This window comes from Mus musculus, chromosome 8 (assembly GCF_000001635.26).
Source record: "Mus musculus strain C57BL/6J chromosome 8, GRCm38.p6 C57BL/6J".
Lineage (NCBI taxonomy): Eukaryota > Metazoa > Chordata > Mammalia > Rodentia > Muridae > Mus > Mus musculus.
The window spans coordinates 69605123-69676805 of NC_000074.6; the positions used below are offsets into that span (position 1 = coordinate 69605123).

At 43.3% G+C, this 71683-nt stretch overlaps 2 protein-coding genes across 9 annotated transcripts; one reads left to right on the forward strand and one right to left on the reverse strand.

Annotated features, from left to right (window-relative positions):
- Window positions 1-5531: 5531 nt before the first annotated feature.
- On the reverse strand, window positions 5532-20435 carry Zfp868 (zinc finger protein 868). Of its 7 annotated transcripts, none has more exons than XM_011242291.3 (6): window positions 20313-20435; window positions 18010-18129; window positions 14192-14549; window positions 8626-8752; window positions 8272-8332; window positions 5532-7333 (listed from the first exon to the last, which is right to left on the reverse strand). In XM_011242291.3, the coding sequence occupies exons 3-6, from the start codon at window positions 14228-14230 to the stop codon at window positions 6292-6294; spliced, it is 1269 nt and encodes a 422-aa protein (XP_011240593.1). In that variant the 5' UTR covers window positions 14231-14549; window positions 18010-18129; window positions 20313-20435; the 3' UTR covers window positions 5532-6291. The 7 variants fall into 7 exon arrangements, with proteins under 7 accessions (XP_011240593.1, XP_011240594.1, XP_011240595.1 ...); XM_011242292.2 differs by lacking the exon at window positions 20313-20435 and adding an exon at window positions 19955-20301; XM_011242293.2 differs by lacking the exon at window positions 18010-18129 and having other exon boundaries at window positions 20335-20431.
- Window positions 20436-49340: 28905 nt separating this feature from the next.
- Window positions 49341-62010, forward strand: Zfp964 (zinc finger protein 964). Of its 2 annotated transcripts, XM_011242316.2 has the most exons (5): window positions 49341-49474; window positions 50189-50227; window positions 54141-54267; window positions 54452-54512; window positions 57821-62010. In XM_011242316.2, the coding sequence occupies exons 2-5, from the start codon at window positions 50201-50203 to the stop codon at window positions 59046-59048; spliced, it is 1443 nt and encodes a 480-aa protein (XP_011240618.1). In that variant the 5' UTR covers window positions 49341-49474; window positions 50189-50200; the 3' UTR covers window positions 59049-62010. The 2 variants fall into 2 exon arrangements, with proteins under 2 accessions (XP_011240618.1, NP_001170998.1); NM_001177527.1 differs by lacking the exon at window positions 50189-50227 and having other exon boundaries at window positions 49434-49474; window positions 57821-59331.
- The last annotated feature ends 9673 nt before the right edge of the window (window positions 62011-71683 follow it).

Sequence of the window (71683 nt, forward strand, 5' to 3'; positions counted from 1 at the left end):
AGGTGTACCATATACAAGTTTGGGTCCTCTACTAAAAGGAATACATGTTTTTACTTGGTAAGTCATCTCTCTAGCCTATTTGGTACGGTTACTAACACCATATTGAGTAAGGGTACAGGGTGACTTAAAGGAACACAGATGAGTTAAAGCAGCCTATCACCAAAAAGTCCAGTCACCTTCAACCCTGGAGCTCTTTGTTCAATATGCAGGTAGCAGCAGGTCCCAGAAATCTCTCAACAGTCTCTGCTCCAAAAAGTTTTTTAGTTTATTTATAAAGTTGTGTAAGGAGCTACAGAGAATCTTGCAGTTTCATCTTTTGGGGACATGTGACATTTACCTCCTGAGTCTACTGAGCATCCCTACCTCCTGGAGGGAACGTTTCAATTAGGAGGGAAGTACTACACATGTCCTAATACTTGCACAGAAAGAATGGAAGCAAATGAGCTATTTCTCAAAACCTTGAACATCATCAACAAATATAATTAACAAAGTGCATTTGATAATTAAAACACTTCCATCAGGGATCACACTGCCATACATAGTATTTAAAACTACTTCTTTTCCTATCCATACTGTATTCCTCCAAAACTCAAGTCTAGGTTCATTTCTAAAGGAATGACCCACGCATTAACTTCTGAAGGGGATGGCATATTTATCACCCTGCCTTGCCAGGTGTCTAAGACAGGGTTTCTATTCCTGCACAAACATCATGACCAAGAAGCAAGTTGGGAAGGAAAGGGTTTATCCAGCTTACACTTCCATATTGATGTTCATCACCAAGGAAGTCAGACTGGAACTCAAGCAGGAGCTTGGATGCAGAGGCCATGAAGGGTCGTTCCTTACTGGCTGGCTTGCCTCCCCTGGCTTGCTCAGTCTGCTCTCTTATAGAACCCAAGACTACCAGCCCAGAGATGGCACCACCCACAAGGGGCCTTTCCCCCTTGATCACTAATTGAGAAAATGCCTTACAGCTGGATCTCATGGAGGCATTTCCTCAACTGAAGCTCCTTTCTCTGTGATAACTCCAGCTGTGTCAAGTTGACACAAAACCAGCCGGTACACCAGGCTTTTGCACTTTCTTATTGGCCTTAATTAGAGGATGTGACAACACCAAGAGACACCCTCAAGAACCTCCTGAACCAGTCACACTCTCTTGGATTATGGAGCAGGATGAAATTTCTCCCTGGTCATCTACATCACCCGTGGTGATGCTATAATTCCTTCCTAAGTCTGGTGATTCAAGAACCCCATGGTTCCAGGGGAAACCACAAACTTTATATTAATGAAATGTTTGCTGAACTTCTTGACAGAAGCACCCTCTGTTCTGGAAACTAGTCTTCTATTCCAGCATAAATCATACAGTCTTGGGAGTTATGGGCAACATCTTTGCTAGTAAAACCCTAGTGATGGTGTGTAGGGGGTTGCTCTGGTGTTGCTACGTATTCAAATGCTAAATAATGGCCCCTAAGATCTGGTTGCCCGCCCCCCACAAGGAGATCCTCATATATACCAAGTGATACTATGTAACCATGCTCCCCAAGTTAATTGGTCAATAAAAAGCTAGAGGCTATGATTGGGCAGTAGATAGAGGTAGGTGGGTTTTCAGTTACCTGGCTGGGGGTCACAGGTAGAGATGAGACAAAAGAAGACAGGAGAGGAGAAAGCTGCCATGAGAGGAGATGGACGTTGAGCACGTGGCCAGGAGAAAACAGCAAGTTTTAAGGGACATATGGCTAGGATATTTTACGAAGGTGAGTGGTGCCATACCCCTTCTGCCTTTGAATCCCAGACCATTTACTCCTATCTGTAGGAGAAAGCATACCATTCACTGAACATATAAATATAAAGCCATCTAAATATAAAGCCATCTAAACACCCAAATCCAGACCTTCAGGCTATTGCCTCAAAGTTGGAACTCTGCATCTGTAATAGGCCTCTAATGACATCTGCTACAAATGGTAGAAAACATTGAAATAAAACTACATTCCACAGGCACAAGCACAGTGCTGAATTTCTTTAACTGTAAAGAGTTCATTGGTCATGAGTGATGCTTTGTGGGAAGTCACGATGATGTATAAGGCACTCTGTAGCTCCTTGGATGGTAGTTTAGGTGAAAGCATTCATTTCGTGCAGGAAAGGCAAATCCATATCCAAAGTATCCATTTCAGTGAAAATAGTTATGCACCTTCCATGTCAAAAGTGGCCCAATGTAGGTCACTTGCCACAAGACATGGTCACCATGGTAAATGGAACCATATTGCTTCTACCATTGGTATACTGTCAGAACATGATCAAAAGAATGATGCATGGTGAACAATACCTTGAGGAACTATGAGAGAAGCTCCAGAAAAATAGACAGAGAGGGCCTTTTACCTCAGGTTCATTTTGTTCTGGATTGTTCTTAAGACTTGATTTCATGCCTCTTATGACAAACACATTCAATTTATAAGACATGTTTATTCTAGCTGTCTCTTGTGAGACTATGCAACTGCCTGGCAAACACAGAAGTGGATGCTCACAGTCAGCTATTGGATAGAACACAGGGCCCCCAATGGAGGAGCTAGAGAAAGTACCCAAGGAGCTAAGGGATCTGCAACCCTATAGGTGGAACAACAATATGAACTAACCAGTACCCCCAGAGCTCGTGTCTCTAGCTGCATATGTAGCAGAAGATGGCCTAGTCGGCCATCAGTGGGAAGAGAGGCCCCTTGGTCTTGCAAACTTTATATGCCCCAGTACAGGGGAACAACAGGGCCAAGAAGTGGGAGTGGGTGGGTAGGGAAGCAGTGGGGAGGGTATAGGGGACTTTCGGGATAGCATTTGAATGTAAATGAAGCAATAGCATGTAAATGAAGAAAATGCCTAATAAAAAATTGGAAGAAAAAAAAAAAGATCTTAGCCATAGAACCCAGTCTGGTCACTGTATCCTGAATATGGCCTCCTACCTTGCTTTCATGCTTTCCCAGATATAATCTATAGTACATGCCAGACAATTGTGTTTAAACTGGTCTGACCTGAGAAAGTTCTGGAAAAGGGCTACTCTGTCAATATTTAGTATGTGCTTACTGACATTTATTTATGTGATTTTTCTGATCATATTTGGTTTTGATTTTTAACTCAAACAGCCTTCCCTGGATCATTCACTGTTTTGTTTCATTCATGTATAAAAGCACACTGAGGCTGAAGTAAGGCTGTCTACAGTGTTAGACTGAAGTCCACCCCATTCTTTCAGGTCCCCAGATTCCAGGCCTCGCAGACACAGATCTGCATGACAGTATACTTAACACTTTAGAGCACTGTCACCAGGTCAGCCACAGTGAATGGTAGACCATGCACACACATAACCCCTAGTGCTATGACCACTGCAAGGCTGTGCTTGTACTTACTGGGATGTCCATTATCCTCAGAACAAGCGATCCTACTCCTTGATCACTGAAACTCTTCTCTGCTAAAAGAACCATTTGTGAGTGTTTAATCCAATGAACTCTTGTCCAAGTATCTTCCTATCAATCTTCCAATCATACTGCTTTCAAAGTTCATGACCATCCAGCCAAACCAATAGTTACAGATGAGTCAGGGCATAATTTCACATCTGGCTACTTTTCTAAGCACAATGTACAACCATGTGCACTGCCTGGACTTCTGTCCACTGTGAAGAGTTCCCTTCAGGACATTCCTTCAGAGTTGTGCAAGAAAGACACCATAATGTTGCAGCTGCCTGCTTCTGAGTGGTGCTTGCATAGTGTGCAGAAGCATCTATAAATCAGGACCTAGTCTTCTCTCAAGAACACCCCCTGCCCTGAGACCATCAGTGCCTGCTTGGGAAGAAAAAACAATGTAGCAAGAGAAAGAATCAGAGACACATTGGCTACTCACAAGATTGGCTCCGACCACAAATCAAGGTATATAGGATAGTTTGTTTGCTCTGGAACTTTAATACTTGCATAGGTGAGACAAAAAGTTACTGGGCTTCCTATTTCATTTCTAGGAACACTCTGACAATGTGCCTGCACCCCAGTTTGACATGAGTGAGACAATTATGAACACTGCTTTGCCAATCTTGTCTGTCAGATAAGCACACCTACTTTGCCTTTTGCTATTTAGTGTTTACACTTCTCTAGTGTCCCATTAAACCCACTGAATTTATGTTTTCAAACTGAGCTTCTCCATCTGAGCTCCTGATGTATGCTGACACCCCTGACATTTGTTTCTTGCACCTCTAGAAAAAGGCACATACACTCAACCTAAAAACAAATAGGCTTTACATGGTAAACCACTCTAATCTCATGAATCAGAATTTCCTCATCAATATCAATTTTCGATATATCAGGCATTACTGCTTCATTCACAGAAGGCCGTCCTTGGACACAGAATTCAGCCCCAAAATCAAATAAACTGTACTTTAAATCTGTGTGTTTGCCTACACATATGTATATGTACCACAAATAGGAAGGTCCCTGTGGAGGCCAGAGGAGGTCATTAGAGCCCTTGTAACTGGAGGCAGTTGCAAGCTGCTACCAGGTTACTAGAAACTGAACCCAGGTTATCCAAAAGAACACCGAGTGCTTTTAACCACTGAGCCATCTCTCCAGTCCACTAAACTGTACCTTCTCAATATATAATCTATAATACTATGCCCAGAATTTCTGCTCAATGTACCCATGCCAATTCAGTCGGATCCAGTTTTACGTTTCTCCCACCATTACAACATACTACTAATATTCATATCCATACACATTCAAACCCATCTTTTGGGGGGGGGGGCTGGAGAGATGGCTCAGCAGTTAAGAGCACTGACTGCTCTTCCAGAGATCCTGAGTTCAATTCCCAGCAATCACATGGTGACTCACAACCATCTGTAATGGGATCCGATGCCCTCTTCTGGTGTGTCTGAAGATAGCTACAGTGTACTCATATACATAAAATAAATAAAATCTTTTTTAAAAACCCTCTTCAGGACCACATGGATCACAATGTGTACCTTACCTCTGAGGTCTTGGTAAGGCTTGAGTCTGAATCAACATTGTCTTATTTGGTATTTTCTTTAGAAAATGTCTTTGCAATCCCTTTAAGTATACATGGAATTAACTCTTTTTAGTAAGAGTAGAAATGTGTACCTTACCTCTGAGGTCTTGGTAAGGCTCGAGTCTGCATCAACATTGTCTTATTTGGTATTCTCTTTAGGAAATGTCTTTGTAATCCCTTTAAGTATACATGGAATTAACTCTTTCTGGTAAGAGTAGAAATGCCAATACTGGTAGCAAGACATAGGAGTAGGAAGGACATATTTGTTACTTTGGATTGAGTACTATGGCCCAGGAATAAGCAAATACAGCATTAATTGGACTCCAGGGACCAAGATAAAAAGTACACTGATGACTCTGGTGGCACATACCTTTAATGTCAGTGGAAGCAAGAAAATCTTTGCTGAGTTCAAAGCCAACCTGTGCTACACAGTGAGCCCCAGCGTTACTTTGTAAGACCTTACTTAAAAAAAAAAAAAAAAAAAAAAAAGTATGGGAGGCACTAAAGAGGATTGAATGGGATAGGATTTAATCAAAACACAATAACACAATGTATACATATATAAAATTCTCAAACAATAAAGGAGAAATATAATTAAAAGCTTCAAATTAACTACAAACACCTTTCTGTTACCCAGAAGTGTGGTGGGAGGGAAGCAGGACATGATATGAAGGTTATTTCAAAGAAATGAGTACTAAGTAATAAGTGGTAATACTAACAGTATATGTAGATTTATTGAACTTGAGAGTAACAGCATAGAATACATTCCACAGAATAGAAGTAGATTCAAGCATGTGTCTCAAGAACACTGTTTTGAGTCCATGGGTTTTCACTTAAAATGGCAAGAGTTCATTCAAAGGGGAGACCTATCTTCTAGTGATTGTAGGGAATGGTTTCCTAGGTTGGCTAGAAGAGGTTCTATAACCTCAAGATGATCCATCAGAGTCCATGTGCTAGCCTTCTTGGTTATAGGGCTCTGGAGTTAAATTGCTGTGGCTCACAGCCTCTCTTTTCTGGCCTTTCTCCTTCATTACTTCTCCCTCAGCTACATGATCTCCACCAATTTGTATGGAAGTTGAAGGGCAGAAGATACCATCTTTGGTAACTACTTCTGGGGGGTGGGGTTCTACAGTCCGTGACCCCTGAAGGCTATACTATGTTAGGTTCATAACTATTTTGAGTTCTTACATGTGTCCTCTGTGAATAAGGATAAGAGTTTTATCACATTGTTCACATACATAAGGTTTGGTACTGGTGTAAATCCGTTCATGCATTTGAAGGAAACAGAGATAAAGGAATCAGATATTGTTGACATTTATAGGGGTTTTCCACAGCATGAACTGACTGATGTCTCTTAAAGGAACTCTGCCGGCTGAAGGATCTGCCACACTGTCCGCACTGGTACGGCTTCTCCCCAGTATGTCTTCTTTCATGTAACCGAAGGTAGGAGTGATGTCTAAAGGCTTTACCACATTCTTTACATTCATAGGGTTTCTCTCCAGTGTGGCTTCGCTCATGAAACTGAAGATAACTCTGACGTGTAAAGGCTTTTCCACAGTGTTTACATTCATAGGGTTTTTCTCCCGTATGAGTTCTTTCATGTAATCGAATGGAAGAATGATATCTAAAAGTCTTACCACATAGTTTACATTCATAGGGTTTTTCACCTGTGTGAGTTCTTTCATGCATTTGAAGTAAAGAGGGATAAATGAAGGACTTACCACACTCTTTACAATTATAGAATGTCTCTCCATGCATTATCTTATGTCTATGATAGGAACTCTGAGATTTAAAAACGATATTACATTGTTTACATTCATAGTGTTTTTCTCCAGTATGAACTTTCTCATGTAATCGCAAGTGAGTAAGTCTGCTAAAAGCTGTACCACAGTGCTTACATTCATAAGGTTTCTCTCCAGTATGAATTCTTTCATGTGATTGAAGGGCGTTGAGACATCTGAAGGCCTTAGTACACTGTTGACATTTATACGGTCTTTCTTCAATATGAATTTTCTGATGTCTTTGAAGAGAATTGTAAGAACTCAGAGTTTTACCACACTGGTTACATTCATAACTTTTTCGTACAGGTTGGCTTCCTACACACTCTTTGTACTCATAGTTGTGATGGCCATTGTAAGTTAGGTGGTATAGTCCATAGGATTTTAAACATACCTCACACTCAGAAGGCCCATTCACAGTGTGAGTTTCCATGTAGCCTTCAACACTTGTGAGAAAATTAGAATCAGGTGGCTTCTCTTCATATTCCTCGTGTTCATACTGTGTGTATTCAGAGTGAGTGACGATGTTCCTATTAAAAGATGAATGACACATGAAAATGTCTCCACACTGCTGCTCATATTGAGACTGGTATATGGATAAGGCTGTTCCACCACCTTCTTCAGTATCATACAGCGTCTACAAATATAACTACTATGAAAAATAACAAGCATATTAGTGACAGCTGTTTTCCTACTGTTTGCTTGTTATACCATCTTGGACAACCTGCTACCCAAAACAAGCAAAATGTGTGCCTTCACATGAAAAGTCTGAAACTAAATGAACTGATGATTTTAGAATATGGCTCCCATAAGCCTATGATGGAAATAGCAACATTTGTCAATGCAGGGTCCCAGAACTGGTTCCAGGTGAAAGACTAAACAAAATATATTTTGGGTGCAATTTTTCTACTGATAAATTAATTTAAATTTGGGCTTGTTTGTTTTGTTAGTTCTTAATTTTCATGGCATAGGGGCTGAAAAAGGGCTCAGTTACTACAGAACTGGCTGCTCTTCCAGAGAACCCTGATTTAGCTCACAGCACCAACATGGAGGGTAGTAACCAGCAGTAAATCAATTCCAGAGGATCTGATATGCTCTTCAGGCTTCAAAGGGCACAGTATGTGTGTGATACAAAGACATACAGCACACAGCAAACAACACACAACAAAACACCTATATACATAAAAATAAAATAAATAAATCTTGCCAGGCAATGGTGGCCCATGCTTTTTTTTTTGGGGGGGGGGGGAGGGCACATGCCTTTAATCCCAGCACTTAGGAGGCGGAGGCAGGTGGATTTCTGTGAGTTCAAGACCAGCCTAGTCTACAGAGTAAGTTCTAGGACAGCCAAGGGTACACAGAGAAACACTATCTCAAAAACAAACAAATCAATCTTAAAAACAAAATTTTTACAGCACATTAAAATGTCTTCAAGAAATATTTGCTTGCACTTGTGCATGCAAATTACCTTAGATTTATTTCAGGCTCTTCAAAATGGTCTTCAATTTTCTGGTCTTCCCATTCACATCCTAAACCATGGTCACAGAAAATGTATGGTGAATATTAGAATGTATATTATAACTATGCCTAATTTCTTCACCACACTCTTCCCTTTCCACATCCAAATCCCAACCACCACCGACAACCAGAAATACTTGTTCTCTAATTTATGGAGTGAAGACAAGATATTTTTGTCTTGTTTGAGACAGGGTCTCTCTATGTAGTCCTGAACTCACTATGTAGAGAGGCTGGCCTAAAACTCATTTAGATGCTCTGTCCTCTGCCTCTTGGCTGCTAGGATTAAAGGCATGGCTAGTCTTACCTGTATCAGTGAAGTTCCTGAAGGTCTCCAGCATCACATCTCCGTAGAGAGTCTTCTGGGAAGGAGCCAGCAAATCCCACTCATCCTGGGTGAAGTGCACCACCAGATCCTCAAAGCTCACCAAACCCTAAAACATTCCAGATTAGGATATGAAAGATCGGGTGAGAAAGACACATCTGTCCACAGCTGGCAGTATGGCCACGCAATTCTGTGGTCTCCACATACTCATTCCATGACACACAAGTGCAGTAAGAGCACTGAGTGATGTTCAGAGATGGCCGGACAGCCCACTCCTCTCGTGACTGCGTCCAGGGAAGAGATGCACTGCTTCCCACCTCATTCCCCTTCTCCAGTGATCTCCACTTCTTGTCCCAGGAACACCCTACCATGTGATACACACAGCAGCATTAACACTGCGGCTCAGTAGGCTGCCTGCCCTTGGAAACTCATACTCAAGAGTTTAAGCCTCTTCCTCCATATTTCTAACATTCAAAGAACTTTCTGAATAAAGGGTTTAAAAAAAAAAACTACATGGAGTTCAGTGAATATAAGTAACAGAATCTCTGAAACAAGTACTTCAGAAATGTTCTTAAACATACGGTAAACTATACTCTATAACAAACAACCTTCAAACCCTGGAGAAGAGAGAACTGATTTCCTAAGGTACTCTATAATCATATATAAACACTCTTTAAGACAACTATTTAGTGTGTGCTTGGTGCATATGGGCACAAAGGCTCCATGAGTGTGGGAGTCTGTTTGCTCCTTCTACTATGTGTGTCCCAGGGATAAAACTCAGGTTATCAGACTTAGTGGCAGTTGCACTGACCTGCTGAGCCACATCACTGGCCCAAATGCTCATTCACTTTGGGTTTTTTTGAGACAAAGTTCAGTATGTAGCCTTGCTTGCTGGCCTGTAGTTTGCTAGGTAGACCAGGCTGGCCTCAAACACACAGACATCAACCTGCTTCAGCATCCCAAGTGCTAGAATTAAAGGCATGTACCCAGTAATGCTCACTTTTTAACAACTAAAAAATGAGAAAATAATGCAAAGAGACACAAATGTGACAAGTGGAATGTGGGAAAAATTAATCATCATCTCAGAAAAATACCAGTTATGACACAGCCTAAACAGCGCCCCCAGCTGGAGACCAAGTGCTCCTGCATGGGAACCTAGAGGAGCACTGTCACAGTCAAATGACTACAACTGTAAAATAAATAAGCGACTCCATGGTCACAAATGTAGTAACTTATATGAAATTAACAAATCCTTTGAAATGATAAATCTAGTCCAAAACAATCATAAAGGAACAAATGGAGATGGAATAGCTTAAATGGACAGATTATTTGAAGACTATCAAGAAGAGAGATTAAATAGTATAAATATGCACGCACACACGTAGGAAAGAAATTAAATCAATACTTAACAGTTGCAAAAGGGGCAAGGGCTCCCTGACATGAGACTCTCCTGGGTAACTTTTCCTTCTCTTTAGAATGCTGACCAGAGCTCAATTATGCTCTAAACTCTGGGTTTATCTGCCAAGAGACTGACCACTATGCCAATTTAACTCAAAAGGGACTGTTTTGGTTTTTTGTTTGTTTGTTTTTGGTATTTTGGTTTTCTTCTTCTTCTCTTATCCATCTCCCCTTCCCAACAGCTGCCAGAACTTACAACTTCTCAGTCCTGAGGACTTCTTTTAAATTCATAAAACTGTCCTTAAGCTCTGAGAGAGCTCTTAAATCCTTCCAAAATATTATTTTTTGTGTGCCTATATGCCTGCATGTGCATGTGTGTCTGAGTGTATGTATGTGCACCATATGCATGCAGTACACACATAGATGACAATGAACACCTTGGAACTAGAGTTACAGCAGTTGTGAGCTGCCATGTAAGTTCTGTGAACTGAATCTAGGTCCTCTGCTCTTAACCGCAGAGCCATCTCTCTAACCAACCTTAAATTCTTAGTAATGCGATCACAAGTGGGGAGGGAGGGAGGGACCTGGGAGGGAAAGTGGATACGGGGGAGAGTGGGGAGGAAAGGGAAATCTGATCTGGTATTGGGTGAGGGAAAAGGACTGAAGCCCTGAGGGCCAGCAGAAAGAGTGGAAACAGGCAACCTCAGGAAATAGGGGGTTGGAGGGACCCTCCAGAATGCACCAGACCTGGGAGGTGAGAGACTCTCAGGACTCAAAGGGAGGGATCTTAAATGAAATGCTCTACATTGGGGAGAGGAAACTTATAGAGCCCACCTCCAGCAGAAAGACAGGACATCAAGTGAGGGATGGGGTTGCTATCCCACAGTCACATCTCTGAACCATAATTATTCCTGTCTGAAAGAATTACAGGGATGGAAATGGAGAGGAGCCTGTGAAAAAGAAGGTCCAGTGACAGGCCCAAAGTGGGATCCAGCTGAAGGAAGGCCCGAAGGCCTGACACTATTACTGAGGCTACGGAGTGCTCACAAAAAGGGACATTTCATGAGTGCCCTCTGAAAGACCCAACAAGGAGCTGAAAGAGTCAGAAGCAGTTATTTGCACCCAACCAATGGACAGAAGCAGCTGCCCCCTGTTGTTTGATTAGGGAAAGGCTGGGAGAAGCTGAGGAGAAGGATGATCCTGTAGGAGGACCAGCAGTCTCGATTAATCTGGACCTGCAAGATCTCTCAAACACTGGAGCACCAGCCAGGCAGCATACTCCAGCTGATATGAGGCCCCCAACACACATACAGTAGAGGACTGCCAGGTCTGTGCCCATTCAAAGATGATGAACCCTACCCTCAAGAGGATGGAGGTCCCAGGGAGTTTAGAGGTCAGGTGGGGTAGGGGATACGGGCATCCACGTGAAGATGGGAGGTGAGGAGGGGGTATGGGATGTGGAACAGTCAGAGGATGGACAGGAGGGGAATAAAATCTGGAGTGTAAGAAAATAAATTAATGGCCAGGCGGTGGTGGTGCACGCCTTTAATCCCAGCACTTGGGAGGCAGAGACAAGCGGATTTAGAGTTCGAGGACAGCCTGGGCTATACAGAGAAACCCTGTCTCAAAAAAAAATTAATTTAAAAAAAAGTCTTAGTAATGAGACTAAGAACCCCAAGAGTGGACTCAAATTTCCCATGTACAAATGGGGCAGAGCTCTCCAAAATTTCTAGTGACGCCACTTGTTGGTATGAAGCATGCTGTTGTAGGTGATTATTTCAGGTCTTCAATTATGAAGAAAACAGAAGACACAGAAGACAGTAACGAATGTGTCAACTCTAAAATAAAGAATGATCAGGGCTGGAGAGATGCCTCAGAAGTTAAGAGCACTGGCTGCTCTTCCAGAGGACAGGGTTCAATTCCCAGCACCTAAATGGCAGCTCACAACCATCTACACCTTCAGTTCCAGAGGATCTAACCCTTACACAGACTACATGCAGGCAAAACACCTGTACATAAAATAAAATGTACATAAAATAGAAATAAATGAACACAGAAAGGGTCAGATACTTGGAAGACAGGATCAAGTGGTTTGAGCACTATGAAGAGAGGTAGATCTGGAGACTCAAAGGTAGTTACTGCTCCTGCTCCTTGGGAAATGGTGAGTTACACTGTCCATCAATAGAGCCAGTAACAAATGCAAATGCCGGTGGGCCTACGGCTTCTTCCTTTGAGTAAATGGACCACTGGTGAGTTGCTGCAACTCCCAGAGCTGCATCCTAGTCCAGGAGGAAGAGCAGTACCTGCAGAGTGGAAACCCACAGTTGACTCATCTCTGGATGACATTATGTTGGATTACGGTTTCTCTGTGCTGTGTTTAGCTTTGGCTGAGGATGTATTTCCTTTGGACTCTTTGGGCTGGACAAACATTCAGCCATCCTGACTTTCCAAATAAGATGGCATTGCTAGCATAGTACATTTGAACACAATTAAGATGAGAAGTATGTGGTAGAAAGACAGAAGAGAAAGAGAAGCAGGAACAGTTTATACACTATGAAGGAAGCAGAACTGGAAACGTGAGGGTGGTGAGGAACAGCCTGAGGAGAGATACTAGCCTGCACTTCCACCTGAGGCCATGGTGAAGTCCCAGCCCTTGCTGTCACAGAGGGCCATGTCTGGGTCCATGGCGCTGTAGCAGCAGGAGTCTGCTGCTCCACGGCCCATGTTACCACCAAAGGTCACACAGACACCCTTTCTTGATTGCTGCCTAGGGCCAGATAGCTGTCTGAGGGCTGAGCAAAGCTGTCCCTGCCCCTTGCCCCTTGCCCCTTGCCCCTCACCTGTGCTGCATGGGAGAGTTGACCTGGAAAGCAGGAGAGCTGCCCCCACCACCAGCTGTAGCACTGAAGAAAGTGGACACCCCTCCAAACACCCCCACACCATGCCTGAGCAACAGAGTAGACCCTGGTGGTAGGGTAGGGGTAGGAAGCCCCTAGGGCATGAGTTCAGGAGAGCTGGTTCTGACCTCGCTGACTCAGCACTCAGGAAATGGGGCCCCACACACCTGGGCAGCACTGTAGAGCTGGCCCTGGTGGAATGGGAGTTGGTGAGCCAACCCCAACAGTGTGAACACAGGAGAGCTGGTCCCATTCCTCACAGTCATACAGAGCCATGGGCACAGGAGAGCTAGCCCAACCTTTTGCCTGGGCAGCATGGGAGAGCTGGCTCTGCACCTCTCCTGGATTGACTCTGGTAGGGAATGAGGGATGGGGGAAGGGCATGAGGATAGGCCAGTCCTGAAAACAGGAGGCTAACCTCACCCCTCACCTGGGAAGTGCAGGGGAGCTGGCCCTGATGGTGCCAGTGCAGGAGAGCTATTGAGCAGATCAACTCAGCTACCACCCAGGCCCAGCTTCAGGACTTTGAGTTAACCCACTCCCATCTATGAACTGCTGGAGCCTGGGAAGGGGCCAGTCCTGCAGAACCAAAGCTGCAGGATCTCCATGAAATAGGGCAACAACAAAATATCTGAGAGGAGTCCCAGTGAGGTTCCTGTATTTACAGTGTAGCAGTAGCCAGAGGCCTCAAACCAGACCAATGACTCATTACAATGAATATTTGCAAGGCAAGCTGTTTGGACAAAAGTGTACACATGCTGCAACTTCCATGATGATATTGTTTTGTTGTGTTTTTCTTTTTTTTTTTAGGGGGTGGGTGAGTTGCAAGGACAGAGGATAGATATGGAGGGATGGGGAGATGAGTGAGATTGGGATATATAATGTGAAATTCCCAAAAATCAATAAAAAAGTTTTTAAAAATTTAAAAACACACAAGTTAAATAAGAGAATGATGACTTTAAACTAATGTTTAAGATGCACATAAGAAAACTGGAGAATGCCGGGCTTGGTGGCACACACTCAGGAGGCAGAGGCAGGTGAATTTCTGAGTTCGAGGCCAGCCTGGTCTACAAAGTGAGTTCCAAAACAGCCAGGGCTATACGGAGAAACCCTGTCTCAAAAAACAACAACAACAAAAAAAGAAAACTGGAGAACAATCGTAGCTACCTGAGTCAGGGTTCTCTGGAGGATAGAAATATAAGAACAAATAACAAAGGAACTTAATACATTACCTGATCTAATTTACAGCTTACCTGATCAGGCCTGGAGAGTCCAACAATGGCTGTCTCCATGATGAAGAGGCTCCATCCACGAAGGCTGGAAGACTCAGGAGCTTCAACCTGGCACTGAGGGCTCAGAAGACACCGGGAGAGCTTCTTCAGTGGTCTTCAGTCCACACCGGAAGGCCCAAGAAGCTGACTCCAGTGTCAGGGAAGGATGACGCGGTGGCGGTGGCAGCGGTGGCAAGACAGATGCACTCACCAGCAAGAAGTCAGGCAAGCAGGGAAGGAACACTGCTCCTTCTTTGGACTTCTCAAAGTGCCACCTACTCTACGACGGTGACAGGGTCTTCTCACCTCAGTTAGTCCTCCCTGAAAGTTCCTGGCAGACCTGCAGAGACAGGCCTCTTAGTTGGTTCCAGAGCCATACAAGTCTGCAGTAAAGATCAGCCATCACACAAGCAACCAGCAATGTTCAGGACACGTGTGCCCACTGAGAACTACACGCACACATGCACCCTCACAACTTTCAGGTCTACCTGTCTCCATCCACAGGCTCACCTCCGACTAAATGTGTCTCAAGTGCCATCATCAGCAACTGCACTTTCTCTAACTATTGGGTTTCCCATCTAACCTTGGCCTTCCTCCCTACCATACCACGGGCACAATCCTTGCACACACTCAGCTAAAGCCCTCGGGCTCAGAAGGCCTTTCCTACAGAAGCCACAACGGTAAACGGTTTTTGAGGTTTTGAAGTGATCAGCTCTGTTTTTATTATTCTTAGCTTTTCTAGCAATACTTTACCTGCATCATCGGGAATATGTATCTTTCTAAGAGCTTCTCTGAAGGCCAGCAAGTAGGCTCTATCTTTATCATTCTACTGTCCATGTTCTCACTGAACTCTTGTCATATAGCTCAGGGTTTTATTTATAAAGATTAAACAATGTATCAATGAAAAGAAAACCAAGTAATAAAGTCATAAAAATCAAGAAATAAAATGTCAAAGGGAAAACTTGAAAAATGAAAACAAAACAAACAAACCAAAAAAAGGATGGAAGGTGCAAACGGTCAAGGATTTACACCAAGCTGCGTGCAGTGATGCCCGACTTTAACCCTAGCACTCAGGAAACAGGCAAGAGAATCTCTTGAGATCAAGCCTATCCAGGTATACAGAGTGAGTTTAATAGAGACCCAGTGTTAAAAATACAAAAACAAATTTACACCAATCTGGTACAATGTGTCTCAGAAAAGCAAATACTTCTGAATTTAAAGTATGAAGCCACCATTCTACCATAAAAACAAATTAGGTATGCATACGCATGTATATACATACATATATACATACATACACACACACACACACACACGCATTACACATATGTATACCACATTTTTGCTATCTATTCATCACTGATAGATATCTAGGCAGTTCTCATTTTCTAGGTATTTTGAATAAAGCAATGATGAACATGGTTCAACAAGTCTCTCTATAGGATATACTACTATATATCCTACTGTAGTAGGATATAGAGTCCCATGAGTATATACCTAGGAATGTAATAATTGGGTGTAGTGGCTGGAATAAGAATGGCCTCCAGAGCCGGGCATGGTGGCGTACGCCTTTAATCCCAGCACTTGGGAGGCAGAGGCAGGCAGATTTCTGAGTTCGAGGCCAGCCTGGTCTACAGAGTGAGTTCCAGGACAGCCAGGGCTACACAGAGAAACCCTGTCTTGAAAAACCAAAAAAAAAAAAAAAAGAATGGCCTCCAGAGGATCCTGTACTTGAATGCTTGGTCAACCCAAGCCAGGCCCAGTGTCCCAGTGTCTCTCTCTTCCTACAGATCTGACTGTAGAACTCTTAGCTACTTCTCCAGCACCATGTCTTCTGCATGCCACCATGCTCCTCGCCATGATGATAATGAACTAAACCTCTAAAACTTTAAGCTTATCCCAATTTAAAGTTGCCATGGTCATGTTATCGCTTCACAGCAATAGAATAATGACTAAGACTCTGGATCATATGTAGTTTTAAAAAAACCTGTTAGATGAATAACCATTCTCTGATTGGATTTGAGGCCTGCTTCACAAGAGGAAATCCACATCTGACACTGTAAACCTAGGGAAAAACTCATGGCCTCTAGGATTAACCTGCTAACAGAGTTTAGCTGTACTGTCCTGCAGCCAGGTTACTTTCTAAATACCTATGTTCATACCCATAAACAAATCCCACTCTTAGTCTTAGTCAGAGAAGCCTCTTTTTTCAATAAATGTCAGTGAACACAGGATGCAGGGTGTTCAGAGCGCTGAGAATAAGTGATAGTTAAGTGCTCAACCCAAATAGGACATTTTTTAAATTATTTTTAATTTTGCTTTTGATATTTTACTTATTTTTAGTTTATAGCATGATGTTATGCCTTTATGTATTTCTAAGCAACATGTTCATGCAGTACAAGGCCAGAAGAGGAACTAAAGTTACAAATGGTTGTGAGCCACCATGTAAGTGCTAGGAATTGAACTCTAGTCTTTTGAAAGAACAGCCAGTGCTCTTCTTTTCTCCATGCCTGAATAGGACACTTGTACTATTACTTCTTAGGGATCACAGCACAGGAAGGGGTGAAAGTGTAAGAGCACGAGAGGCAAGGGAGAAGGGCTGTAAAATCCTGACTTCTAGGTATAGCAGTGCCAGAGCTTTCTGACCTCATAGTGGTTTGGTCACATCCAATGGTACTCAGAACAGCACCAACAACAGTCAATTATAGGTCGGGGAGGGGCCTACAGTGCTCTACTACTCTTCCTTGAATTAGTGACCACTAACAGATCCCGGAGGAAGAAGTCATTGTCTTCAGTGTGGTTCCAACACAGAATTTAAGCAAGGAGATCAGAAAGGGAATTGCAGGGATAAGGCAGGACGGGGGTGTGCTGGAGTCAGAGAGGATGGACCACAGCATGCACTTTATATACGTAGGAAATTGTTAAAGGGGAAATTTGTTTAAGTTATAAAAAAAAAATCTTAAAGAAAAACAGTATCATGAGTCATACTTGCTACTCCAGAACTTTGGAGGCAGCAAAAGAATCAGGAATTTGAGGCCATCCATACCTACACAAGGACCCACCTCAACATAATACAGAAATTAACTAAACCAAATCAAAACTTACATACTGCAACCAAGTAGAAATTAAGACAGGTATGCAAAACCAACTAAACTTCAAAATTCAAACTGGATGAAGCTCAATGGCAGAGCACACAAGAACCAGATTTCAATTCTCAACATGCACCTCCCCAAGAAAAGTTAGAAACGATGGAATCCACCATCAACAGTAAATAACAACAGTCACATGAGTGGGCTGGAGAGAGGGCGCCAATGTTAAAGCACTGCCTGCCTGCTCTTCCAGAGGACCCAGGTTCAATTCCCAGCACCCCGGTGGCTCACAGCCATCTGCAACACCAGTTCCAGGGGATCTAACACCCTCCTCTGTCCTCCCCAGGCACCAGCACACAGACTTACTTCTGTGGGCAATACACCCACAGAAATAAAATATAAAATTAATTTTAAATCATTATCATGCTATATTTAAGGGAGAATAAAACTGTATGTCAACAAAAGGGGAAGTAAGCTTCTTCGGAAGAAATAAAAAACTGGTTTTGCCCAAAGAAAATCTCAAAACTCAAAAAATTCAAGGAATTAATGTGATACCATAGCAAACATATAGGATACATAATTCTATCCTACTCCTGTACATTGGCAATAAGCAATAGGATATAAAAGGAAAAACACTACGCTGCTTGTACACCAGTAGAGATAAATGACACAAAGAAAATACACAAATAAAACAAAGAACTACAGACATACTGGGTGTGGTGTTGCACAGACTCAAAAGGCAGAGACAGGCAGACTGCTGTGATTTCCAGACCACACTGGTCTACAAAGTTCCAGAGTTCCAGGTCAGACAGGTCACAAGTGAGATTTTGTCTAAAAAAGACAAAATAAGGGGTTGGGAGGGGAAGTCCGCAGACATTAACTATAACTTTCTTTTTTTTTTTAAATTATGTATTTTACATGTATGGGTGTTTTGCTTCCACCACATGCATGCCTGGTACCCACGAAGGCCAGAAGAGGGCTTCATATCTCCTTGGAATGAAATTACAGAACGGTTTAAGCCACCATGTGGTCACTGGAAATCAATCTACAAGAGCAGCAGTGCTCTTAACCACTAAGCCAGCTCTCCAGCCTCACACTTCAAATCACCAATGAAAGCAATGAACCTAATAAAGCAAGTGCTACTGCAGGATCCTGGACGTGAAGTGTTGAAGGGCACAGTCGGCTGTGTCCTGTCCCAAGTTACTCCATACTGTGAGAAAACAGTGGTTTTCCAGACAATGCCTTGCCCTGAGTGACTCCATTTGACTCCATTTTGAGGAAAGAGAATGACTCCAGCCCCTTGGTACATGCACAAACAATACTATCTGTTCAGCCAGATATCACAGGCTTGTTCCTGAGAACAGAAAGAGGGCTACTCTGTAAGTTTATCAGGGTGAGTTGAGACTAGATGGGCATGTATTACAATGCTATCAGGGAAACCAGGGAAGGGCATAAATCCCTCTCCTGGCCTCTTAAATTGATAGACACCTACTAGCACTAGGATGTCTGACCCCAAACCATCCTATCGTCTGATAACTAGTATATAGATGAAGAAAGGACAAGTAGAGACTTTTGTCCCTGAGGTTTCAATAGGCCCCATGACTCACCTACTCACCTGCCTGGCCTTCCACCTAGTCCCTATCCAGACCTGGACCTGAGCCCACAGTTGCCTGCTCTCAGGGCCTTCTATCTAGAACTAAGCAGCATGGCTGACAAGCCTGAGTCCTCTCTGTGACTTCATCAAAGGCTCGCTCCCTGTGGCACAATTGTTTTGAGTTCCTTTTCATATCAGGACAAACTCTACCTACATTTCTCTCAGCCTACTTCTAAGTATTCATTTTATAAACTAAATATATGCAGAGATATACTGTGTGCTTTGACATGAGAATTAATATTAACAATTAAAACTAAAAGAAGGGCTGGAGAGATGGCTCAGTGGTTAAGAGCATTGACTGCTCCTCCAGAGGTCCTATGTTCAATTCCCAGCAACCACATGGTGGCTCACAACCATCTGTAATGGGATCAGATGCTCTCTTCCATTGCGTCTGAAGAGAGCGAAAGTGTACTCACATACATAAAATAAATAAATCTTAAAAAAAAAAGACTAGAATAAAACCCACATTAACCTTGTCCTAATTACAAATGTAAGTGAAATCACTTGGCAAATTGCTGCCATCAAAACCTTTTAAGTTTATTGTTATTCAAAAATATTTGATACTTTGGGGAGATACAAATGTGTCTATCTTATTTCTAGCATAGTATGCTCATGTTCTCAGTTTAAACTAGTAGTTCAACATACTTCCAATAAAAATGCTAAAATAAACAAGAAATAAAGGTTGTGTGGAAATGAAGAAAAGGACCAGAATGGTGAACACAATACAGAAGAATCGACTACAATGCTTCCTGACTAACAGTTCTCGGCGAACCTCGGTACGCAAAACAATGCACTATTTGAGGGAAGAAAAATTAACAAGCCCACAAATGCATAAGCAGAAATAAAAACAAAAATATAATCAAAGGATGTCTGACCGAAGAACAAAATAAATTCAAGGAGACAAGTCATCTTTCCCAGAGCTGGTTTTAAACATCTTTGCAAAGAAACTCACTGGACTTTACAAATGTCGTAAAATTAACCTAAAGAGGTTGCCACACTTACATGTGGAAAGCAAAGTTCAGAACTTCTCGAAGACAGCACAAAGAACCTAGACAGCCTTAGTCTAGCAAGCAGCCTTCAGCGCACCACCAAAAGCAGGACGTCCCCGCCAGCCCGGATCGTGACGTCATCCGCGTACTGGCTTCCGCCCATCCCCCGCCCCCCGCAGGGCGGGACCTCCCGCTCAGCGCTGACGCCAAGAGGATCAGGGCGGAAGTACCTACGGACCGCAGGCGGAGGCCCAGGTCGCAGCCCCGACGTCCCCGCGTTCACTGCCCCAACCCCAGGGAGGACCCACCACCCCGGCTCCCGCAGCCCAGCCGGCCGCTCCTCCCATCAGGGGACAGCGGCCCTCGCTCACCATTGCCAGGCTCCGAGCTCACCCGCGCTCCCCCACACAGCTCCAAGCACTGGCTCCCACAACGGCTTTCCTCAGTTTCGGTGAAGAACCTTTAGCTAACATGGCGGCCGAAAAGAACCCGCCCCCCCGCCTCCTAGAAGCTTCTGATTGGACAACCTGTCTGTAGCTCCTGATTGGTTAGAACTGCTCTAGGTGATCTGAGTGACAGGAGTAGCTCCTCTTGCAGTTCCTTAGGCTGTGAGTCTAGAGCCCATTGTTTAGTGTTGCGGTGGCCAGCAGGTGTCAACATAGGTTCATGGCTCTTGTGTACCTCTAGGTGTGCCCTACTGAATGATTCCAGGACCCTGACCAGTGAAAATAGTTAACGATGTCAGGCCAGTTTTGTGACTCTGACTTACCTAGGGACAAGTCCGCTGAAAGAACCAAACTAGTGTTTGGTGATGACAGTTCAGGGGGCACTGTACCATAGCTTCTTCAGAATATTTTTGTTGAGACTCTTCCTTTATTGTGTACAAGAGCCTCAAACTCGTAGTCCGCCTCAGTCAATGTGCCTAAAGCCATTTTTTTTCTTTTCTTTTTTATTGGATATTTATTTACATTTCATATGTTATCCCCTTTCCCGGTTTCCCTCCCTCCAAGAAACACCTTATTACATTCTTCCTCACCCTGTTTCTATGAGGGTGTTACTCCACCCAACCACACACCCACTCCCACCTCCCAGCCATCAATTCCCCTATACTGGGGCATCTATCGAGCCTTCATAGGACCAAGGACCTCTCCTTCCATTGATGCATGACAAGGCCATCCTCTACTTCAGTCCTTTCTCTAACTCCTCTATTGGGGAATCCCATGCTCAGTCCAATGATTGGCTGCCAACATCCATCTCTGTATTTGTAAGAATCTGGCAGGGCCTCTCAGGAGATAGCCATATCAGGCTCCTTTCAGCATGCACTTCTTGGCATCCACAGTAGTGTCTGGGTTTGGTAACTGTATTTGGGATGAATCCCCAGGTGGGACAGACTCTGAGTGCCCTTTCCTGTAGTCTCTGCTCTACACTTTATCTCCATATTTGCTCCTGTGAATATTTTGTTCTCCTTCTAAGAAGGACCGAAGCAACCATACTTTGTTCTTCCTTCTTACTGAGCTTCATGCAGTCTGTGACTTGTATCCTGGTTATTTGGAGCTTTGGAGCTAGTATTCACTTATCAGTGAGTGTATAAAATGTGTTTTCTTTTGCACCTGGGTTACCTCACTAAGGATGATATTTTCTAGTTCTATCCATTTGCCTAAGAATTTCATGAATTCGTTTTTAATAGCTGAGTACTACTCCATTGTGTAAATGTACCACATTTCCTGAATCCATTCCAGATTTGAAGGATCAAATCTTCAAATCAGGGATCAGGGTTGTTTCCAACTCCTACCTCTTATAAAAAAGACTGCTATGAACATAGTGGAGCATGTGTCCTTCTTACATGTTGGAGTATCTTCTAGTTATATGCCCAGGAGTGGTAGAGCTGGGTCCTCAGGTAATACTATGTCCAATTTTCGAGGAACTGCCAAACTGATTTACAGAGTGGTTGTACCAGCTTGCAATACCACCAACAATGGAGGAGTGTTCCTCTTTCTCCACATCCTCTCCAGCATCTGCTGTCACCTGAGTTTTTGATCTTAGCCATTCTGACTGGTATGAGGTGGAATCTCAGGGTTCTTTCGATTTACATTTCCCTGATGACTAAGGATGCTGAACATTTCTTTAGGTGCTTCTCAGCCATTTAGTATTTCTCAGTTAAGAATTCTTTGTTTAGCTCTGTACCCCATTTTTAATAGGGTTATTTGGTTCTCTGGAGTCTAACTTCTTGAGTTCTTTGTATATATTGGATATTAGCCCTCTATCAGATGTAGGGTTGGTAAAGATCCTTTCCCAATCTGTTGGTTGCCTTTTTGCCTTATTGACAGTGTCATTTGCTTACAGAAGCTTTGCAATTTTATGAGGTCCCATTTGTCAATTCTTGATCTTACAGCACAAGCCATTGGTGTTCTGTTCAGGAATTTTCCCCCTGTGCCCATATCTTAGAGGCTCTTCCCCACTTCCTCCTCTATAAGTTTCAGTGTTTCTGGTTTTATGTGGAGGTCCTTGATCCACCTAGATTTGAGCTTTGTATAAGGAGATAAGAATGGGTCAATTTGCATTCTTCTACATGCTAACCACCAGTTGAGCCAGCACTATTTGTTAAAAATGCTCGTTTTTTATACTGGATGGCTTTAGCTTCTTTGTCAAAGATCAAGTGACCATATGTGTATGGGTTCATTTCTGGGTCTTCAATTCCATTCCACTGATCTTCCAGCCTGTCTCTGTATCAATACCATGCAGTTTTTACTACTATTTCTCTGTAATACAGCTTGAGGTTGGGGATGGTAATTCCCCTAGAAGTTTTTTTATTGTTGAGAATCATTTTCGCTATTCTGGGTTTTTGTTATTCCAAATGAATTTGCAAATTGTTCTTTCTAACTCTAGGTAGAGTTGAGTTGGAATTTTGATGGGGATTGCATTGAATCTGTAAATTGCTTTCGGCAAGATGGCCATTTTTACTATATTAATTCTGCCAGTCCATGAGCATGGGAGATCTTTCCATCTTCTGAGATCTACTTCGATTTCTTTCTTCAGAAACTTGAAGTTCTTGTCATATAGATCATTCACTTGCTTAGTTAGAGTCACACCAATATATTTTATAGTGAAGGGTGTTGTTTCCCTAATTTCTGCCTCAGCCTGTTTATCCTTTGAGTAGAAGAAGGTCATGGATTTGTTTGAGTTAATTTTATATCCAGTCACTTTGCTGAAGTTCTTTATTAGCTGTAGGAGTTCTCTGGTGGAATTTTTTGGGTCACTTAAGTATATGATCATGTCTTCTGCAAACAGTGATATTTTGACTTCTTTGTTTCCAATTTGTACCCCTTGACCTCCTTTTGTTGTCTAATTGCCCTAGCTAGAACTTCAAGTACTATGTTGAATAGATAGGGAGAGAGTGGGCAGCCTTGTCTAGTCCCTGATCTTAATGAAATTGCTTCAAGTTTCTCTCCATTCAGTTTGATGTTGGCTAGTGATTTTCTGTATATTGCTTTTATTATGTTTAGGTATGGGCCTTGAATACCTGATCTTTCCAAGACTTTTAACATGAAGGGATGCTGAATTTTGTTAAATGCTTTTTCAGCATCTAATGAAGTGATCATGTGGGGGTTTTTTCTTTGAGTTTGTTTATGTAGTAGATTACATTGATGGATTTCCATACATTGAACCATCCCTGCATCCCTGGGGTGAAGCCTACTTGATCGTGGTGAATGATCATTTTGATGTATTCTTAGATTCAGTTGGCAAGAATTTTATTGAGTATTTTTGCATAAATGTTCATAAGGGAAATTGGTCTGAAGTTTTCTTTCTTCATTTGGCCCTTGTGTGGTTTAGGTATAAGTGTAATTGTGGCTTCATAGAATGAGTTAGATAGTGTACCTTCTGTTTCTATTTTGTGGAATAGTTTAAAGAGTATTGGTAATTAGGTCTTCTTGAAAGGTCTGTTAGAATTCTCCACTAAACCTATCTGGTCCTGGGCTGGTTTTGGTTGGGAGACTTAATGACTGCTTCTATTTCTTTAGAGGTTATGGGATTATTTAGATGGCTTATTTGATCCTGTTTAACTTTGACATCCTGTATGTATCTAGAAAATTGTCCATTTCATAAAGATTTTCCAATTTAGTTGAGTATAAACTTTTGTAATAGGATATGATGATTTTTTAATTTCCATGCTTTCCGTTGTTATATCTCCCTTTTCATTTCTGATTTTATTAATTTGGATACTGTCTCTGTGTCCTCTGGTTAATCTGGTTAAGGGTCTATCTATCTTGTTGATTTTCTCAAGGAACCAGCTCCTGGTTTTGTTGATTCTTTGTATAGTTCTTTTTGTTTGTACTTGGTTGACTTCAGCCCTGAGTTTGATTATTTCCAGCCTTCTACTTCTCTTGGGTGTATTTGCTTCTTTTTGTTCTAGATCTTTCAGTTGTACTATCAAGCTGGTAGTGTAAGTTCTCTCCAGTTTCTTTTTAGAGGCACTTAGAGCTATGAGTTTTCCTCTTACCACTGCTTTCATCGTGTCCCATAAGTTTTGGTATGATGTGTCTTCATTTTCATTAAATTCTAAAAAGTCTTTAATTTCTTTCTTTATTTCTTCCTTGACCAAATTATCATTGAATTGAGCAATGTTCAGCTTTCATGTATATGTATGCTTTCCATTGTTTTTGTTGGTATTTAAGGTCAGCCTTAATCCATAGTGATCTGATAGGATGCATGAGATTATTTCAATCTTCTTGTATCTGTTGAGGCCTATTTTGTGGTCAATTATATGGTCAGTTTTAGAGAAGGTACCATGAGGTGCTGAGAAGAAAGTATATTCTTTTGCTTTAGGATGAAATGTTCTATAAATACCTGTTAGATACATTTGATTCATAACTTCTGTTATTCTCACTGTGTCTCTGTTTAATTTCTGTTTCCATGACTTGTCCATTGCTGAGAATAGGGTGTTGAAGTCTCCCACTACTGTTGTGTGGAGTGTATTGTGTGCTTTGAGCTTTAGTAAAGTTTCTTTTATGAATGTGGGTGCCCTTGCATTTGGAGCACAGATGTTCAGAATTGAGAGTTCATCTTGGTAGATTTTTCCTTTGACCAGTTTGAAGTGTCCTTTCTCATCCTTTTTGATAACTTTTAGTTTAAAATCTATTTTATTTGATATTAGAATGGCTACTCCAGCTTCTTTCTTGGGACCATTTGCTTGGAAAATTGTTTTCCAGCCTTTTACTCTGAGGTAGTGTTTGTCTTTGACACTGAGGTGTGTTTCCTGTGTGCAGCAAAATGCTGGATCCTGTTTACATATCCAGTCAGTTAGTGTATGTCTTTTTATCAGGGAATTGAGTCCATTGATGTTAAGAGATATTAAGTAATAGTGATTGTTGCTTCCTCTTATTTTTATGTTTGTGTGGTTATCTTCTTTTGGGTTTGTTGGAAGAAGATTACTTTCTTGCTTTTTCTAGGGTGTGGTTTTCTTCCTCGTGTTGGCATTTTCCATCTATTATCATTTGTAGGGCTGGATTTGTGGAAAGATATTGTGTAAATTTGGTTTTGTCATGGAATACTTTGGTTTCTCCATCTATGGTAATTGAGAGTTTTGCTGGTTATAGTAGCCTGGACTGGCTTTTATGTTCTTTTAGGGTCTGTATGACATCTGCCCAGGATCTTCTGGCTTTCATAATCTCTGGTAAGAAGTCTGGTGTAATTGTGATAGTCTGCATTTATATGTTATTTCACCATTTTCCATTACTGCTTTTAATATGCTTTCTTTATTTAATGTATTTGGTGTTTTGATTATTATGTGACAGGAGGAATTTCTTTTCTGGTCCTGTCTACTTGGAGTTCTGTAGGCTTCTTGTATGTTCATGGGAATCTCTTTCTTTAGGTTAGGCAAGTTTTCTTCTATAATTTTGTTGAAGATATTTACTGTCCCTTTAAGTTGGGAATCCTCACCCTCTTCTAAACCTATTGTCCTTAGGTTTGTTCTTCTCATTGTGTCCTGTATTTCCTGCATGTTTTGGGTTAGGAGCTTTTTGCATTTTGCATTTTCTTTGACTGTTGTGTCAATGTTTTCTAAGTTATCTTCTGCCCCTGATACTTTCTCTTCTATCTCTTGTATTCTGTTGGTGATGCTTGCATCTATGACTCCTGATCTCTTTCCTAGGTTTTCTAACTCCTGGGTTGTCTCCCGTTGTGATTTCTTCATTGTTTCTATTTCCATTTTTAGATCTTGGATGGTTTTGTTCATTCCTTCACCTGTTTGATTGTGTTTTCCTGTAATTCTTTAAGGGATTTTTGTGTTTCCTTTTTAAGAGCTTCTAGCTGTTTACCTGTGTTCTCCTGTAATTCTTTAAGGAAGTTATTTATCCTTCTTAAAGTCCTCCATCATCGTCATGAGAAGTGACTTTAGACTCGAATCTTCCATTTCCGGTGTGATGGTGTATCCAGGACTTGGTATGGTGGAGAATTGGGTTCTGATGATGCCAAGTAGTCTTGGTTTCTGTTTCTTCTGTTCTTATGCTTGCCTCCATCTTATTATCTGTAGTGCTCCCTGCCCTTGCTATATCTGACTAGAGTCTTTGCTTCCTGTAATCCCGGTTGAGTCAGAACTCCTCAGAGTCCAGCTGTCTCTGTGATCCTATGATTCCGGGATCCTGTAATCCTGAGATTCTGGGTGTGTCAGAGTTCCTTGGAGTCAAGCTTCCTCTGAGACGCTGAGATCCTGGTGTGTCCAAGCTCCTGGGATCCTGGGATCCTGGGATCCTAAGATCCTGGTCATGCTAGAGCGCCTGGGAGTAGACCCTCTTCTGGGGGCTGTGGAACTGGCCACTGAGTTCACACCCAAGGTAGACCGGCACAAGGTAGATCAAGCCACTATTCGGGTGGGGTTCCTGTGTCCCTGGATCCTGCTGGTCCCAGTTATTCCTGGTGGTGTTGGAATAGATGTTGTGTTCATCTAGCCCCTGATCCTAAGATCCTGGGCATGCTAGAGCGGCTGGGAATGAAGCCTCCTCTGGGGGTAATAATTTTTTTCTTACGTACAGTCATTAGAGAACTCATAACTTTCTAGACTTTCTTTGAGTACTCTTTTTCACATGTAAAACTGAAGGGAAAAAACTTGAGAGTATGTAGTTAATGGGCTAGCAAATGTGACAATGAGATGGTTTGTTGTTTAAGAGTACTGCCTGTTCTTCCAAAGGACCCAGTTACCATTCACAGTGCCCACAAAGAGGCTCACAACCCTCTGTAACTCCAGTTCCAAAAAATCCAACACCTTCTGGCCTCCATGGGCACCAAGCATACATAGCAGACAAACATTTGGACAAATCACCAATACACATAAAATAAAACTAAATGTTTTAAGTATGTAATTGGATAGCTAAGAAAGTGGCTCGGTTGCCTAGAATGCAGGAAACCTTGTGTTCAATCCTCAAAACCACATAAACTAACAAAGATGGTATTTGTCTATAAGCCCCCATCAGTGATGAAAATCAGAGAGTCATAAGTTCAAGGTCATTCTCTAATACATAGTGGCTTTGAGGCCTGTCTCTGCTGCGTGACACTCAAAAAAAAAAAAAATCCAAAAAAACCAGAAACACCTAAAAGTTGATCATGACTTTAGTCCCAGCACTCCAGAGACAGAGGTAGAGGCAGGCAGATCTCTGTGAGATCTAGGCCAGCTTGGCCTACACAATGAGGCCCTACCTCAAAATAAAAAGTGTTCATCATTTAATGGTTTGATCTACAAATGTGCTGCACATAGACTCATGTAGGCTCACACATATTGCATGTAAAATAAATAAACATTTACACATTAACCATACAGCAGCAATGGCATCTAGTGAGAGTGAGTTAGATGATATCCCAGAATAGAACTCAAATGATTATAAGGGAGCAGAGCCTGGAGTAAGGGGGGAAGAGAGGGCAGAGGAGCAAGAGGGAGAAGGGAAGGGGGAAAAATAAGTTTGTTCAAAGACACAAACAACTGAACAAAATAAAGAAGGTGGTGGACAATATGAAAGAGAAACTTAACAAAGAGAAAAACCAGTCTGAATGTGGAAATAAAAAAAACTGGATAGCCTCGTGGATAGAATAGATCAAGGAGAGAACTGAATAGCTGAGCTTGAAGACACAGTGGAGGAACTGAACAATCCAACAAGGACATAGATAATAATGAGTAGTTACCAGTGAGAATCACACATAGGCACAACACTGAAAAGACCACATTTAGGGGTGACAGGCATTTGTCTGACAGACTTTTCTAAATGTGAGAAGCCACATGTGTGAAGTCTCATCAATCGTGACCTGAACAAGGACACCAGTAAACATGCTAATGGGAAGAAAGGCAACAGAGGTTTTAAGCAAGTCTGGTCCACATGGCAAGTCAGAGCTACAGAGTGAGATCCTGTTTTTTGTTTGTTTGTTTTTTGTTTTTAGTTTTTTTGGGAGGGGTTGGTTGGTTGGTTGGTTTGCTTGGTTAGTTGGTTTTGGATTTGGTTTTGATTTGGTTTGTTTTTTAATGTATGCAGTGTTCTGCCTGCATGTATGTCTGCGGGTCAGAAGAGGACACCAGATCACATTATAGGTGGTTATGAGCCTCCATGTGGTTGCTGGGAATTGAACTCGGGACCTCTGGAAGAGCAGCCAGTGCTCTCAATGTTTAAGCCATCTCCCCATCTCCTTGGTTTTGGTTTTTTGTTTGGAGTTCTTATTTGTTGCTTTTGTTTAGTTTTTAGTTGGGGGGGTGGGGTGGTGATGTTGTTTGTTTGTTTGTTGTTGCTGTTTCAAGACAGGGTCTCTCTGTGTAGCCCAGGCTTTGAGCCCAAACTCAGAGATCATCCACCTGCCTCTGCCTTTCAAGTGCTGGGATTAAAGGTGTGCACCACAACCTCCTAGACATTTTTATTTTTATTTTATTCATTTCATTTTATTTTTACATACATTTTCAAATTTTAAATAAAAAGAAGAGGTTAAACTGTTGCCCTTCGTGAGTAGACAATGCTGTTGTGCAACAAAACTTTTCCTAGGGAGAAGCAACAAACAGGCCAACAGGGATTGTACAAGACACCAAAGGACAGATACCACCAAAGTCCAACTTTGTAAACCAATGAGCTTTACTTGGCTTACTTACAGGACCATAAATAACTGAAAGGCAGCTGTATCACCAAAGCCCACACCAACATGACAGCTCACCGAAACTGGGAACCTAGAGCTCACTACACAGCCTTCAGGAAGCTCAGCAGGTCTATAACAGGGAACACACCACTGTTGTCTTGCTAAATGGACACACTGTCACAGTGCCGCTGTCACAGTGCCTTCTACATGCTCACGCTTATACACATGCCTAGTGCTTCTCTCAGCCTCAACCAGAGCCCTGTTCCTCTGTAGCAGTCAGCAGTCAACACAGAGACTCCAAAGTGTTCAAAGTACTGAGAATAAGTAGCTGGGGTTGCTCAGCCCTAAAGAAGACCTCTAGATCAACCTCCTACTAGCAAGGCTCAGGAAACATCATGGAAGGCAGCCAAAGGGGGAATGAGAGGTGGGGGGTGGGGAGGATTGTTGTGAAAATCACGGGCAAGGTGTGGAGAGTGCCATGGTGAACCCACTGCAACTGTGCTCACCTGCATCTAATCAAGCCAACTGATCAGTCGGCCTTTCAACAAGCAGCATCAACTGGACCCCAGGAGAGAATAAAAAGGAAAGAACATGAACTGGGAGAGGGACACATGTGCCTGGAGGATGTGGGAAATGGGAGTTGGAAGAAGATACAAACAAGATACATTGAAAGTCTGGATAAATCAGTCGACTCTAGTAACACTGTAACTCCTTTCTTTAAGTGACCCCAGAGCATCAGGAGCCCAAAGACAGAAGTGGGGAAAGCTTCTAAATCAATGAAATGATGCTTGTGCCTCTTGTAGATAACCTCTGCCTTTTGAAATCAAGATTTCTAGGTTATCAAAGTATGAAGTCATAGGAAAAGAAAAAATTTTTGATACGGTGTTATTAATGGTGATTGTAAGTGGACCATTTCTATTTCCACCACTTGAATCCTGATCACTAAAGAAAAGTACCATACAATGGACACCAATTCAGAATATAGACAGCCCTTGGTACCACTTCAGTCTATCTCTACCTGATGGTTGCTCTGCATTTTTAAAGATGTATTTTTAAAATATAATGTGGGGGGTGTGGTTGTTGTTTTGCTTTGTCTTGTTTTTTTTTTGGGGGGGGTGGCTTTTTGAGACAGGGTTTCTCTGTGTATCCTTGACTGTCCTGAACCTTGCTCTGTAAACCAGGCTGTCATCAAGCTCACAGAGTTTCACCTGCCTCTACCTCCCATGCGCTGGAATTAAAGGAGTGCACCACCACCACCAGGGTTTCACTCTTGGTTTGGTCCTGTCTTTCCTCTCCACGTTCTTGTCTCTTCATTTTGTAATAGGAATGTATGCTCTGTGACACTGAAACATGTCGTTTGTTTTGCTATTACAGGGGCTGGAGAGTTGACAATTAAGAGTCCTGTTGCACCAGAGCAGGGGCTGTCTCTGAGCCTGTTGCCTGCTTGCCTGCCTGCCTGCCTGCCTGCCTGCCTGCTGATCCCATGGCCCAAATGGACAGCCTTGTCTGGCCTCAGTGGGAGAGGATGTGCCTAGTCCAGCAGCAACTTCATATTGGGGTTGAGGGTGTTGGGGAATTGAGATCCAGGGCAGGTCTTTACCCTCTCAAAAGAGAAAGGGGAGGGGTAATGAGGGGAGGATTCGTGTGAGGCGGTACTAGGAGGAGAGGAAGGGCTGATATTAAGTTGTACGGGGGTTAAATAAATTTAATTTTTTTAAAAAAAGAGTACCTGTTGCTCTTGAGGACCTGGATTTGATTCCCAGCACCTACACAGAGGTTCATGACCATCTGTATCTTGAATTCCAGGGGATCTAACAGGTATGCATGTAGTGTGCACACATGCCCACAGGCAAAACATTCATACACATAAAGTAAAAAAAAAATTAAAAAATAAAAAGATTGCTTTGAATCTCAGAAAGGACTTTGCATTTTTTGTACAATGTTCAGATTGTTAGACTATAAGGACCTTTAATGTTGGAATAAATTCACTTTGAACTATGAGATAGCCATGATCTATGGGGGTCAGGCGCATAAGTTCGGACACTTGGTCCTCAAATGAGATAAGTTCATGAAGTGAATCCTAGATGGAAGAGTCATGTTACTAAGTGTAGCGTGTAATTATTAAAAAAAAAAAAAAAAACACACAGTCCACCCTAATGCCGGCTATGCTTCATCATCGCTACCTCCCCTCCCACATTGGGAGAAGCAAGCCTCGGTCTTTCCAATTTCCCAAAGTTCAAGATTCGCTTGTCGCTGAACCACTCACATTCGCAGTCATTCCTCCCCTGCAGCTAGTCTGCCAAGACTGGCTCTAAGTCCCAAGCCCCGAAGAAAGAAAACTCCAGAGTCTTGTGGTTATAAATCAGTCAGATTTATAACAGTAAATTCCCAACCCACAAAACGCCCACTCAAAGAACTCAAAGCTCAATTGATATTGATACAAGCTGCCCACCTAGATTGGACAGGCCACGTGGATCCGGTTTGTTTTCCTCTCCTATTGGTTCCATCTTGTCTCCTCATCTCTGTCTCCTTCTCTGACTCTCTCTGTTTCTCTGTACTCATCTCTAAAACTCTCAGCCTGCCTTCTTTTTCCACTGCCCAATCACAGGCTCTACCTGCCTTCACCTGCTTACAGATGGCAATCTACAACTAAGAGCAAGGCTTGGGGTGTCTAAGCCAAGTCCTAATTCTTACCCTCTTTTACATCCCCACTGTGGCAGACGGTGACCAGCTACTTCAGGCTTCTGCCACTTTTCATCCCATGTGATGATAGACTTCATCCCTTAAACTCTAGTGAAAAGTACACTCTTTTTTTCAGAGTTGTTTCTCTGGTTTGCTTGGGTTTGTTTGTTGGTTTGTCTGTTTTTAATGACAATAATGAAAAAGGAAACTAATGCGCACTTCATGTCACATTTGGAAAGAACTATCCATCTTTTCTCACCAATTTCTAGTTATGCTTCTTCTGATTTTCCCAACCATCTAGCCAAAGCATTTGGCGTTCAGCATCAGATATGTCCTGTCACGTGAAAGCCCCTGTAGCAGTCCATATGTAACATGAATCCCAGCCACTCTGGTTGATTTATTCATGGGCACATTGAGGGAATGACAGAAATCAGTAAACAACCCACGTATTACTATCATGCAACACCAGTTATCAATGGTTTTCAACCTGTGGGTTGCGACCCCCAGAGACCATCAGAAAACACAGATATTTACATTATTATTTATATTATTATAATATTACAATATTACAACAGTTGCAAAACTATAGTTATGAATTAATAACAAAAATAATTTTATAGTTGGGGGTCACCGCAACTGTATTAACTGTCTTAAAGGGTCACAGCAATAGGAAGGTTGAGAATGACTGAGTTTCAAATAAGTCTGAGTACCTATGGTGGTTTAAATAGTTTTATACATATAATCACAGAGAGAGAGAGAGAAAGAGAGAGAGAGAGAGAGAGAGAGAGAGAGAGAGAGAGAGAGAGAGAGAGAGTCATCCCATGTGAATTCCACAAATTTCTTTTCTTTTCTTTGTTTTTCAAGACAAGGTTTCTCTGTCTACCCCCTGGCTGTCCTGGAACTTATTCTGTAGAGCAGGCTGACCTCGAATTCAGTGATCTGCCTGCCTCTTGCCTTCCAAGTGCTGGGATTAAAGGCGTGCACCACCATTGCTAGGCAAGCTCCCCAGATTTTTTTTTCTTTTGTTTTTTGAGACAGGGTTTCTCTGTATAGCCCTGGCTGTCCTGGAACTCACTTTGTAGACCAGGCTGGCCTCAAACTCAGAAATCTGCCTGCCTCTGCCTTCATGTGCTGGGATTAAAAGTGTGCGCCACCACTGCCTGGCACTCCCCAGATTTCTACTCTCTGTGAAAATTTCCCTTTGTCATAGTCCTTCCAGGATGTTCCAGAGAGGGGCTGTAACGCCACAAACAGCCTCATAAAATGATTCTCTTAACTGTTTAAAGAATCTAGGGATTCTATCATAGAACCCCAAATCTCCTACGTTGCTGCTATAGATCAATTCTATAAAACCAAGAATATCACACACTAGTTTCTCACAGTAAAGACTCCAGTCCTCTGCACCAATTTTCTGTTACAATTACTCTTTTCTTTGCTGTGACCAAATAACTGAAAAAAGCATCTTCCAAAGGGAAGGGTTTAATCTGGCTCCAGTCTGCTGCTGTAAGGGGCTGTGCTTGTGCCTGCAGGAGGGAAAAGCAGCTACTCACATCTCCCTTGCCCTTGTTAGGGAGCAGCAAGCAGAGATAAACACTAGAGCTCAGCACTTTCTTCTTTTAAAGAAGTCTGACTCCCCGTGGTGGTTTCAACAAGTATGGGCCCCATAGACTTATGAGTTTGAATTCTTGTCCCATAGGGAGTGACAATATTAGGAAGTGTGGTCTTGCTGGAGGAAGTGTGTCACTGTGGAGGCAGGCTTTGAGGTCACATATGCTCAAGCTATTCCCAGTGTGGTACACAGTCTTCCTGCCTGTAGATTAAGATATAGAACTCTCTGCCTGCATGTGATCATTTTTTCCACCATGACAATAATGGACTGAACCTCTGAAAACTGAAATCCATCCCCAATTAAATGTTGTCCTTTATATAAGAGTTGCCCCATGGTCATGGTGTTTCTTCACAGCATTGGAAACCCTAACTAAGACAGAAGTTGATACCAGGGGCTGCTGTCTTGCTGTAATGGGCCTGACCATGCTTTTGTTTGGAGGTATGTGGATTTGAGGACTTTGGATTAGGAAACCAGTGGAATGCTTTGAGTGCTGCTTAATTGGCCATACAGGTAGAAGCATGGAAGAAGTGATGCTGAGGGTGATTTGAACTGTGGGGATCTAGCTTGAGGTCTCAAAAGAGAAGAGTTTTAGTATGTTGCCTGTGTTCTTGTGATAGTTTGGCAAAGAATGTGGCTGGTTTTTTCCCTTGTCTGACAAGTCTGCCTAAGGCTAAGGTGAAGAGTCTTAGATTAATTGCATGGGCAAAGGAAGTCTCAAAAAAGCCTAGTATAGACTCTGTCCTGTGAACCACTCTTATGAAGAGCATTTTGATGAAGCAGTGTAAGCTAAACAAGAAAAATACAAAATGTATGGGGTCACAGATTAAAGGGAAAACAGGAAGTGGAATGGAGCTAAATCTTGTATTCAAGGTGATAAGCAGATTAAAGATTTTAAATGAAATTAAGGAAGTGGTAACCTCAGGGCAAGATCCCACCGAGCTAAGCTACCATCTTGTGAAAAGGAATTAGAGAACAGCTTAGGTTTAGGCATGGTGGTACATGCCTTCAACCCCAGAGTTCCGAGAAGACAGAAGAATGCAGATCTCTGAGTTCATGGTCAGCCTGGTCTAAGGGAAAGTTCCAGGACAGCCAAGCCTAAGCAGTGAAGAAAACCATTGAAAGTAGAAAGCTGGTGAAGATGTACTAGAACAAGAGGGCCATGTTCTGTCCCAAGCAAGCAGCAGAACTTGGCAGCCCTGGCCATATAATTCTGGCTTTAAAGTCAAGAATAGAAGAAAGGGACTATGCAATCTCCCTCCATAAGTAAAGAAAGCCTCTGAGGCCAAGCCTGTGGCAGGGGTGTCCTTGCATGGAGGCATGCTCAGAGAGGCCACTGTGTGAAGCTGTGAAGGGGAAGCCTGGATTATGTTGGAGACACCAAGATGTTGAAGATGCCAGAGTCATGGAATACCTGCAAGGAAAGCTGCAACAGGAAGAGGAACCATCCCAAGAAAAAGAAATGTGCCACAGTCAACAAAGCTGAAAGGAGTCGGAGATCTGAACAGCATTTTGATGTTAGACATGGAGTTACAGCGTTTGGAGTTTGCCCAGCTGGTTTTTTGGTCTTGCTTTGGTCCAGTATTTCCTCACTATGCTCCTTTCTCTATGTGTTGGAATGGTAATCATACCCTGTGCCACTGTATGTTGAAAGTATGTTGTCTGGTTTTGATTTTGATATTATAGGGGATTACAGTTAGAGTGTATGAACATTTTATACATTGTTGAAACTTTTTAAACACTGTTGAGACTGTTGTAGATATAGGGACTTTTGAAGGTGGACTAAATGAATTTTGCATTATATTATGGCTATAAGCCTATTGGGGCCAGGGAATAGAATGCGTTGGTTTGAATAAATATGGCCCCATAGACTCATGTGTTTGAATGTTTGGCCCATTGCAAGTGGCACTACTAGGAAATGTTGCCTTCTTGGAGCAGATGTGGCATTGTTGGAGGAAATGTGTCACTGGAGTCAGGTTTTGAGGTCATATATGTTCAATATATGCCCAGTGTGGTACATAGTCTCCTTCTGCTGCCTAGGATCAAGATGAAGAACTCTCAGTTCTTTCTCCAGCACCATGTCTGGCTGTATGCTACCATGTTCCCACTGTTAGGATAATGGACTGAACCTCTGAAACTGTAAGCCAGGCCCAATTAAATGTTGTTCTTTATAAGAGGTCATGTGGTCTCTTCATAGCAGTAAAACCCTAAGACAGACCCCTTTCTGTGTACACTGCCACCTCCCTGCTGGGTTAATCTTGCTGCCTCTGTTAGTCCTCTCCAAAAAGGCCCTTCCAGACCATTTACCAGAACTGCCCTGCCATGATAATCTCTTGCCTTCTAATTAATCCTTAAGCTGTTTTATTGATTTAAGGGTGGAACTTGGAATCTCTAGACTTCTCTCGCCAACATAATCTTATTGAATACATCCTTTTTTTTTTCTTTAAACCATTGCTTACCTGTATAACTTGCCTATAGGGGATAGTGTTCAGCTTGGCTTATTAGGGCTGCCAGGGCTCACTCTCTGACCCCAATAACTATGATGAATCATCATGGCCTACCTTCCCAGTACTTTCACACATTATTAAAGTCAATACAGCTAAGGGCTTCTCAGTTATGTGCACACTTTAAAATGATTTTGAAAGACTCCAAAAGGACCCCCTCGCTCAGGCCTCAGGACAATAGTGGACACCCAAGAACTCACGACAGACCAAGCTTGTTGCAAACCACATGAGGCTTTATTCGGGGAAAGCCAGAGCTCTGGGGACGACTCATATCCCACTCAGGGGTAGAGGAGTCGACCTTGAGGGGAAAGAGGTCCCAGTTTTTATAGGCCCTCAGGGGGGAAAGGAGAAGGGGGAGAGTAGGGGATTTCCAGATCTAAACAATTTCTATTCTCAAGAAATGGGTATGGGAGGGGTACAAGGAAAGAGTCTAATGAAGGTGCAGCAATGGGCACACACCTGGTCAGAACATTGGCAGACACACAGGTTCAAGGAGTGGCCAGAGCATTGTGCACCTCTATTTTTCTAAATCAGTGCAGCTAGTTCTGCTAACACTGATGTCTATCTTGCCAATTTCAGGGCTTCTGTGTCCTTTTACATTCTGCCAGGATCTTTTATTCCCCACTTCTTCTAGTTATTAGTTCTAATCTTAGAACTAAACTGCAACCTCTTTTTCAAAGTTCTGCAGAGACTGGTATTGTTGTCTTAATACTAACAGCTGGATGGCACCAATCCTCTCTCTAACAAAGGTCATTAGTTTATTAAAAATTAGTGGGCCACACGTCAGCAGTAAGAGCAAACTTATTAGAGGGTCTATCAGAGTAGAAATGAGGGTGGTCAACCAAGGGGATTTATTCTTCAGGAACTCTCTTTATGTGAGAGGCATGAATCTAAGCAGAGATGCCTTCTACTTTGACAGCAGTGGGGGTGGTCAGCAGCACGATGTATGGGCCTTTCTAACAAGGTTTCAGATTCTCAGCTCGATGTCGTCAGACGAGAACTGCATCTCCCACCTGGAACTGGTGTGGTATCATCAAGTCTCCTGGTTCGTAGGCCTCTTTGAGCTGCTCTCAGGCGGTGTTTCTGACCACTTCTAGGGCTTTCATGCATGTAAACAATGAAGGACCAGGGTTAAATTTTAAAGGATCTAACACTCTCTTTACTTCAGTGAGTGGGGGAGGCCCCCCCCCATACAGGATTTCATATGGTGTGAGCTTAAATGTTCCTAGTGTGTTCTTAACTCGGAACAAGGCAAAGGGAAGGAGGGCTGTCCAGTAATTCCTGCCGGTCTCTAAGATTAATTTAGTCAAGTTTTTGGTTTTTGTTTTGTTTTGTTTGTTTGTTTGTTTTTTTACAGTTCTATTCATCCTTTCTACCTGCCCTGAACTCTGGGGTCTATAAGCACAATGTAATTTTTAATCAATCCCCAGTTGAATGGCCAGTCCTTGACTTACCTGGGCAACAAAGGTGGGTCTATTGTCAGACCCTACTACCTTAGGTATTCCAAATCGTGAAAAAATTTCTTCTAGGATTTTCTTAACCACAACATTGGCAGTTTCTTTTTTGTTGGGTAGGCCTCCACCCATCCTGAAAAGGTATCTACAAAAACTTCCACTAGGAAACTGCTTCCATCTGTGTACCAGTTTGGAACACCTGGCCATGGCTGGTCATGTAAATCACTTTGCAGGCAGGGTTGAGAATAGCAGGAGAAGCAAACACGACCCATTCAGTCAGCAGCAGACTCTGGTAGTGAGTCATCTGGGCATTTGTCATCTATCGATCTGGGGGCTGGTGGATAATGCTTTGAAGAGAGTGGGGTGGGCTACCACGGTTATTTGCTGTCCCAGAGTTAATTTGTCAGCATCCTTAATGAGTAGGGCTACTGCAGCAACAGCCTTTAAACATGGGCCATCCGCTGGCCACTGGGTCCAGCTTCTTAGACAAATATGCCACCGGCCTCTTTTACGGCCCTAGAGCCCGAGTAAGAACTCCTCTGGCCACCTCTGCCCTCTCACCAACATAGAGGATGAAGGGCTTGGTTAGATCTGGCAATGCCAAGGCTGGCGCAGTCAGCAGGGCCTTCTTAATATTTTCAAAGGCTTTCTGATGTTCTGATGTCCATCTAAATTCTCCACTTTCCTTGGTCAGGGAGTACAGGGGGGGGCCAGTGTTGCAAACCCAGTTATCCAAAGTCTGCAGAACCCAGTGGTGCCCAAGAATTCTCTCACCTGTCTTGGAGTAGCTGGTGTTGGTATTTGAGTCACAGTCCTTTTTCTAGCCTCTGTCAGCCACCGTTTTCCATCCCGGAGGGTATATCCCAAGTAGACCACTTCCATCTGACATAGCTGGGCTTTTTTAGCAGAGGCCCGGTAACCAAACTCACCCAGTTCTGCTAGCAATCTCTTGGTCCCCTGCCAGTATTCTCTCTCCGTGGTTGCAGCAAGGAGCAAGTCATCAACATATTGAAGCAGCGTTACCTGGGAGTTTTCAGCTCGGAAGGTATTGCGTCCCGCTCGAAAGGCAAGAAAGACGCAACAAACCAGAATCTTCCGCGGCAAGAGCTTTATTGCTTGCTTCTCAGGAAGATTCCGAACTGGGAAAATGGCGCTGCTTTTATAACCCGCAGCGTGACGTTTCAGCACCTGATATGGCGTGACAGCTCCCGATTCTTTGCTTGCCCATCACCTCACTATTACACCCCGAGAATGGGAGTGACTAGGAGTGAATTCACTCTTGCACCTGCGTACAAGGCTTGTTTACTAGTTAGGCACAGCGGAGGCCCGCGCCATCTTATAATGGCGATTGCTCGTGGCACACACGGCTCTCCTCAGAGATTACTGGCAGCACGCATGCGATTGCTCACAGCACGTACCGGCTTTCCACATCTCCCCCTTTTTATTTTATTAAAATTTAAGGCTGGTCTAGGCCTGTGTAATTATGCCCATCCGCTGTGGCTCCTGTCTTAGGTCGTTCCTCCAATGTCACAGCCTTTCCTGTCATAGGGTAACCCTATTGCCACCGGGCTCCGTGTCTTAGGTTGATCTGTGCATGAGGAAAGTTGCCCATCCCTGAATACTGCAGTGCTATGTGACATTAACTACTAAATGACCTAGGGTGAACTCTATAAAAGAGGCCAGCCACCAATGTCAATTAATTTTTTAGCATAGATAGCCAGATTTCAGGGGAGGCCCCTTGCTCGATGGCAGCAAGTGCTTGAGTTATCACAACCTTGTCACGTGTTTGTTGGGTTCTGAGCTTGCAAACCAACCAGAGCATGACCACAAGTCCACAGCAGGTGGCAACGCCAAATAAACCTACTCCCACCCATTCCTTAAAATAAGAAAAGGCAGATGAAATCCAGGAGGAGAGGCCCTCTGTCAATGACAGGTCCACTCATGTCGAGTTGATCTTTAGAACGGCCGCTCTCAGGGCCTCAAGGGTCTCATCGAATCTTTCAGACCAGTTTCCTGCAAGATATAAAGAAAGCTGTCTAGACAGATTAGCTGCATAAGTAAAATTTTCATATTGGACACTGGTAATGCACAAAGCTTCCAGTTTTCTTTCACAACCCAACTGGGCCATCTGGTATAGAACACCTATCTGTTCCTCTGCCAGGTCAAGGCACTGATTCAAAATCATCAGCCCTCCCTTTAACTTGGTACTAGCAGAAGTTTGGACAGTGATGGCATCAGCCAGATCTGCTGAAAGCTGATTTAATTTTGTGCCTGATTGAACCACACTAACCATAGCGTACCCTGCAGCTGTAGCAGCAGCTGCACTGGCTGAAATTGCTATGATCACGGCAACAGTAATGCCAAAATCTCTCTTTTGTCGAAACATAGATAAGGTGGAGGGTGTTTCCACCGAAACAGGGATCCAACGTGGGATCCGTGCCACCATGGCACGGGTGTTCTTTGTTACATCCCAACATTGAGAAATCCAACAAGAATCATTGGAACAGACTTCAAATGAATCATTTGAAAGAATAAACAAGAAAGGGGGGTAAACACAGACTGGGGTAGATGGATAATTAATCTGGTTTACCAAAGTTTTATTGAACCCAGTGATCTCTACACTGGTATTAGTATATCCATAAGAGTCCTGGGAGGCATCATGTATTCCCCAATACTGAGCAAATCTTGAGATGCCAGTAAAAGAAGCCTTTCCAACTGCTCCTCCCTGGATAAAAAATCAAAGGATTGAGTTCTGTACAACTGCCATTGACTCCACAAAGCACCCACTTGTGAAAGGGATGCATTCTAAAGTCCTGTATGAAAAGTCCCTTTTTCATAACAAATTCCTTCTCTGGGTCATCTATCATGTTGGGAGAAAAGGAAAAGGTTTTACTCTGATCTGCCCAACGAGTGATGGAGGATTGACAATCAGACCAAGGCAGGATCAGCCCTTCATCTTCCAAACTACAATGAGGGGCTATTTTTGGTTGGTGTGGACGTTCTTTGTCTGAAAAGTTAGGTGGTAGAAATGTACCATTAACCCAATTTACCTCCTGCCAAAAGGTCCGATTTGTAAAGGTTATATCTACATTGGAAGTATCTTGGGTTGTGCTTACCCAACCTCCTCGATGCTCATTAAACTTCCCCAAAGCTCGGGCTGTGAGGTTGATACAATTTCCTGGTCCATTAATTTGAAAACATAAAGAACCCTGTTCTAGTAAAGAGCGATTTTCTCCTAATGGTGCTCGGGTGGGATCATAGGGTAAATATGGCAAATCCACTGTTTTATTAGTAGTAAAGAATTTTGGAAAAACTATAGCATCATGGCGAACTGGCATTGGTTTAGGGAAAGTCGAGAGAATAGCCCATCTCTGCTCGCCCATTATACTAGGAACCTGAGACAAGTTCAGCATTGTCAGGATCAGGAACAGTCCTCGGGAGGTCAGCATCTTCTGCACCATCCTTGATGAATATCCTGCGGGTGAGTCGTTCTGGCAGCCAAAATGGCGTTACCTGGGAGTTTTCAGCTCGGAAGGTATTGCGTCCCGCTCGAAAGGCAAGAAAGACGCAACAAACCAGAATCTTCCACGGCAAGAGCTTTATTGCTTGCTTCTCAGGAAGATTCCGAACTGGGAAAATGGCGCTGCTTTTATAACCCGCAGCGTGACGTTTCAGCACCTGATATGGCGTGACAGCTCCCGATTCTTTGCTTGCCCATCACCTCACTATTACACCCCGAGAATGGGAGTGACTAGGAGTGAATTCACTCTTGCACCTGCGTACAAGGCTTGTTTACCAGTTAGGCACAGCGGAGGCCCGCGCCATCTTATAATGGCGATTGCTCGTGGCACACACGGCTCTCCTCAGAGATTACTGGCAGCACGCATGCGATTGCTCATAGCACGTACCGGCTTTCCACAGGAAGGAGGCTAAATCTCGATGTAGAGTCTCATCAAAAAGGGTGGGGGAGTTTTTGAACCCCTGGGGTAACCGTGTCCAGGTCAATTGTCCCGTTTGTCCAGTGTCAGGATCTCTCCACTCAAAGGCGAATATGAGCTGGCTGGAGGGATGTAACTTCAGGCAAAAGAAAGCATCTTTTAAATCAAGTACTGTGTACCATTTTCGCTCCGGAGGGAGTGAGCTGAGGAGGTTATAGGGATTAGGAACAGTTGGGTGAATATCTTGGACCCTCTTATTGACCTCTCTCAGGTCTTGGACTGGTCGGTAGTCACTCGTGCCAGGTTTCTTTACCGGCAGTAAAGGAGTATTCCAGGGTGACTGGCAAGGTACCAAAATACCTAATTGTAATAGTCTCTGAATATGTGGCCTGATTCCATCTCTTGCTTCACGGCTCATTGGGTATTGGCGCACTCCTATAAGGGTTGCATCCGTCTTCAGTCCCACAACCACAGGGGGAACTCTGACAGCCATTCCCATGCCTTTAGTCTCTGCCCATGCTCTAGGGAAAGCAGTCAACCAGTCTTTTAGGTCTGGCACCTCTGTTTGCTTTATACCTTCATGCAATCGGTATTCTTCCTCAAGCTGCAGGGCTAAAACTATGGAGGTGGGAGATTCCCAAGTTACTCTCAGCCCTTCTTTGGTAAATCTGATTTGGGCCTTTAATTTAGTCAGAAGATCTCTTCCTAGAAGCGGTGTGGGACACTCAGGAATGACCAAGAAGGAATGACTCACTTGGCCTTTCCCCAGATCTACAGTGCGTGCAGTGGTCCAGGGGTATTGTTTCTGACCAGTGGCTCCAATCACTATGGTTCTTTTATTTTTTAATTTTCTCAGTGGATGTTTTAACACAGAATGTTCTGCTCCTGTGTCAATTAAAAAGTCCATGGGAGTCTCTTTCACCATCAGGGTTACCCTAGGCTCGGGGAGGGGGTCTGAGCCCCGTCTCCCCTATTCATCATCTTTCAGAGTCAGGACCTTAGGGGCCCTTCCCTTTTTCTTTGGGCATTCTTGTGCCCAATGTCCTTTTTCCTTGCAATAGGCACATTGGTCCTTCTCTAAAATCTTCTGGACAGACCTTTTTCCTTCAGGTCTGGGATCCTTGTTGCCCAGGTACTCTGTCTGTCTATTCTCTGGCCTATTTTTTTCTTTATGTTCCCCTACTACTGTGGCCAAAATCCTGCTTAAATTCCTCTCCTGTATTTTTCCTCTGTTTCTCTCTTGTGATACACCTTCTCTGCCTCCTTAACTAAATCTTGTAAAGCCATGGCATGTAATCTTTAAAAGCCATAGCAACCGCGGCTTGTTGACCCTCAGAGGTCAGGTTAAAAGGAGTATAGTATCTATAAGCGTCTATTAATCTTTCTAGAAAAACAGAGGGGGCTCTGTAAGGCCCTGCATCACTTCTCTTACCTTAGCCAAATTGGTGGGGCATCTCATCACTCCCTTTAGACTAGAGCCTGGCCGGTAAACTGTCAACCTCTCCTTACCTTGCGCCGTGTTGTAGTTCTAATCTGGCAAGTCCAGAGGGAACCCAGCATTCTAATTGTACAGATCAGCCGATGAGAAAGGCCAATATTGAAGGGTCTGCAGAGACTGCCTGTCTGTGGGCGGGTTGCCCACAGCTTGCAAAGGAAAAGGCAGAAGTGGGGTCAGGAGCTTTATCTGCTGGGGGACTCTGGGCTTGTCGGCTCCAGGTCCCAGCTGCTGGCCCTCTGACTGCACTGGCAGCAATCTCAGAGCCTGGCGCAGGGACCTGCGGAGGCAGAGGATAGGGAGGAGGGGAAGGGGACTCTGGCCACTCGGGAGGCCCTTCAATTTCAGGATAGATCTTGGGGGGAGCTGTGGGTTGAAAAGGAGGCTCCGTTTTGGGTGGAGCCTGTGGTTTCATTTTTGCTTCTCATAGGGCTCAGGAGCCTGACCTATGCTGGGGAATCCATGGTTTGATCCAAGGCGGAGGATTCTGGACGAGGTCCTGCCAAACAGTAATGTAAGGCTGTTGATCTGGGTGGGACCCAGGTCCACTCTGAAAAACAATGGCTTTAACTTCAAAGATAAGAGTAAACCAAAAGTCCACTCCAGTGACCATTTTACATTAAAAGTCGGCCACTCGGAGTCGCAGAAAGTCTGCCAAGGTCCCTTCTTAATTTCTACTGAAAGATTATGGGCCCTTGATCTAACTTCAGTCCAGTGGTCTAAAGTCAAACTTAGGGGGGTCATTATAGTCTGCCCCATTGTTGACACCACGTAAATCACAAAATAAACACAAAAAACACACATACACACACTGACAAATACCTGAAAACAGACACAAAAAACAAATACACACTGACAAATGCCTGAAAACAGACACAAAAAACAAACACACACTGACAGATGCCTGTTTTTCATCAGACAAAACCAACTCAGAAATGCAGACGGTCGAGGGAGTACACTCCCCGCCTCAGACGGACTCCTGGAGTCCTTCCCCTCGCTCAGGGCGTCCCCCAGAGCGAGCAGCAGCCGGTGATTCCAGCACGTCTGCTGTTCACACTCAGTGCCTCATCCCGAGGCAAAGGTCTCCATTTCGCACGAAACGTCGCGGCTGCAAATTTCAGCACAGAACCTAGCCAGCTTACAGAAATATTTTTGGACAAAAAATTTCACCTCCAAGTGGGTCTTCGGAGACGTGGGTGGTCACGCCAATCCCGGGACGAGCCCCCAAATGAAAGACTCCAAGAGGAGCCCCTTGCTCAGGCCTCAGGACAATAGTGGACACCCAAGAACTCACGACAGACCGAGCTTGTTGCAAACCACATGAGGCTTTATTCGAGAAAGCCAGAGCTCTGGGGACGACTCATATCCCACTCAGGGGTAGAGGAGTCGACCTTGAGGGGAAAAAGGTCCCAGTTTTTATAGGCCCTCAGGGGGAAAAGGAGAAGGGGGAGAGTAGGGGATTTCCAGATCTAAACAATTTCTATTCTCAAGAAATGGGTATGGGAGGGGTACAAGGAAAGAGTCTAATGAAGGTGCAGCAATGGGCACACACCTGGTCAGAACATTGGCAGACACACAGGTTCAAGGAGTGGCCAGAGCATTGTGCACCTCTATTTTTCTAAATCAGTGCAGCTAGTTCTGCTAACACTGATGTCTATCTTGCCAATTTCAGGGCTTCTGTGTCCTTTTACATTATGCCAGGATCTTTAAATTTTAAGACAGGAGCCTTTGGTAATTCACATTCTCATTTCACTGTTTCAGGGATCTAATCTCTCTCCCTTTCTTTATAAAGTCCATATTTTTAACATGCCTTAATAATTTTGTTTCCCTTTTAGCATGCATGCTGTCTGGTTTTGTGGTCAACCTGACACAAGCTAGAGTCATCAGAGAGGAAGGAGCCTCAGTTGAGGAAATGCCTCCATGAGATCCAGCTACAAGGCATTTTCTCAATTAGTGATCAATGGGGGAGGGCCCAGCCCATTGTGGGTGGTGCCATCCCTAGGCTGGTGGTCCTGAGTTCTATTTAAAAAAAAAAAGCAGGCTGAGCAGGCCATGGAAGACAAGCCAGTAAGCAGCCCCTCTCCATGGCCTCTGCATCAGCTCCTGCCTCCAGGTTCCTGCCCTGTGTGAGTTCCTGTCCTAACTTCCTTTGGTGATGAATAGCAATGTGGAAATATAAACCAAATAAACTCTTTCCTCCCAAACTTGCTTTTTGATCATGGTGTTTTGCCACAGCAATAGAAACTCTAAACTAAGACAACATGTGTTATCTATTTCAACTTTTAATATCTGATATGTTTTATTTATTTAGAAGTTTTCTCAAGACAGGATCTCAGCTAGCCCCTACTGATCTCAAACATGCTATGTAGCAATAGCTGATCTTGAACTATGGTTCTTTTGCTTCTGCCTCCTGTGTTCTGGGATTAGGTAACATCGATCTTGGCATGTGTTTTTGGTTTTACATTGAAATGTGCAGCTTGAGAGGTTAGGGATGAGCAATCAGTTAGCTATAGAAGATGTATGGGTTAGATACAGATGTGTGGGGGTTTGAGTGAGAATGACCCCCACAGGCTCATACTGAGGACTTGCTCCCCAGTTGGTGGCACTGTTCTGGACAGACTGGGAGGTGTGGACTTCCAGTGCACTCTTTGCCTCTTGCCTGTCTTTCAAGATGTGAGCTCTAGCTGCTCCCCAGACACCTGCTGCTGCTGCTCCACCATCTGCCGCTCTAACCCTCTGAAATCATAAGCCCCAAATAAACACTTTTCTTCTATAAGTTGCCTTGGTCCCACTGTCTTCCCAGCAACAGAAAAGTAACTAAAATAGATGTTGACTCATGAAAGCAGCCAAGTCAACACTACCCCTCAGGAATTAGCTCTGTTAGAAAGGGCCTGAAGCCCATGGTCTGGCCTTGATGTGGAAGAGCACGGGAGAGAAACAATACAATTTATGTGAGAGACATCAGGAATGGGAGCCTTACAGGAAAGAAGAGGCTTCTCTTTAAATCCAGAAAGGAGACAGGAATACTGGCACACCTTTAATCTAAGCACTCTGAAGTCGGAGGCAGAAGGGTATCTGTGAGTTCTAAGCGATCCAGGGCTAAAGTTTGATCCTTAGTTTGCCTTCTATTGCTGTGCTAAAACAACAGGACCAAAAGCAGCTTGGGGAGGAAAGGGTTTATTTCAGCTTACACCTACAATCCATCATGGAGGGAAGTTAGGGAAGACATTCAAGGCAGGAACCTGGAGGCAGGAGCTGAAGCATAGGCAATGGAGATATGGCTGCTTTCTTCTAGAACACAGGACCAGGGGTACTGTACTGGCTAGTTTTGTGTGTCAACTTGACACAGCTGGAGTTATCACAAAGAAAGGAGATTCAGTTGGGGAAATGCCTCCATGACATCCAGCTGTAAGGCATTTTCTCAATTAGTGATCAAGCGGGGAGGTCCCCTTGTGGGTGGCACCATCTCTGGGCTGGTAGTCTTGGGTTCTATAAGAGAGCAGGCTGAGCAAGCCAGGGGAAGCAAGCCAGTAAAGAACATTCCTCCAAGACCTCTGCATCAGCTCCTGCTTCCTGACCTGTTTGGGTTCCAGTCCTGACTTCCTTGGTGATGAACAGCAATGTGGAAGAGTAAGCTGAATAAACCCTTTCCTCCCCAAGTGCTTCTTGGTCCTGATGTTTGTGCAGGAATAGAAACCCTGACTAAGACCGGTACCATCTCAGTTAGCTGGGCACATCAGCCATTGATCCAGAAAATACCCTGAGGTCCTCTTCACAGATTACACTAGGTTGTGTCAAGTGGACAAAATGTAACCAAGACACACCCTACTTGGAAAAAGAGAAAACAGGAGGAAAAAAAAAAAGGAAAGGGGTAGTTTAAAGCTAAGATTAAGAGAGATTTCCCCCCTCAATAAGAAGGGTTACTGGGGCTGACGAGATGGCTCAGTGATTAAGAGTGCCAACTGCTCTTCCGAAGGTCCCAAGTTCAAATCCCAGCAACCACATGGTGGCTCACAGCCATCCATAACGAAATCTGATGCCCTCTTCTGGAGTGTCTGAGGACAGCTACAGTGTACTTACATATAATAAAAAAATAAATCTTTTTTAAAAAAAGAAGGGTTACAAAGGGGACTTCAACATCCCTCCAATAAAGAAATATTTAATTTTTGTATATTAAAGAAATATTGGCTTTTGGGTGTCAGCCATTTCAATACTACAAAGTAGAAATGTAAGGGCTCTTTGGAGAGTTTGTTGTATTGGATGGGGTTTTGCTGAGGCAAACACGTGAAGGAGTGTTTTCCTGAAGTGGACACATGTGAAAAGATGCTCTGCTAAAGCAAGCACATGAAAGGACATGTGATGAAGGATTCTTTGCTAACCACACGCATGTATTGGTCCACCTTACATTGTGCAGTTGAGCTGCATTTGTCAGAACTCCATAGAGATAAATGCACCAAAAAACTCCTGGTGATGTGCTGCAGCTTCTTGCCACTTCTGCAGACTTGGGCTGATTGGCAGAGTGATGTTAGCTGAGACAGACATACATGCTGAAGTATGGCATGTGTTTAGGCAAGGCACAAAGAGAACTCATGATGTTTGGAGAGGGTATAAAAGGGACTCAGTGCACAGTGACTGAGGCTGAGCTAGGCTTGCTTATAGAGCTAGCTGTGCATCACGTGTTGGTCTTTTGACTTCTTTGATGATCTTCACTTCGCTGAGAAAAGCACAGCCAAGAACTCTTCCTGGCGTTCCTGCTGGTTGGTCCTTTCTGCTGCCGAGGCTGAGGCCTGGCTGTCTCTGCTAAATAGTACCACCACTGCTGACTCATGTTTGCTATCCCAACTCTATCAAACTGGACTGTTGGTATATCTGTGAAGTGTTTACAAGTGAATCGAGCTGCTGTTGATGACCTGTGAACTGAACTGCAGATTTCCAGACAATGCAGATGGAAGGTTCTCCAAAGAACCTTTCTAAACAGGTCCACTTCTCCTGTATCCTTTCTTTTCCACTACCTCTGGAGGGTGGTGGGCTAGAAGGAAGGCTAAAGCATTTAAGAACCATCATTAAAAATAGGTTTTGAAAAAATTAAAGTTAAACACCACATGATTTAGTCTGAGCTAGCATATGTGATGGTGTGAGACAGTGGTCCTCACCCTTCCTAATGCCATGACCTTTAATAGTTCATCATGATGTGGTGATCCCCCCAACCATAAAATTATTTTCTTGGCTACTGTATAAACTATAATTTTGCTACTACTGTGAATCATAATGTAAATATGTGTTTTCTGATGATCTGATGACACACAGGTCAAGAACCACTGAATTGGACTGTCATTGTCCATTTCAGTATAAAGTGCATTTAGAGTTCACCAGTTACAGATAAGCAGTAGGTGCTGGGCATGTTTCTTCCAAGCGCTGGCTGGTACCGGCCCATAATGAGACTTGGAGTTACCCATGGTTTACTATGTAACTTAAATCATGATAAGGAAAAGAGGAAGCCTCAAATCCCGAGTTATTCCTTAGATAAGGCTTTGTACCCTAAGCCAGGGAGATGGGAAATTTGAGAAAATAGCAGAACTGGCCTGTGAGAAACAAAGAACAGAAATTTCTCCCCCAGGGGGACTTAAAAAAAAAAATCTTGTGCCAAAATTCACAGCCGTTTTTGCCTTTTCTCTAAGGTTCCGTGTCTCTCTGAAGAACTGAATATTTAAAACGCCTTCATTTTTCTCCAGTCGCTTGGAATTTGTTATTATCTTATTTCCAGCTGTGAAGTTGAGCACAGAGGACCAGATACTGGACTGAATTATAAGTTAAGAGTTGTAAAATCACAGTACAGATAGCGTCTTAATAACTCTACCAGAAAGAGCTGATGAGGAGCCAGTGTGTTCTGGCCTCTAACAATGACCAGACTTTGTGCAACTTTAACTAGCCCAGATTTTTACAATGTAGACCAGGCTGGCCTAGAACTCACAGAGATCTGTCTTTCGCTGCCAGCAGAATGAGTGCTGGGATTAAGGGGACTTGTACCAACCACCAAGCCCCACTTGACAGACCACTATCAAAAATTTTGGCTTCCGGGCTGGTGAGATGGCTCAGTGGGTAAGAGCACCCGACTGCTCTTCCAGAGTTCAAATCCCAGCAACCACATGGTGGCTCACAACCATCCATGACGGGATCTGACTCCCTCTTCTGGTGTGTCTGAAGACAGCTACAGTGTACTTACATAAAATAATAAATAAATCTTTAAAAAAAATAAAATAAAATAAAAGGAGCCAGGCAGTGGTGGCGCTCACGCCTTAAAAAAAAAAAAATTTTTTTTTGGCTTCCCTGAATAAAAATCCAGGTCCACGGAATACATCATACCCAAGGTCCTATAACAATTCTAGGTCTGAAGCAAGAAATCACTACACTGGACGTTGAGTTGGTAAATGCACTGTGGACACCAACGACCCAAGACCAATAGGAACTAAGCTTTTGAGATCACCGAAGACTAAAGTACCCAGCAAGAAGCAGGCAGGTCTGGCTTTTATGCAAATCTCTCCCGAGCTGAGCGAAGTCGGGCCCTAGCCAATCAGGGCCTCCAGACAAGCCATCCAATCAGGAGCGCCAGGGAGCGGTGGGAGGCGGGCTCCATCGCAATCCCGCTGTGCATTCCGCTGGGAAGCGGAGAAGGCGCAGCGGGTTCGGCCCCCTTCGCTGTGGCCACTGCGGCCCGTAGCTAAGGGGAGCGCGGCCGAGCTCGAAGCCGCGCCATGGTGAGCGCAGGGCCGAAGTCCCCAGAAGGGGAAGAGCGGCCGGCTGAGCCGCGGGAGCCGGGGTGGTGGGTCCTCCTTGGGACTGGGGGAGGGGTGGGTCCAGCGTCTGGGAAAGTTCGGCTTGGTGCGAAGATTAGAGTTTAAAAGGCGAAGCCGCGAGCTCCCCCCGGACGGATTGCGGCTGGCCAGAGGGAGCCAGGCTGGCCCGGAGAGACGAGGGCAGCACGCTGCAGAGCCCAGAGCACCCGCGTGGGCGGGGTCGCTCGGTGCTGAGCTGGTCTGCCCACAGCTCCTTCGACGGCGCAGGTTTCTCCTAGTGCGGGTTGTGACAGCTTAACGTCGCACTCACTTGTAACCCTGCGTGCGGGCTTCACAGTAAACCCGCAGCTGTTGGAGGAGAGGGGACAGCCTGGGCTGCCCCAGGACAAGGGAGAGAAACGTGGAGCGGGACTAGCGAGTAGACGAAGTGGAGGACCCCTGCCGTGCGCTGCAGCTCTCTCCTTCCCCCTCCCTCTCTCCTACTTAAATCAGCCTTATTTATTGGTGTGTGTCCCCGGTGTGTGTGTAGAGTGAGGAAGGTGTAAGGTCACAGGACAACTTTATGGAATGAGTGCTGTCCTTCCGCGATTAACGGATAGAACTCAGGTTGTCACAGAGCCTAGTATAGTTTATTTTTTCTTTTCTTAAAAAATATTTACTCCTTCCCACCCACAGTCTGGAAGTTAGATGCAACAGCTTTGCATAGCATGCTGGGTAAGTGCTCTATTACTCCTTAGGCCTATCTGCAGCTTTATCCTATCTTAATGATAATTGCTTTTAAGTCAGTTTTGAAGTTGTGAATCATGAATCTCTGCTTTGCTCTTTCCCAGGGCTGTACCCGTATTCTAACATCCTTGCAATTCCATGACTTTCCGCAGCAGTTTTCAGTCTGACCAGGTGTTCACTGGTGTTCCTTAGGTGGTGTGACCCTGAGTGTTTCAAGGCGCTTACCATCAAGTGAACAAGGTTTTCCTTTTAGAACTTAGATTCTTGCTGAGCTGGTTGGGAGTCACCTTTCATCCCAGTATTCTGGAGACAGAAGCAGGTGGATCTCTGTAAGTTCTAGGTCAGCCAGGTCTATGTCGTGAGTTCAGGCAAGTCAGGATTACATAGTGAGAACCTATCTCAAAAGGAAGAAAGAAAAAAACAAAATACTTAGGTTCTTGGTTCCTCCGAATCTCTCTGTGGGTGGCATCTTTTGCTGCCAAGCCCAGAGACCTGGGGTTAATCCTTATAAGCCACTTGGTAGAAGGAGAGAATCGAGAACCACAGAATTTCTTTGAACTCCTGTCCCTTCACCTCATACATGCATCATGGCAATGCATAGCCACACATGCACACAGAAAGGAATGGTTTAAAAAAAAAACTGATTTTTTTTAAAGCAAGCTTTGCAGTTTTAAAACTACAACTTTCTTTTTTTGTAGTATTTTTTATTTTATTTTTTTATTTACATTTCAAATACTATCCCCTTTCCTAGTTTCCCCTCTGAAAATCCCCTATCTGCTCCCCTCTCCCCCTGCTCCCCAATGCACTCCCATTCCTGGCCTAGGCATTCCCCTATACTGGGGTGTAGAGCCTTCAAAGGACCAAGGGTCTCTCCTCCCATTGATGAAAGACTAGGCCATCCTCTGCTATATATATAGCTAGAGCCACAAGTTCCACCATGTGTTTTCTTTGATTGGTGGTATAGTTCCAAGGAGCTCTGGGGGTACTGGTTAGTTCATATTGATATTTCTCCTATGGGGCTTCAGACCCCTTCAGCTCCCTGGGTACTTTCTCTGGCTCCTTCATTGGAGACCTTGTCCTCCGTCCAATGGGTGACTGTAAGCATCCACTTCTGTATTTGCTAGGCACTGGCAGAGCCTCACAGGAGACAGCTGTATCAGACTCCTGTCAGCAGGCTCTTGTTGGCATCTGCCTAGTGTCTAGGTTTGGTGGTTGTTTATGGGATGGATCCCCAAGTGAGGCAGTCTCTGGATGGTCTTTCCTTGCCTCTCAGCTCCAAACTTTGTCTCTGTAACTCCTTCTATGGGTATTTGTTCCTTCTAAGAAGGAACAAAGTATCCACACTTTGGTCTTCCTTCTTCTTAAGTTTCATGTGTTTTGCAAATTTGGCCTATCTTGGGTATTCTAAGTTTCTGGGCTAATATCCACTTATCAGTGAGTGCATATCATGTGAGTTCTTTTGTGATAGGGTTACCTCACTCAGAATGATATCCTCCAGATCCTGAGTTCCAGGACAGCCAGGGCTACACAGAGAAACCCTGTCTCGAAAAAACAAAAACAAACAAAAAAAGAATTTCATAAATTCTTGTTTATAATAAACAAGAATTCATAAATTGTTTTTAATAGCTGAGTAGCACTCCATTGGGAAAATGTACCACATTTTCTATATCCATTCCTCTGTTGAGGGACATCTGGGTTCTTTCTAGCTTCTGGCTATTATAAATAAGGCTGCTATGAACATAGTGGAGCATGTGTCCTTATTACAAGTTGGAACATCTTCTGGATATATGCCCAAGAGAGGTATTGTTGGACCTTCCAGTAGTACTATGTCCAATTTTCTGAGGAACTGGCAGACTGATTTCCAGAGTGGTTGTACCAGCTTGCAATTCCACCAGCAATGGAGGAGTGTTCTTTCTCCACATCCTCGCCAGCATCTGCTGTCACTTGAGTTTTTGATCTTAGCCATTCTGACTGGTGTGAGGTGGAATCTCAGAGTTGTTTTGATTTTTATTTCCCTGATGATTAAGGATGTTGAACATTTTTTCAGGTGCTTCTCAGCCATTCGGTATTCCTCAGTTGAGAATTCTTTATTTAGTTCTGTACCCCATTTTTTAATAGGATTATTTGATTTTCTGGAGTCTAACTTCTTGACTTCTTTGTATATATTGGATATTAGTCCCCTGTCTGATTTAGGATTGGTAAAGATCCTTTCCCAATCTGTTGGTGGCCTTTTTATCTTATTGACAGTGTCTTTTGCCTTACAGAAGCTTTGCAATTTTATGAGGTCCCATTTATCGATTCTCAATCTTACAGCACAAGCCATTGCTGTTCTGTTCAGGAATTTTCCCCATGTGCCCATATCTTCGAGGCTTTTCCCCACTTTCTCCTCTATAAGTTTCAGTGTCTCTGGTTTTATGTGGAATTCCTTGATCCACTTAGACTTGAGCTTTGTACAAGGAGATAAGAATGGATCAATTCGCATTTCTCTACATGGTAACTGCCAGTTGTGCCACCACCATTTGTTAAAACTACAATTTTCTTATTTACTGTTGGATTTAGATTCATGCTTCTTGGGTGAGAACTTAAGTGGATTTTAACTACATTTTCAAGTATTTTATCATGTGTGTATAGAAGTGTTATTGAGTGTGTGTGCTTTGCTCCTTGACATTGAGGGAGTGTGCACTTCCTCATCTTGGTTGGTCCCATGTTAGGCATAGTGCTATTATAACTGTCTTAGGCCCTGTTTTGGTGTGATGTATCCTCAACTCTTTTTAAGCAAAATCACCATTTCAAAGTATTGTGGAGTCCAAGATTCATCATTTTGCCATAGGGGGTAATGTTAAGAAGCATCCCTCAAGTCAGGTGGATGCCATTAATCCTGGTGCTCTGGAAACAGAGGCAGGCAAATCTCTAAGTTCAAGGACAGCCTGGTCTACAGAGCTAGTTCTATGACAACCAGGATGACACAGAGAAACCTGTCTCAAATGACCAAAATAAAGAGAAGATTTCGAGGAGGAGAGAAGAAGGGAAGAAAGGAAGAGCCATTCCCTTTGTGGAATCAAGTCAGATGTTTTTATTTATTTTCAAGATGCAAGCTAAACTTGAACTAGAGATTTCCCTCAGAAACCTGATATCTGAAGTTAAGAGTGTGTTCCACCACATCTGATGTATATAATAGCTTATAGTTCTGATTCTAGGAAATAGTGGTGTGTTTGGGTAGACTCAGTTGTTTATTTGAGACAGTCTCTCACTGTGTAGCTCTGGCTGGCCTGGAATTAGCCATGTAGAACACGCTGGTCTCAGATTTGCAGAGATCTGCCTGCTTCTGCCTTCCTAGTGCAAGGATTAAAGATGTTTGCCACCACGCTCAGCCTAGACTCCTTTCATCCATAATTTCTTCTGTTTGTCTGGTTCATTACCTCAGTGGTTGGTTCCTGTTGATGTGTCAAGCACTTGATTTTTCACTGTTTCATCATTATCAAGGAAGTGGCTATTTTTATACCAGTAGTTTTCATCTACACACACACAAACACACACACATAATGCACACATATATTTGCTTATTGTTCCATTGTAAAGCTTGTGCTTAGTTTATTATTTATTTATGTGTGTCTGTGTTGTACTTAAGGAGGTCAGAGAGATGTCAGCTCTGTTAACACTGTTCAGGATCCCAGGGGGAAGACCGTGAGACAGGAAGTAGAAATCACTGTACACAGAGGACTGGGGCAGAGCTGCAGCACACCCTATGCCCTGAACCCAGTAATGAGAGAGTGCTGCTACAGTGCCGCCCTTCCGCATCCCTCAGTGCTTGCTTGCATGACGACTTCTGTGTGCTAGAGGACATGTGTGTGTCCACACAGTGGGATGAACCTGTTGTCAATCAAGTATGTGCAATGTTTAGGCCTCAGTGAGCTTTGAGGACGTGGCTGTGCACTTCACCCAGGACGAGTGGGCTTTGCTGGATTCTTCCCAGAAGAGTCTGTACAGAGATGTGATGCTGGAGACCTGCAGGAGCCTCGCTACGATAGGTAATGATATCATCCTACCTTCACTCTGTAAATTAGGGAGCAAGTGTCTATTGGTATCAGTGCTCTTCCAGAATTGGGGCAGATTATGTTATATTAATCAAACAGGGTTTTGATGTAAACCAACTCAAGAAACAAATTTTTAAGAATTTCTAATTTATCCTGAATTTTTTGGGACTCCTTTTAGGATACAAATGGGAAGACCAGAACTTGGAAGACCATTGTATAAATCCTGGGAGAAATCTGAGGTAATATACATGCAGAGATAGAATCAACAAGCTTTTGAAGGATTTTTTTTAATTACTTTTTTTTAACAGTCCAGTCATTAACCCCTCCTAGTCCAATCTCCCACAGTTCCTCATCCCATTTCTCCCCCACTACCACCACCCTCAGCCCCATCTTCAAGAGGATGTCCCCACCCCACCCTCACCCTACCCCACCTCCCTACTTCCTGGGACCTCAAGTCGTTCCCCTCTCACTTGATAACTTTTGGTTCAAAGTCTATTTTATTGGGTAATAGGATGGCAACTCCCACTTGTTTCTTGGGACCATTTGCTCAGAAGTCTTTTTTCTAGCCTTTTACTCTGAGGTAGTGTCTGTCTTTGTCATTGAGGTGTGTTTCTTGTATGTGCTTGCGTATCCAGTCTGTTAGCTTATGTCTTTTTATTGTGGAATTGAGTCCATTGATGTTGAGAGATATTAAAGGCAGATGATTGTTAGTTCCTGTTATGTTTGTTGTTGTAGGTGGCATTATTTCTTGGGGTTTTTTGTTTGTTTGTTTGTTTGTTTGTTTGTTTGTTTGTTTGTAGGGACCCTTCTTGTTTTGGAGTTTACCTTCTATAATCCTCTGTAGGGCTGGATTGGTAGATAGATATTGTTTAAATTTGGTTTTGTCATGGGATATTTGGTTTCTCAGTCTATGTTGATTGAGAGCTTTGCAGGGTATAGTAGCCTGGGCTGGCATTTGTGTTCCCTTAGGATCTGCATAACCTCTGTCCAGGCTCTTCTGGGTTTTAAGGTCTTTGTTGAGAAATCTGGTTTAATTCTGATAGGTATGCCTTCATATGTTACTTGGCCTTTTTCCCTTACAGCTTTTAATATTCTTTCTTTGTTCTGTGCATTATTCTGCTTATTATGTGATGAAAGGATTTTCTTTTCCAGTCTAATCTGTTTGGTGTTCTATAGGCTTCTTGTACATTTATGGCCATCTCTTTCTTGAGGTTGGGGCCATTTTCTTCTATGATTTTGTTTAAGACTTTTTCAGGTCCTTGAGCTGGGAATCTTGGAGCTCTTCTATTCCTATTATTCTTAGGTTTTGTCCTTTCATTGAGTCCTGGATTTCCTGGATGTTTTGGGTTATGAGTTTTTATGTTTTGTATTTTCTTTGACCATTGTGTCAATATCTTCTAAGGTATCTTCTATGCTTGAGATTCTTCTGTCTACTGTATTCTGTTGTTGATGCTTGCATCTATAGCTCCTGACCTCTTTCCTAGGTTTTCCATCTCTAGGTTTGCCTCCATTTGTGATTTCTTTATTGTTTTACTTCCATTTTTAGGTCTTGGACTGCTTTGTTCAATTCCTACACCTGTTTAATTGTGTTTTTCTGTATTTCTTTAAGGGATTTATTTGTTTCCTCTTTAAGGACTTCTACCTGTTTACCTTTGTTTTCCTGTCTTTCTTTCATTAAGTTATTTATATCCTTCTTAAAGGACTCTATGATCTTCATGAGAAAGGATTTTAGGTCAGCATCCTGGTTTTCAGGTTTGTTGGTGTATCCAGGGCTTGCTGTGGTAGGAGAACTGGGTTCTGATGGTATCAAAGTATATTGGCTTCTGTTACTTATGGTCTTGCACTTGCCTCTCATCATCTGGCTATCTCTGGTGTTAACTGGCCTGGGTATCTCTGTCTAGAACCTGCCTCCTGGGTCTCTGGGTTGCTGCAGGTCTCCTGGGAGACCTGTGGCCCTGGCTGTAGCAGATCTCCTGAGAGGCTTTCATACTGTGGGGTCCATTGCCCTGGGTGCAGCAGATCACCTGGGAGACCTTCAGACTGTGGGGCCTTCAAAAGGTCAGACAAACTGATATCTGCCCCAGCAGTAGACACAGGCTGGAAAACAGGTGGAGTTTGAGCAAAGAGGATGGGTCCCAAGTCCACTGGACTCCTCATGGGGCTCCCAGCTGCTGCAGTTATTTGGGAGGGTTCTTTGCCTGTTGCCTAGGGTGCAGCAGATCTCCTGGAAAACCTTTAGACTGTAGGGTCTTCAGAGGGGCAGACAAGCTGATGATCTGCCCCAGTGGAAGGTGCAGGCTAGAAGGGCTTGAAGGATCTTTTTAAACATATAAACATTTATTGAGAAGGGACAGGCTTTGTTTGCTCCAGCTTTCCTCCTGGCTGCTAATATGTTGCTCAATTTTTCCAGCTTTGTCTTGCATGGTGTGGATGGGTCTACCCATCCTCTTCATAATGAATCTGAGCACTTTCTTATTCATGGAAACCTTGAGCAGTTCCATGAAGAGATGCTTATAGGACACAAATCCCTACCTCTCCTGATAGTGTCCCACATGAGCTTGGTGTATTTGGCACCAGCTCTACCTCAGCTTGCTCTTGTCTTTTATCACTTTGTTGTTCATGGCTGCCAACTCCTTGTAGCTTGGGTTCAGGAACCCTGGCTAGGGGTGGTGAGGGAGCGAAGAAAGAACAGACACACATTCAATGAAACTGTGATCAGGTAATGTTCTCTAGCAGCTACTACCAGTACTGCTGCTTCAACCTGGAACCTTGGTGTCTGTTAGTTCTAGCACAGAGAGAGGTTAGCTAGTCTGGGTAGGAGAGCTCAGTGGGTGGACAATCTCAGGCTGTAACTATCTGGGAGGAGGAAGCTACAGCTGCTAGTCTTTATACACATCAGTCAGTTTTGCACATACACACTTGGTCTCAGACTCCTAAAGAAAGCTTTGCCAATCCCTCTTAAGTGTGTGTGGTGAGTAATGGCTTCACCAATTTACCATGGGCCAGTTAGTCTTAGAACCCTCAACAAGTCATGCCTTGTCAAAACACACATCTCCTCAGGACTTCCTCACTCAGGGCTTCCTCCATCCCATGCACATGCTCACAGGGTGTGAAGAATTCTGTTGCTCTTCAGTGGTAACCATGACAGAAGTCTTTATAGGAATTTTGATGTGCTGTGAGATTTTACAAAGAACCAAACTAAGCCAATAAGCACTGTGTGAATTTTTTCACTAGAACATCTTTTACCAAAGCAACAGGAATTGGTGCTAAAATGTAAGCATGCTGATGAGTGTTACCAGAGCATTTCACTTGGGAATATTCTAGACACTTGAACTGATGAATATCACTTTTTTGATACAAGCTCTATGAGAGTCAGCATATAGGACATCAGTCCATTTAGCTTATGACCACTCCAATCTTGCAAAAGATATAAACTTGGTCTGAGTTTTAGAACTCTGTGTAACCTAGACCTAATAAAAAGTCAGTAGTAAAACAACTATTACTAAATTGCTCATTTTTTTTGTTATGATTTATGTTTCCTTTACAGAAGTTACATGTTTCAGACCTTCTGTGAGAATGAAGGTGATGATCAAGGTGGAGAAAATTTGCCTTGGAAACCAAATCTCAGTATGAACATGAGATGTTCCACTGGGTTAACCCCATGGGATCACAGTATGTGGGGAAAGGCTTCCCCAAGCTACTCATCCTCTAGGCATACCACACCTCACTCTCAGTGTACCGCACACGAGCAGGAGAAATATGTGACCAAGCAGTATAACTCTGATTCTCTGAGAACCTTTCAGCGGTACATGAGAACTCACGTTGTGAATGGGCCATGTGAATGTGAAGTATGCTTAAAGTACTTTGGCTTTCCAGGTACATTGGAAATACACCAGGAGACTCAGAGTGAAAACAATCCCTATCAATACAAGGAATATGGAAAGACCTCTGTGGATATTAGTTCACTATGCACACATGGAGGAGCGCAGGCTGTAGGAAAAGGTTATGAGTGTAACCAATGTGGGAAAGCTCTGAGCTCTTACAGTTCACTTCGAAGACATGAAAGAATCCATACTGAGAAAAAACCGTACAAGTGCAAACAGTGCGGGAAAGCCTTTCGATACCACAGTTATCTTCATTTACATGAAAGAATCCACACTGGTGAAAAACCCTATGAATGTAAACGATGTGGGAAAGCATTTATATTTCCTGGTGCCTTGCAGGTACATGAAAAAATTCATACTGGAGAAAAACGTCATGAATGTAAACACTGTGGTAAAGCCTTTAGACGACATAGTGATCTTCAAGTCCATGAAAAAATTCATACAGGGGAAAAACCCTATGTGTGTAAACAGTGTGGTAGAGCTTTTAGACTTAACAGCCATCGTCAGAGACATGAACAAACCCATACTGAAGACAGACCCTTTATATGCAAACAGTGTGGCAGATCTTTTGAATGTTACAGTAATCTTGAGTTACATGAAAAAATTCATACCGGAGACAGACCTTTTGTTTGTACAGAATGTGGTAAAGCTTTTGGGTGTTACAGTAACCTACAATTACATGAAAAAATTCATACTGGAGACAGACCCTTTGTATGTAAAGAATGTGGTAAAGCCTTCATATGTCATGGTCACCTTCAGAGACATGAAACAACCCATACTGGAGAAAAACCCTATGGATGTAAACAATGCGGCAAAGCCTTCAGTCGTAACAGTCATCTTCAAAGACATGAGAGAACTCACAGGCAAATGTCTACATGCCCCAGAAAATGATTCAGTCCAGTTAGGCAAACCAGTGGTTGTATTAGGGTTACTTCTAGGACCATGGACAGCTTACATACAACTGTATCTTCAAAATGCTACTCCAGCCTGAGTTATCACCCTGGAGATCTCTGCAAAGCTTGCAGGCAGCTCATCTGACAGGAAAGTCTCTTTGCTCAGCAACTGTTTACTGCTTTTGTAACCTTGGAGAAAGGCCTTGTAAATCTTTTTAGGCTTAGTTTTCTGCAGTTTGGTAGTTGTTTACTTCCCAGGTCTCCAGCCTCCCCATCTCAATTCAAAGGAAATCACTAGCAGTCCATCTTACTGTTAAATTTTATAATGTTTTTGAATCTTGGGGTGGTATAAACGACCAGCTATGACTAAGTATTGAGATCCTCTACCACAACCCTCACTTAGCAGCTTTGCCGCAGACCCTCTGGGTCCCTTTGTCTGCGTTGAACGGGTCTCTGGGGCAGGCGGGCAAGGCGTCAGCAGGTGACAGACAGACCAACACGTGAGATTGTGTAGAATCTGAGTGTATTGTCACAAAGTGAACACCAGTCTTATATAGTACAGAAAATACAAGGGGTAGGAAGTCACAGCAGGCAAAGTACATTGAAGTTACCTGATACAAAACAAAGGAATGACTTCAAAGGGACTTACAGGAACCAGGTAGATGTTTACAGTAAAGTCAAAGCAGTCCTGCCTAAGGTCAGCTCAGTGTCAGGTAAGGATTTCATACTCTAGTGCTATACCTTTGATCCTTGTGAAGGCTAGCACCAGGGGGTTCTGCTCTTGGCAGACCTCATGAATAATGCAATATCACAACCCCCCTATTTCCTAGGCCTTGCTAAATTCTTATATGAGTGTAACTTTTAAGTATCTGGAGAATCTCCATTTGTCAGGAGAATTCACCAACTTGCTTTTAATATGCAATGCAGCCTATACTGAAGATTTCTGTCTCAGTGGGATTCCCTGGCTCTATTATAGTATTCCCTTGTTTGGGTGAGATTTGCTACTGTCCTTAGTAAATATTTTGGAGACCAGCTCTGAGCTACTGGCTCTGTCTTATGTAATGCTTAATTAGTTACTGAATAGGTAACTTCCTTATTGCATTCCTGCCGGATTCCAAGCTCATCTGCTTCTGGGACCTTGGAACACTGGGGAGACTTAACTATAACAGGATTTAATCTTAAAAGGCATTTATAATAAAATATTAAAAGAGAGCTTGTAGTTTCATATACCAGACTAACTCGGGAATAGTGTATGAGTATGGGTAAATGAGAACTCCAAAGCTCCAGGAGGTGAGTTTCCATGAAACTCTTCCTCGTGAGTGCTTCCAGACTTTTCAGCCTGTCAAGCAGACTTGACCGGAGTGCATGGCACAGCTTCACCAGCGGCTGTGGTCTCTTAGGCACCAAGGTCTTACCATCTAAGCTTTGGCATGAAACCAGGAGCAGTGACAGTAACCTTTATGGTTTGTGGTAACCTCAGGGGCCTTCTTGGCCAATAAATTAAAGCAGGTATCCCATCCCTGGCACTGGAATGTTATTTAGCAGTCACTAGGAGTGCCCTCATACAGAATGCCTTCCTTGGTTGGTTGGTTGGTTGGGTTTGATTTTTTTCAAGACAGGGTTTCTCTGTATAGCCCTGGCTATCCTGAAACTCACTCTGTAGACCAGGCTGGCCTCGAACTCAGAAATCTTCCTGCCTCTGCCTCCCAAGTGCTGGAATTAAAAGCATGTACCACCACTGCCCTGCCAGAATGCCTTCATTACTTAAACAGTTTAGCTATTAATAACTGACTTTAAAAAACAAATCTAGCCTCAGTGGATTTGTAAGTTAGGTGGATGTGTGATTGCACCTGGCTATCATTGGACTGGTTCTGTGTGTCAGTGTTAATGGCTCTCCTTATTTCATCTGTTGGCACCTATGCATGACACTGAGTTGGGTAGGGCCTTTATGCATGGAAATGCTTATGAGAGGCCTGTGGCAGTGTCGACACAGGTGAGAGCTTATTTACATTCCTCACTGATCAGTATAGGCACCATTTAGTGTCTCAGTCCCTCGTGGGGCAAGTTGACTTCCCATCATAGCATCGATCAAGGCCACCATCAAGAACTAATATGGTGACACCTTGGGCTTTGGGGCTAGAATATAAAGATACCTTGAGAGAAAACTCCACTGCTTAGAAGTGTTTTCTTCTTACCATTGAGTGTGCCTATTGCTGTGAATGTGCTGCTGTCATAGTCCTCCATATACATCCTTTGGCCTTCCAGCATGCTCACAATGGCAGCAACTCTTAAGAATTTTCCAGGTCTTTACTGCCAGAATGAGATGGCTCAGGCATCCAGTTTCATAGACTGAAGAGCTACTGGTCAGTCCATCATACGAAAAGCCATCATTTGGACTAACCAGCCCCACTGTGTAAGCTCTCCTACTGAATCCCCTTTCATTACACACATACAGTCTATTCATCTGCTCTCCACAGAATCCTTTGTAAGATGATTTTTGGTACAGAAAGGGCTGTAGAGAAACAGAATTGATGGTTAGTGATGTTGTTCTTTTGACACAATTCTTCTGAGCATGCACAAACATCTGGATGGAGTCCTGTGGACCAAAATATACCAGGTAGAAATAAATGCCTTTAAGGAAAAGCAAATTTTAAGTGCTTGTTACAAAAAGACTTAAATCTCAAGATACAGCCAAAGAGAAAGGACAAGGCCATTCACCATGCATTTAGGGACACCTAAGAGCCCATGATGAGGAGTGTTCTGTCAAGTACTTGAACTATTAAAGACTTTCATTTATTGCTTTTATTGTATGAGTTTTTTGCCTGCCTGGATGTATATGCACTACATGCTTGCCTGGTAAACCAAGTGAGCCATGGGAACTGAACTCTGGGTTGTAGACAAGAACAGCAAGTGCTCTTAACCACTGGTAAAGACCTAATAAAGGGACTGACTGGTCACGACATGGTTTCATGAAACTGGGTTTTGGGGATAGATCCATGTGTGGGCTGGGGAGGTGCAGAAACAGTAATGTAACCACTTAGTTGGGCCAGTTCCAGGAGACATTGCCATTAAGGACACTTGGTTATCACCAGCTGAGGTCCCAGTGACGATTAGAAACTGGAAGACAGTAGAGGAAGGATACTCCTATCTTAGAGACTTAGGCCTGAGATCAGATCCCTCCAGAGTCTGTCTGCTGGACCTAATGGAGCTGTGATAGTAGAGAGTTAAAAGATTGATCCAGCAGGGACCTTAGGGAAGGTATGGGGTTCTAGTGTTTTTTTCTGAAGCTTAGACAAGACCTTTTTGAGGTAGAAGTGCTGGCCAATCTTTTTATATTTTTTATTGGTTATTTTATTTTTTTACATTTCAAATGTTTACCCCCTTCCTGGTTTCCCCTCCACAAATCCCCTATCCCATTCCCCGTGGCTCCTGCTTCTATGAGGGTACTCCCTGATCCACCCACTCCCACCTCACCACCCTAGCATTTCCCTATGCTGGGTCATTGAGCCTCCACAGAACCAAGGACCTCCCCTCCCATTGATGCCATGTAAGGCAATCCTCTGCTACATATGTTCTCTTTGGTTGGTGGTTTAGTCCCTGGGAACTCTGGGGGGATCTGATTGGTTGATAATGTTCTTCCTGTGTGGTTACAAACCCCTTTGACTCCTTCAGTCCTCCCCCTAACTCCTCCATTGGGGTCCCCATTCTCAGTCCAATAGATACCTACAAGCATCCAAATCTGTATCAGTAAGGCTCTGGCAGAGCCTCTCTAGGGACAGCTATACTAGGCTCCAGTAAGCAAGCACTTCTTGGCATCTGCGCTGGTCAGTCTTATAATAGACACAGAATATATGTGGTAGTAAGGACAGGGAAGCGGGAGTGGGTGGGTTGGTGAGCGGGGAGGGGAATGGAATGGGGGTTTTCGGAGGGGAAAACAAGAAAGGGAATAACATTTGAAATGTAAGTAAAGAAAATATCTGCCGGGCGTTGTGGAGCATGCCTTTAATCCCAGCACTTGGGAGGCAGAGGCAGGCAGATTTCTGAGTTCGAGGCCAACCTGGTCTACAAAAGGAGTTCCAGGACAGCCAGGGCTTTACAAAGAAACCCTGTCTCGAAAAACAAACAAAAAAATCTAATTTTTGAAAGAAAAGGGGGGGGGGAGTCTCTGGGTACGACCTACAAAGCTAATGTGGCAAGGCTGAGTCAGTACAGTTCCTAGGGAAAGAGCAAGATGCCCAGTAATGTTCCAGTGAGCTTGAAGAAGACTTTAAAGCCCAAGCAACAGCTCAGAAAAGGAACAAAATAATACAAATGAAACGACAGAGCTTGACCTAGGTGTGAACAGTTATCCCCCAGAGTATATGACATAAAGTGTGCTTGGGTGGATGCGATTCATCCAGCCAAGGCTGCTGGAAAGGCAAGGGGCACAGTACTAGCCTGCAGCCTGTCAAAATTAAGGGATCTAGTTCAGTGGTGGGCCTAGCAGCATTGTAGATGGGCCTGCTGCTGCTCTTGTGAACCAATCTCCTAATGAATAAAGGAGGCAATCCCTGGGCGAGTAGGTGGGACTTCCAGGTTGGAGGGGCAAGAGAGGCAGCAGGAGAGAGGCGCTTTTGGACAGGCATAGCATAAGGACAAGATGTAATTACAAGTGTCTCCCAGATTCAATGGCCAATCCAGCAGGTTTAGATTTAATAAAGCTTACAAGTTAGGATTTTAGTTGTTGTGCTTGGTGATTGAGTTATCATTGTTTCTGAACTAAGGTTGTGTTGCGTTTTCCTCCATGCTGCGACTTGTCTGGGTTCAAGAGAGAAAGATACGGTGGCAAAGGGTGGGTTTGCTTGAGGTGCGCCACAAAGGTCGTGGTCGTGGGGGTTTTGAAGCATGGGGCTAGCGTGGTAGTGACCCGCCAGAGGGAACTTAGAAAGCTGGGTGGAGATGTTTCAGGAGCTCCAGGCCAGAGAGTCTCTTCGAGACACGAACAGGCAGGCAAGACCACCGGAGCTGAGAGTGTGCAGGGTGAAGTTCGGGAACATGCCATTGTTTTTTTTTTTTAATATTTCCTGCAACGTAGCAAGCTGGATTGAAAACTTGGGCCTGCCTGGTGAGAGCACAGGGGTCCGCCCGGCCCGAGAGGTTTCTGCCTCAGGCTCCGGCGGGAGCCACCTTGGTTCCGGGACTCCGCAGAGGGCAGGCTGCACGGGTGAGGGTGTGGAATACAGAGGCCAGCAGTTTCTGGGACAGGCGAAAGCCACAGAGCTTCTGAGGCGGCACCATCTTCGGCTCCAGACAACCGGCCACCTTCCTGGCCAAAGCAACACAGCTTCTGGGAAAGATCCTGTTTTGGGCCTTCATCTTCAGCCAGGAGGAGGTCCAAACACCAGATAACTGTGCACCTTCCCTGAAAGAGGAGAGCTTGCCTGCAGAGACTGCTCTGACCACTGAAACTCAGAGGAAAGAGCTAGTCTCCCACGTCTGCTGATAGAGGGTAACAAAAGCAACAGAGGAACAATCTCTAAACAAAGACAATTATAACAACTAACTCCAGAGATTGCCAGATGGCAAAAGGTAAACGTAAGAATCCTACTAACAGAAACCAGGACCACTCACCATCATCAGAACCCAGAACGCCCACTTCGCCCAGTCCAGGGCACCCTAACACATCTGAAAAGGTAGACCTGGATTTAAAAGCATATCTCACGATGATGGTAGAGGACAAAAAGAAGGAATTTAATAACTCACTTAAAGAAATACAGGAGAACACTGCTAAAGAGTTACAAGTCCTTAAAGAAAAGCAGGAAAACACAACCAAACAGGTAGAAGTCCTTAGAAAAACAGGAAAACACATCCAAACAGGTGATGGAAATGAACAAAACCATACTAGACATAAAAAGGGAAGTAGACACAATAAAGAAAACCCAAAGTGAGGCAACGCTGGAGATAGAAACCCTAGGAAAGAAATCTGGAACCATAGATGCCAGCATCAGCAACAGAATACAAGAGATGGAAGAGAGAATCTCAGATGCAGAAAATTCCATAGAGAACATCGGCACAACAATCAAAGAAAATGGAAAATGCAAAAAGATCCTAACTCAAAACATCCAAGAAATCCAGGACACAATGAGAAGACCAAACCTACAGATAATAGGAGTGGATGAGAATGAAGATTTTCAACTCAAAGGACCAGCAAACATCTTCAACAAAATTATTGAAGAAAACTTCCCAAATCTAAAGAAAGAGATGCCCATGAACATACAAGAAGCCTACAGAACTCCAAATAGACTGGACCAGAAAAGAAATTCCTCCCGACACATAATAATCAGAACATCAAATGCACTAAATAAAGATAGAATACTAAAAGCAGTAAGGGGAAAAGGTCAAGTAACATATAAAGGCAAGCCTATCAGAATTACACCAGATTTTTCACCAGAGACTATGAAAGCCAGAAGAGCCCGGACAGATGTTATACAGACACTAAGAGAACACAAATTCCAGCCCAGGCTACTATACCCAGCCAAACTCTCAATTACCATAGATGGAGAAACCAAAGTATTCCACGACAAAACTAAATTCACCCATTATCTCTCCACGAATCCAGCCCTTCAAAGGATAATAACAGAAAAAAACCAATACAAGGACGAGAACCATGCCATAGAAAAAACAAGAAGATAATCCCTCAACAAAACTAAAAGAAGACAGCCACAAGAACAGAATGCCAACTTCAACAACAAAAATAACAGGAAGCAACAATTACTTTTCCTTAATATCTCTTAATATCAATGGACGCAACTCCCCAATAAAAAGACATAGACTAACAAACTGGCTACACAAACAAGACCCAACATTTTGCTGCTTACAGGAAACTCATCTCAGAGAAAAAGATAGACACTACCTCAGAATGAAAGGCTGGAAAACAATTTTCCAAGCAAATGGTATGAAGAAACAAGCTGGAGTAGCCATTCTAATATCTAACAAAATCGACTTCCAACCCAAAATAATCAAAAAAGACAAGGAGGGGCACTTCATACTCATCAAAGGTAAAATCCTCCAAGAGGAATTCTCAATTCTGAATATCTATGCTCCAAATACAAGGGCAGCCACATTCATTAAAGAAACTTTAGTAAAGCTCAAAGCACACATTGCACCTCACACAATAATAGTGGGAGACTTCAACACACCACTTTCACCAATGGACAGATCATGGAAGCAGAAACTAAACAGGGACACAGTGAAACTAACAGAAGTGATGAAACAAATGGACTTAACAGATATCTACAGAACATTTTATCCTAAAACAAAAGGATATACCTTCTTCTCAGCACCTCATGGTACCTTCTCTAAAATTGACCACATAATTGGTCACAAACCAAGCCTCAACATATACAAAAATATTGAAATTGTCCCATGCATCCTATCAGATCACCATGGACTAAGGCTGATCTACAATAACAAAATAAATAATAGAAAGCCAACATTCACGTGGAAACTGAACAACACTCTTCTTAATGATACCTTGGTCAAGGAAGAAATAAAGAAAGAAATTAAGGACTTTTTGGAGTTTGATGAAAATGAAGCCACAACATTCCCAAACTTATGGGACACAATGAAAGCATTCCTAAGAGGAAAACTCATAGCTCTGAGTGCCTCCAAAAAGAAACTAGAGAGAGCACACATTAGCAGCTTGACAACACACCTAAAAGGTCTAGAAGAAAAGGAAGCAAATTCACCCAAGAGGAGTAGAAGGAAGGAAATAATCAAACTCAGGGGTGAAATCAACCAAGTGGAAACAAGAAGAACTATTCAAAGAATCAAACAATCAAGGAGCTGGTTCTTTGAGAAAATCAACAAGATAGATAAACCCTTGGCCAGACTCACTAGAGGGAACAGGGAAAGCATCCTAATTAACAAAATCAGAAATGAAAAGGGAGACATAACAACAGATCCTGAAGAAATCCAAAACACCATCAGATCCTTCTACAAAAGGCTATACTCAACAAAACTGGAAAACCTGGATGAAATGGACAAGTTTCTAGACAGATACCAGGTACCAAAGCTAAATCAAGATCAGGTTAATGATCTCAACAGTCCTATATCCCCTAAAGAAATAGAAGCAGTCATTAATAGTCTCCCAGCCAAAAAAAGCCCAGGACTAGACGGGTTTAGAGCAGAGTTCTATCAGACCTTCAAAGAAGACCTAATTCCAGTTCTTCACAAACTATTCAACAAAATAGAAACGGAAGGTACTCTACCCAAATCATTCTATGAAGCCACAATTACTCTGATACCTAAACCACAAAAAGACCCAACAAAGATAGAGAACATCAGACCAATTTCCCTTATGAATATTGATGCAAAAATCCTCAATAAAGTTCTTGCTAACCGAATCCAAGAACACATCAAAACAATCATCCATCCTGACCAAGTAGGTTTCATCCCAGGGATGCAGGGATGGTTCAATATACGGAAATCCATCAATGTAATCCAGTCTATAAACAAACTCAAAGACAAAAACCACATGATCATCTCGTTAGATGCTGAGAAAGCATTTGACAAAATCCAACATCCATTCATGATAAAAGTCTTGGAAATATCATGAATTCAAGGCCCAGACCTAAACATGATAAAAGCAATCTACAGCAAACCAATAGCCAACATCAAAGTAAATGGTGAGAAGCTGGAAGCAATCCCACTAAAATCAGGGACTAGACAAGGCTGTCCACTCTCGCCCTACCTATTCAACATTGTACTTGAAGTCCTAGCCAGAGCAATTAGACAACAAAAGGAGATCAAGGGGATACAAATTGGAAAGGAAGAAGTCAAAATATCACTTTTTGCAGATGATATGATAGTATATATAAGTGACCCTAAAAATTCCACCAGAGAACTCCTAAGCCTGATAAACAGCTTCAGTGAAGTAGCTGGATATAAAATTAACTCAAACAAGTCAATGGCCTTTCTGTACACAAAGGATAAACAGGCTGAGGAAGAAATTAGGGAAACAACACCCTTCTCAATAGTCACAAATAATATAAAATACCTTAGCATGACTCTAACTAAGGAAGTGAAAGATCTATATGATAAGAACTTCAAGTCTCTGAAGAAAGAAATTAAAGAAGATCTCAGAAGATGGAAAGATCTCCCATGCTCATGGATTGGCAGGATCAACATTGTAAAAATGGCTATCCTGTCGAAAGCAATCTACAGATTCAATGCAATCCCCATCAAAATTCCAACTCAATTCTTCAACAAATTAGAAAGGGCAATCGGCAGTTTCATCTGGAATAATAAAAAACCGAGGATAGCAAAAACTCTTCTCAAAGATAAAAGAACCTCTGGTGGAATCACCATGCCTGACCTAAAGCTTTACTAAAGAGCAATTGTGACAAAAACTGCATGGTACTGGTATAGTGACAGACAAGTAGACCAATGGAACAGAATTGAAGACCCAGAGATGAATCCACACACCTATGGTCACTTGATCTTTGACAAGGGAGCTAAAACCATCCAGTGGAAAAAAGACAGCATTTTCAACAAATGGTGCTGGCACAACTGGTGGTTATCATGTAGAAGAATGCGAATTGATCCATTATTATCTCCTTGTACTAAGGTCAAATCTAAGTGGATTAAGGATCTCCACATAAAACCAGAGACACTGAAACTTATAGAGGAGAAAGTAGGGAAAAGCCTCGAAGATATGGGTACAGGGGAAAAATCCTGAATAGAACAGCAATGGCTTGTGCTGTAAGATCAAGAATCGATAAATGGGACCTCATAAAATTGCAAAGCTTCTGCAAAGCAAAAGACACAGTCAATAAGACAAAAAGGCCACCAACAGATTGGGAAAGGATCTTTACCTATCCCAAATCGGATAGGGGACTAATATCCAATATATATAAAGAACTCAAGAAGGTGGACTCCAGAAAATCAAATAAGCCCATTAAAAAATGGGGCTCAGAGCTGAACAAAGAATTCTCACCTGAGGAATACTGAATGGCAGAGAAGCACCTGAAAAAATGTTCAACATCCTTAATCATCAGGGAAATGCAAATCAAAACAACACTGAGATTCCACTTCACTCCAGTCAGAATGGCTAAGATCAAAAACTCAGGTGACAGCAGATGCTGGCGAGAATGTGGAGAAAGGGGAACACACCTCCATTGTTGGTGGGATTGCAAGCTTGTACAACCACTCTGGAAATCAGTCTGGCGGTTCCACAGAAAATTGGACATAGTACTACCGGAGGATCCCGTACCTCTCCTGGGCATATATCCAGAAGATGTCCCAACCGGTAAGAAGAACACATGCTCCACTATGTTCATAGCAGCCTTGTTTATAATAGCCAGAAGCTGGAAAGAACCCAGATGCCCCTCAACAGAGGAATGGATACAGAAAATGTGGTACATTTACACAATGGAATACTACTCAGCTATTAAAAAAATGAATTTATGAAATTCCTAGGCAAATGGATGGACCTGGAGGGTATCATCCTGAGTGAAGTAACCCAATCACAAAGGAACTCGCACAATATGTACTCACTGATAAGTGGATATTAGCCCAGAAACTTAGGATACCCAAGATATAAGATACAACTTGCCAAACGCATGAAATCCAAGAAGAACGAAGACCAAAGTGTGGACACTTTACCCTTTCTTAGAAATGGGAAGAAAACATCCATGGAAGGAGTTACAGAGACAAAATTTGGAGCTGTGACGAAAGGATGGACCATCTAGTGATTGCCATATGCAAGGATCCATCCCATAATCAGCTTCCAAATGCTGACACCATTGCATACACTAGCAAGATTTTGTTGAAAGGACCCAGATATAGCAATCTCTTGTGAGACTATGCCGGTGCCTAGCAAACACAGAAGTGGATGATCACAGTCAGCTATTGGATGGGTCACACGGCCCCCAATGGAGGAGCTAGAGAAATTACCCAAGGAGCTAAAGGGAGCCGCAACCCTATAGGTGGAACAACAATATGAACTAACCAGTACCCGGGAGCTCTTGTCTTTAGCTGCATATGTATCAAAAGATGGCCTAGTCGGCCATCACTGGAAAGAGAGGCCCATTGGACTTGCAAACTTTATATGCCCCAGTACAGGGGAACGCCAGGGCCAAAAAGGGGGAGTGGGTGGGTAGGGGATTGGGGGGGGTGAGTATGGGGGACCTTTGGGATAGCATTGAAAATGTAAATGAGGAAAATACCTAATTAAAAAAAAAAAACTTGGGCCTGGACCAGTGCAAGTATCACAGCCCATCCCTGCCCCAGACCATCAGGGATGGGGAGATACAGTTGGCTTTATGAGATGACCATGACCTAAGAGGAGTGAGGGGTATAATGTTATTTGAATAAAAAAATGTTCCCTTAGGCTCCTGTGTTTCAACACTTGGCCCTCATATAAGAGCAGACATTGAAGTAAAACCCAGATGAATGACCAGTGGTACCGAGGGCAGAGTTTAGGTGTCTACACCTTGTATGTGTGTCCTCCCTCTGCTCTGTGTTGTGAAAAGAGTGTCACCAATTGTATCTTAATGTGGTGATGGGTAATAGCCATGAAAGTGTGAGCCAAAATGAACCCTTCCCCCTTAAGTTGCTTCTTGTAGGTCATTTATCACAGTAGTGAGAAGAGAGAAGGATATAGAAACATATTGTTTGCACATACAGAAACAGTATTCACCTCTTCTCACCAATTTTTCAGTCGGGCTCCTTCCAGCTCCCTATCCATCAAGCCAAAACACTTAGTAGTGAGCAGCAGTCTCATCCAGGTCAGACTCATTGACTGACTGGCCTCATAACCAAGCTCATCCATCACATCTGCCACCATGGTCTTTTTGTCCATGGGGCCACTGTGTTATGACAAGTACTAGTATACACATCAGTCTATGATCACTCAACTGGCCAGTAGCCTTAGTGAAAATGTAGGATGGGGTACACAAGCCAAATTTCTACCCAATGTGAAAATTCCCCTTCATGATTGTCACTCAGGGTTGTCCCCCAGAAGGGGGATGGAATGATGCAGCTCTCCATTTCTGGGGAATAATTTAACAAATAGAACCACCTGCACACAACTCATAGTTCTCTTCTTCAGTAGGCCAGGAAGATCAAGTCTATATTGAAAAGCCAAAAAACCCCAGTCTGAATGACTAGACCATCGTTTCAGAAGACCAACTGGTTGGAGATGAGATGGAAAGCTGCTGATCCGTGGCATTAAGTTGCTACTTTCTCAAGCATCTGGTCATTAGAGTCAAAAGAAACTTAACCCAACTCCTGTTTCTGCCCCTTTTTGTTTTGTGTTACTAGGCTGCACAGCCTTTAGTATTATGGATCCATATTCTGGAGTCCGAAGGGACAGCTTTTGGGCTATTCGGTAAGTTATTGGGATAGAAGGAGCCTCATGGCCTGAGACTCCTTCCACTTCACAAGTTGTAGTGTGGCTGGGCATCATGGAGCAAGCTTTTATGTTAGCCACAGCACTCTGGTGGCAAAGATGGAAACAGAGAGATGATTTTTGCAATTTGGGATTTTTGTAGGAAGCTTGGGGAAAATTCCCTTGTCTGTTTTCTAGTCTTTTATGGTAACTATCCTGGCAGGCCTGGAGGTATTCTGAAGACACAATTCCTTCCACAGTTA

Bases quoted from the DNA above. Each gene is read 5' to 3' on its own strand.
- Zfp868 (XM_011242291.3), bottom strand. From the start codon at position 14,230: ATGGAGACAGCCATTGTTGGACTCTCCAGGCCTGATCAG. The intron at 8,753-14,191 runs GTAAGCTGTAAA...GGAATGTTTTAG, and splicing joins GACTCTCCAGGCCTGATCAG to GGTTTGGTGAGCTTTGAGGA. The intron at 7,334-8,271 runs GTAATTTGCATG...ATCTTTTAATAG, and splicing joins GAGCCTGAAATAAATCTAAG to GAACATCGTCACTCACTCTG.
- Zfp964 (XM_011242316.2), top strand. From the start codon at position 50,201: ATGCAACAGCTTTGCATAGCATGCTGG. The intron at 50,228-54,140 runs GTAAGTGCTCTA...TGCAATGTTTAG, and splicing joins AGCTTTGCATAGCATGCTGG to GCCTCAGTGAGCTTTGAGGA. The intron at 54,268-54,451 runs GTAATGATATCA...GACTCCTTTTAG, and splicing joins CAGGAGCCTCGCTACGATAG to GATACAAATGGGAAGACCAG.